This window comes from Ascaphus truei, unplaced genomic scaffold, assembly GCF_040206685.1.
Source record: "Ascaphus truei isolate aAscTru1 unplaced genomic scaffold, aAscTru1.hap1 HAP1_SCAFFOLD_958, whole genome shotgun sequence".
In the NCBI taxonomy this organism is placed as follows: domain Eukaryota; kingdom Metazoa; phylum Chordata; class Amphibia; order Anura; family Ascaphidae; genus Ascaphus; species Ascaphus truei.
In genome coordinates, this window is record NW_027457297.1 from 1 (window position 1) to 67164 (window position 67164).

Sequence of the window (67164 nt, forward strand, 5' to 3'; positions counted from 1 at the left end):
TACCCAAATGAGTCACATACCTAAATTTTCGTATTCCCCTATAACCCTGGGCCAAACAAAAATAGAAAAATAATCCTAAGTGTCAACCCTAACTTTCAACCCTAACTTTCAACCCTAACTTTCAACCCTAACTTTCAACCCTAACTTTCAACCCTAACTCTTCTCTGATTGGTTAGTACCCAAATGAGTCACATACCTAAATTTTCGTATTCCCCTATAACCCTGGGCCAAGCAAAAATAGAAAAATAATCCTAAGTGTCAACCCTAACTTTCAACCCTAACTTTCAACCCTAACTTTCAACCCTACCTTTCAACCCTAACTTTCAACCCTAACTTTCAACCCTAACTTTCAACCCTAACTTTCAACCCTAACTCTTCTCTGATTGGTTAGTACCCAAATGAGTCACATACCTAAATTTTCGTATTCCCCTATAACCCTGGGCCAAACAAAAATAGAAAAATAATCCTAACTTTCAACCCTAACTTTCAACCCTAACTTTCAACCCTAACTTTCAACCCTAACTCTTCTCTGATTGGTTAGTACCCAAATGAGTCACATACCTAAATTTTCGTATTCCCCTATAACCCTGGGCCAAACAAAAATAGAAAAATAATCCTAACTTTCAACCCTAACTTTCAACCCTAACTTTCAACCCTAACTTTCAACCCTAACTTTCAACCCTAACTCTTCTCTGATTGGTTAGTACCCAAATGAGTCACATACCTAAATTTTCGTATTCCCCTATAACCCTGGGCCAAACAAAAATCGAAAAATAATCCTAAGTGTCAACCCTAACTTTCAACCCTAACTTTCAACCCTAACTTTCAACCCTAACTTTCAACCCTAACTTTCAACCCTAACTCTTCTCTGATTGGTTAGTACCCAAATGAGTCACATACCTAAATTTTCGTATTCCCCTATAACCCTGGGCCAAACAAAAATAGAAAAATAATCCTAACTTTCAACCCTAACTTTCAACCCTAACTTTCAACCCTAACTTTCAACCCTAACTCTTCTCTGATTGGTTAGTACCCAAATGAGTCACATACCTAAATTTTCGTATTCCCCTATAACCCTGGGCCAAACAAAAATAGAAAAATAATCCTAAGTGTCAACCCTAACTTTCAACCCTAACTTTCAACCCTAACTTTCAACCCTAACTTTCAACCCTAACTCTTCTCTGATTGGTTAGTACCCAAATGAGTCACATACCTAAATTTTCGTATTCCCCTATAACCCTAACCCTAACCCTAACCCTAACCCTAACCCTAACCCTAACCCAAATTTTCGTATTCCCCTATAACCCTAACCCTAACCCTAACCCTAACCCTAACCCTAACTTTCAACCCTAACTTTCAACCCTAACTCTTCTCTGATTGGTTAGTACCCAAATGAGTCACATACCTAAATTTTCGTATTCCCCTATAACCCTGGGCCAAACAAAAATAGAAAAATAATCCTAAGTGTCAACCCTAACTTTCAACCCTAACTTTCAACCCTAACTCTTCTCTGATTGGTTAGTACCCAAATGAGTCACATACCTAAATTTTCGTATTCCCCTATAACCCTGGGCCAAACAAAAATAGAAAAATAATCCTAAGTGTCAACCCTAACTTTCAACCCTAACTTTCAACCCTAACTTTCAACCCTAACTTTCAACCCTAACTCTTCTCTGATTGGTTAGTACCCAAATGAGTCACATACCTAAATTTTCGTATTCCCCTATAACCCTAACCCTAACCCTAACCCTAACCCTAACCCTAACCCTAACCCTAACCCTAACCCTAACCCTAACCCTAACCCCTAACCCTAAACCCTAACCCTAACCCTAACCCTAACCCTAACCCTAACCCTAACCCCTAACCCTAACCCTAACCCTAACCCTAACCCTAACCCTAACCCTAAATTTTCGTATTCCCCTATAACCCTGGGCCAAACAAAAATAGAAAAATAATCCTAAGTGTCAACCCTAACTTTCAACCTTAACTTTCAACCTTAACTTTCAACCCTAACTTTCAACCCTAACTTTCAACCCTAACTTTCAACCCTAACTTTCAACCCTAACTCTTCTCTGATTGGTTAGTACCCAAATGAGTCACATACCTAAATTTTCGTATTCCCCTATAACCCTGGGCCAAATAAAAATAGAAAAATAATCCAAAGTGTCAACCCTAACTTTCAACCCTAACTTTCAACCCTAACTTTCAACCCTAACTCTTCTCTGATTGGTTAGTACCCAAATGAGTCACATACCTAAATTTTCGTATTCCCCTATAACCCTGGGCCAAACAAAAATAGAAAAATAATCCTAAGTGTCAACCCTAACTTTCAACCCTAACTTTCAACCCTAACTTTCAACCCTAACTTTCAACCCTAACTCTTCTCTGATTGGTTAGTACCCAAATGAGTCACATACCTAAATTTTCGTATTCCCCTATAACCCTGGGCCAAATAAAAATAGAAAAATAATCCAAAGTGTCAACCCTAACTTTCAACCCTAACTTTCAACCCTAACTTTCAACCCTAACTTTCAACCCTAACTCTTCTCTGATTGGTTAGAACCCAAATGAGTCACATACCTAAATTTTCGTATTCCCCTATAACCCTGGGCCAAACAAAAATAGAAAAATAATCCTAAGTGTCAACCCTAACTTTCAACCCTAACTTTCAACCCTAACTTTCAACCCTAACTTTCAACCCTAACTTTCAACCCTAACTTTCAACCCTAACTCTTCTCTGATTGGTTAGTACCCAAATGAGTCACATACCTAAATTTTCGTATTCCCCTATAACCCTAACCCTAACCCTAACCCTAACCCTAACCCTAACCCTAATAATCCTAAATGTCAACCCTAACTTTCAACCCTAACTTTCAACCCTAACTTTCAACCCTAACTTTCAACCCTAACTCTTCTCTGATTGGTTAGTACCCAAATGAGTCACATACCTAAATTTTCGTATTCCCCTATCACCCTGGGCCAAACAAAAATAGAAAAATAATCCTAACTTTCAACCCTAACTTTCAACCCTAACTTTCAACCCTAACTTTCAACCCTAACTCTTCTCTGATTGGTTAGTACCCAAATGAGTCACATACCTAAATTTTCGTATTCCCCTATAACCCTGGGCCAAACAAAAATAGAAAAATAATCCTAAGTGTCAACCCTAACTTTCAACCCTAACTTTCAACCCTAACTTTCAACCCTAACTTTCAACCCTAACTCTTCTCTGATTGGTTAGTACCCAAATGAGTCACATACCTAAATTTTCGTATTCCCCTATAACCCTGGGCCAAACAAAAATAGAAAAATAATCCTAAGTGTCAACCCTAACTTTCAACCCTAACTTTCAACCCTAACTTTCAACCCTAACTTTCAACCCTAACTTTCAACCCTAACTCTTCTCTGATTGGTTAGTACCCAAATGAGTCACATACCTAAATTTTCGTATTCCCCTATAACCCTGGGCCAAACAAAAATAGAAAAATAATCCTAAGTGTCAACCCTAACTTTCAACCCTAACTTTCAACCCTAACTTTCAACCCTAACTTTCAACCCTAACTCTTCTCTGATTGGTTAGTACCCAAATGAGTCACATACCTAAATTTTCGTATTCCCCTATAACCCTGGGCCAAACAAAAATAGAAAAATAATCCTAAGTGTCAACCCTAACTTTCAACCCTAACTTTCAACCCTAACTTTCAACCCTAACTCTTCTCTGATTGGTTAGTACCCAAATGAGTCACATACCTAAATTTTCGTATTCCCCTATAACCCTGGGCCAAACAAAAATAGAAAAATAATCCTAAGTGTCAACCCTAACTTTCAACCCTAACTTTCAACCCTAACTTTCAACCCTAACTTTCAACCCTAACTCTTCTCTGATTGGTTAGTACCCAAATGAGTCACATACCTAAATTTTCGTATTCCCCTATAACCCTGGGCCAAACAAAAATAGACAAATAATCCTAAGTGTCAACCCTAACTTTCAACCCTAACTTTCAACCCTAAATTTCAACCCTAACTTTCAACCCTAACTTTCAACCCTAACTTTCAACCCTAACTCTTCTCTGATTGGTTAGTACCCAAATGAGTCACATACCTAAATTTTCGTATTCCCCTATAACCCTGGGCCAAACAAAAATAGAAAAATAATCCTAAGTGTCAACCCTAACTTTCAACCCTAACTTTCAACCCTAACTTTCAACCCTAACTTTCAACCCTAACTTTCAACCCTAACTCTTCTCTGATTGGTTAGTACCCAAATGAGTCACATACCTAAATTTTCGTATTCCCCTATAACCCTGGGCCAAACAAAAATAGAAAAATAATCCTAACTTTCAACCCTAACTTTCAACCCTAACTTTCAACCCTAACTTTCAACCCTAACTTTCAACCCTAACTCTTCTCTGATTGGTTAGTACCCAAATGAGTCACATACCTAAATTTTCGTATTCCCCTATAACCCTGGGCCAAACAAAAATAGAAAAATAATCCTAAGTGTCAACCCTAACTTTCAACCCTAACTTTCAACCTTAACTTTCAACCCTAACTCTTCTCTGATTGGTTAGTACCCAAATGAGTCACATACCTAAATTTTCGTATTCCCCTATAACCCTGGGCCAAACAAAAATAGAAAAATAATCCTAAGTGTCAACCCTAACTTTCAACCCTAACTTTCAACCCTAACTTTCAACCCTAACTTTCAACCCTAACTTTCAACCCTAACTTTCAACCCTAACTCTTCTCTGATTGGTTAGTACCCAAATGAGTCACATACCTAAATTTTCGTATTCCCCTATAACCCTGGGCCAAACAAAAATAGAAAAATAATCCTAAATGTCAACCCTAACTTTCAACCCTAACTTTCAACCCTAACTTTCAACCCTAACTTTCAACCCTAACTCTTCTCTGATTGGTTAGTACCCAAATGAGTCACATACCTAAATTTTCGTATTCCCCTATCACCCTGGGCCAAACAAAAATAGAAAAATAATCCTAACTTTCAACCCTAACTTTCAACCCTAACTTTGAACCCTAACTTTCAACCCTAACTCTTCTCTGATTGGTTAGTACCCAAATGAGTCACATACCTAAATTTTCGTATTCCACTATAACCCTGGGCCAAACAAAAATAGAAAAATAATCCTAAGTGTCAACCCTAACTTTCAACCCTAACTTTCAACCCTAACTTTCAACCCTAACTTTCAACCCTAACTTTCAACCCTAACTCTTCTCTGATTGGTTAGTACCCAAATGAGTCACATACCTAAATTTTCGTATTCCCCTATAACCCTGGGCCAAACAAAAATAGAAAAATAATCCTAAGTGTCAACCCTAACTTTCAACCCTAACTTTCAACCCTAACTTTCAACCCTAACTTTCAACCCTAACTCTTCTCTGATTGGTTAGTACCCAAATGAGTCACATACCTAAATTTTCGTATTCCCCTATAACCCTGGGCCAAACAAAAATAGAAAAATAATCCTAAGTGTCAACCCTAACTTTCAACCCTAACTTTCAACCTTAACTTTCAACCCTAACTCTTCTCTGATTGGTTAGTACCCAAATGAGTCACATACCTAAATTTTCGTATTCCCCTATAACCCTGGGCCAAACAAAAATAGAAAAATAATCCTAAGTGTCAACCCTAACTTTCAACCCTAACTTTCAACCCTAACTTTCAACCCTAACTTTCAACCCTAACTTTCAACCCTAACTTTCAACCCTAACTTTCAACCCTAACTTTCAACCCTAACTCTTCTCTGATTGGTTAGTACCCAAATGAGTCACATACCTAAATTTTCGTATTCCCCTATAACCCTGGGCCAAACAAAAATAGAAAAATAATCCTAAGTGTCAACCCTAACTTTCAACCCTAACTTTCAACCCTAACTTTCAACCCTAACTTTCAACCCTAACTCTTCTCTGATTGGTTAGTACCCAAATGAGTCACATACCTAAATTTTCGTATTCCCCTATAACCCTGGGCCAAACAAAAATAGAAAAATAATCCTAAGTGTCAACCCTAACTTTCAACCCTAACTTTCAACCTTAACTTTCAACCCTAACTCTTCTCTGATTGGTTAGTACCCAAATGAGTCACATACCTAAATTTTCGTATTCCCCTATAACCCTGGGCCAAACAAAAATAGAAAAATAATCCTAAGTGTCAACCCTATCTTTCAACCCTAACTTTCAACCCTAACTTTCAACCCTAACTTTCAACCCTAACTTTCAACCCTAACTTTCAACCCTAACTCTTCTCTGATTGGTTAGTACCCAAATGAGTCACATACCTAAATTTTCGTATTCCCCTTTAACCCTGGGCCAAACAAAAATAGAAAAATAATCCTAAGTGTCAACCCTAACTTTCAACCCTAACTTTCAACCCTAACTTTCAACCCTAACTTTCAACCCTAACTCTTCTCTGATTGGTTAGTACCCAAATGAGTCACATACCTAAATTTTCGTATTCCCCTATAACCCTGGGCCAAACAAAAATAGAAAAATAATCCTAACTTTCAACCCTAACTTTCAACCCTAACTTTCAACCCTAACTTTCAACCCTAACTCTTCTCTGATTGGTTAGTACCCAAATGAGTCACATACCTAAATTTTCGTATTCCCCTATAACCCTAACCCTAACCCTAACCCTAACCCTAACCCTAACCCTAACCCTAACCCTAACCCTAACCCTAACCCTAACCCTAACTTTCAACCTTAACTTTCAACCCTAACTCTTCTCTGATTGGTTAGTACCCAAATGAGTCACATACCTAAATTTTCGTATTCCCCTATAACCCTGGGCCAAACAAAAATAGAAAAATAATCCTAAGTGTCAACCCTAACTTTCAACCCTAACTTTCAACCCTAACTTTCAACCCTAACTTTCAACCCTAACTTTCAACCCTAACTCTTCTCTGATTGGTTAGTACCCAAATGAGTCACATACCTAAATTTTCGTATTCCCCTATAACCCTGGGCCAAACAAAAATAGAAAAATAATCCTAAATGTCAACCCTAACTTTCAACCCTAACTTTCAACCCTAACTTTCAACCCTAACTTTCAACCCTAACTCTTCTCTGATTGGTTAGTACCCAAATGAGTCACATACCTAAATTTTCGTATTCCCCTATCACCCTGGGCCAAACAAAAATAGAAAAATAATCCTAACTTTCAACCCTAACTTTCAACCCTAACTTTGAACCCTAACTTTCAACCCTAACTCTTCTCTGATTGGTTAGTACCCAAATGAGTCACATACCTAAATTTTCGTATTCCACTATAACCCTGGGCCAAACAAAAATAGAAAAATAATCCTAAGTGTCAACCCTAACTTTCAACCCTAACTTTCAACCCTAACTTTCAACCCTAACTTTCAACCCTAACTTTCAACCCTAACTCTTCTCTGATTGGTTAGTACCCAAATGAGTCACATACCTAAATTTTCGTATTCCCCTATAACCCTGGGCCAAACAAAAATAGAAAAATAATCCTAAGTGTCAACCCTAACTTTCAACCCTAACTTTCAACCCTAACTTTCAACCCTAACTTTCAACCCTAACTTTCAACCCTAACTCTTCTCTGATTGGTTAGTACCCAAATGAGTCACATACCTAAATTTTCGTATTCCCCTATAACCCTGGGCCAAACAAAAATAGAAAAATAATCCTAAGTGTCAACCCTAACTTTCAACCCTAACTTTCAACCCTAACTTTCAACCCTAACTTTCAACCCTAACTTTCAACCCTAACTCTTCTCTGATTGGTTAGTACCCAAATGAGTCACATACCTAAATTTTCGTATTCCCCTATAACCCTGGGCCAAACAAAAATAGAAAAATAATCCTAAGTGTCAACCCTAACTTTCAACCCTAACTTTCAACCCTAACTTTCAACCCTAACTTTCAACCCTAACTCTTCTCTGATTGGTTAGTACCCAAATGAGTCACATACCTAAATTTTCGTATTCCCCTATAACCCTGGGCCAAACAAAAATAGAAAAATAATCCTAAGTGTCAACCCTAACTTTCAACCCTAACTTTCAACCTTAACTTTCAACCCTAACTCTTCTCTGATTGGTTAGTACCCAAATGAGTCACATACCTAAATTTTCGTATTCCCCTATAACCCTGGGCCAAACAAAAATAGAAAAATAATCCTAAGTGTCAACCCTAACTTTCAACCCTAACTTTCAACCCTAACTTTCAACCCTAACTTTCAACCCTAACTTTCAACCCTAACTTTCAACCCTAACTTTCAACCCTAACTTTCAACCCTAACTCTTCTCTGATTGGTTAGTACCCAAATGAGTCACATACCTAAATTTTCGTATTCCCCTATAACCCTGGGCCAAACAAAAATAGAAAAATAATCCTAAGTGTCAACCCTAACTTTCAACCCTAACTTTCAACCCTAACTTTCAACCCTAACTTTCAACCCTAACTCTTCTCTGATTGGTTAGTACCCAAATGAGTCACATACCTAAATTTTCGTATTCCCCTATAACCCTGGGCCAAACAAAAATAGAAAAATAATCCTAAGTGTCAACCCTAACTTTCAACCCTAACTTTCAACCTTAACTTTCAACCCTAACTCTTCTCTGATTGGTTAGTACCCAAATGAGTCACATACCTAAATTTTCGTATTCCCCTATAACCCTGGGCCAAACAAAAATAGAAAAATAATCCTAAGTGTCAACCCTATCTTTCAACCCTAACTTTCAACCCTAACTTTCAACCCTAACTTTCAACCCTAACTTTCAACCCTAACTCTTCTCTGATTGGTTAGTACCCAAATGAGTCACATACCTAAATTTTCGTATTCCCCTTTAACCCTGGGCCAAACAAAAATAGAAAAATAATCCTAAGTGTCAACCCTAACTTTCAACCCTAACTTTCAACCCTAACTTTCAACCCTAACTTTCAACCCTAACTCTTCTCTGATTGGTTAGTACCCAAATGAGTCACATACCTAAATTTTCGTATTCCCCTATAACCCTGGGCCAAACAAAAATAGAAAAATAATCCTAACTTTCAACCCTAACTTTCAACCCTAACTTTCAACCCTAACTTTCAACCCTAACTCTTCTCTGATTGGTTAGTACCCAAATGAGTCACATACCTAAATTTTCGTATTCCCCTATAACCCTGGGCCAAACAAAAATAGAAAAATAATCCTAAGTGTCAACCCTAACTTTCAACCCTAACTTTCAACCCTAACTTTCAACCCTAACTCTTCTCTGATTGGTTAGTACCCAAATGAGTCACATACCTAAATTTTCGTATTCCCCTATCACCCTGGGCCAAACAAAAATAGAAAAATAATCCTAAGTGTCAACCCTAACTTTCAACCCTAACTTTCAACCCTAACTTTCAACCCTAACTCTTCTCTGATTGGTTAGAACCCAAATGAGTCACATACCTAAATTTTCGTATTCCCCTATAACCCTGGGCCAAACAAAAATAGAAAAATAATCCTAAGTGTCAACCCTAACTTTCAACCCTAACTTTCAACCCTAACTTTCAACCCTAACTTTCAACCCTAACTTTCAACCCTAACTTTCAACCCTAACTCTTCTCTGATTGGTTAGTACCCAAATGAGTCACATACCTAAATTTTCGTATTCCCCTATAACCCTGGGCCAAACAAAAATAGAAAAATAATCCTAAGTGTCAACCCTAACTTTCAACCCTAACTTTCAACCCTAACTCTTCTCTGATTGGTTAGTACCCAAATGAGTCACATACCTAAATTTTCGTATTCCCCTATAACCCTAACCCTAACCCTAACCCTAACCCTAACCCTAACTTTCAACCCTAACTTTCAACCCTAACTTTCAACCCTAACTTTCAACCCTAACTCTTCTCTGATTGGTTAGTACCCAAATGAGTCACATACCTAAATTTTCGTATTCCCCTATAACCCTGGGCCAAACAAAAATAGAAAAATAATCCTAAGTGTCAACCCTAACTTTCAACCCTAACTTTCAACCCTAACTTTCAACCCTAACTTTCAACCCTTACTTTCAACCCTAACTCTTCTCTGATTGGTTTGTACCCAAATGAGTCACATACCTAAATTTTCGTATAACCCTAACCCTAACCCTAACCCTAACCCTATGTCACTTATGTGACCCGCATGGCTTTGTATGGGTTACACTGGGTGGAGGGCTCTGAGGCCAAGACTTACCAACGCCTGCTGGACCTCATCTTTCAGGAGCAGCTCATGCAGCAGTGCCCGCCGGCGGTGAGGGCTTTTGTGTATGATAAAAAGCCCAAGACCTACACCGAGGCGGCGAGGATGGCAGATGACTATGTGGTCAGCCGGTCCCAGATGACCGCCAAGGTACCAGCCAAAGCGGTAACCCCACCGGCGCTGGCCAAGAAAGCTGTGAGTACCCCCCAGTGGACCCAAAAGCCGCCTGCGGGCAGCGGGTCACAGAAGGCGGGAGAGCTCCGGCATGAGCGCCGGTGCTACAATTGCAACAGCACTGGTCACATCAGACCAGATTGCCCGGAACCCCTGCGTTCCAACGGACCCTATCGAGGGCAACGCACCCCAGCTGCAAAGCCGGTAGCCCGCGTGCGGGTGGCTTCCACCAAAGAACCAGGACCGGTCATGGAAACAACTCCCAGCGAGACGTCCCATGTCACCCCTACCCCGGTTTCTTCAGTGCCTACAGCCAGGAGCGGAGGACATCACAGCGCAGACCTGCAGCAGACGGACGGCAGGAGCAAGCATCTCACCCCGGTCACAGTCGGTGACCGGCAAGCAGTTGGCTTACTTGATTCAGGAGCTGCAGTGACCCTGGTCCGACCTGATATGATCCGGCCAGAGGAATTGATCCCAGGCCCTGGGATACAGATCACTGTGGCTGACGGAGAGCCACGTTTCCTGCAGGTGGCCCGCATTTTTTTGGATTGGGGGGTGGGCAAGGGTGTGCGGGAGGTGGGGGTTTTACCAGGTTTGGATGCTGAAATTCTTTTGGGCAATGACCTGGGACCGATGACCTGCACCTACGACCGTGTGCCCCAGCCCGCTGCAGTGGCGGCGGTTACCCGGAGCCAGACCGCAGCAATGTCGGCGGTGGCCACCCCAGTCCCCCAGCCTTTGGGACCAACGTTAGCGGAGGGCACAGAGGAGCCCAGGGAGGTAAGCCAGGATCAGTTGCAACCACAGGCTGACTTACTGTTCCCCCTTACCGTGTCCCCTTCCCCTGACAATGACATGACTGGGGGGGGGGGTAGATTTAGGAGCCCAGTTTAGGGAGGCAGTGAAGGCAGACCCTACCCTGGCCGGCGTGAGACTTCGGGCGTCCGAATCTCAGGCAGGGGAGGGCACTGACCGCTGCCTATGGCATAAGGGACTCCTATACAGAGAAGAAGGGAACCCGAGAATAGAGAAGGGATTGACCGGTAAGCGACAGCTAGTAGTACCCCAGGGGTACTGACAGCAATTGTTACGGGTAGCTCACTCTATTCCGTTAGCGGGACATCAGGGGGTCACCAGAACGCGAGCCCGGTTATTGCAGCGTTATTTCTGGCCGGGGGCATCCAGGGATGCGGCTGATTTCTGCCGCTCCTGTGATGCCTGCCAGCGAGTAGGTAAGGCGGGCGACCGTGTGAAGGCACCCCTGAGACCCCTACCGATAATAGGGGAACCCTTCCAGAAGGTAGCGATGGACCTGATAGGACCCCTCATGATTCCTAGCAGGTCAGGGAAGTGCTACATCCTCACGGTGGTGGATTTTGCCACCCGGTACCCTGAGGCGGTAGCGCTGGGCACCATAAGTGCCAAGACAGTGGCAGCAGCTTTGCTGAACATTTTTGCTAGGGTAGGTTTCCCTAGTGAGATCCTAACTGATCAGGGGTCGCAGTTCATGAGTGAACTGTTACATTGTCTCTGGGATGCCTGCGGTGTACAGCACCAGCGCACTTCCCCTTACCATCCCCAAACAAACGGATTATGTGAGAGGTTTAATGGTACCCTGAAGCAGATGCTTCGGACCTTTATAGAGGTGGAGGGGAAAGACTGGGAGATTCACCTGCAGCACTTGCTGTTTGCATACCGAGAGGTACCGCAAGAATCTACAGGCTTCTCCCCCTTCGAGCTACTATATGGCCGCAGGGTACGTGGACCTCTGGACCTCTTCCGTGAGGGATGGGAGGGGGAGACTACTGCTACTGATGCTTCAGTGATCCAGTATGTAGTAGATCTCAGAGACCGGTTAGAGATGCTTATGGGGGTGGCCCAGGACCACCTCAGGGCTGCTCAGACCAAGCAGAAGCAATGGTATGACCAGCAGGCCGTAGCAGAGAATTCATCCCAGGACAGCAGGTGCTTGTTCTCAAACCCACTCGGGAGAACAAGCTGATGGCTGCCTGGTCGGGACCGTACCCGGTTATCCGAAAGGTGAATGAGTGCAACTATGTTGTACAGGTAGCGCCTGAGAGGCACAAGACATATCACATTAATATGTTAAAGGAATACAGAGCACCGAGTATGGGAGCAGTAATGGCCATTTGTAGCCCACTGCTGGAGGATCCGGCGAGCAATGCTCTGCCTGATCTCCTAGGGGAGGCAAAGCAAGGAAACACTGTTGAGCAGGTAGAGATCGGGGCACAGTTGAGTGCTAGGCAGAAGGGAGAAGCCAGGGACATGCTAGCTCAGTATAGCGCCCTCTTCACTGACATGCCAGGGACCACACATCTCACCAAACACCCAGTACACACAGGGGACCTGCAGCCTCTGCATAAGCACGCTTATAGAGTGTCAGCAGAGGTCAAGACAAGTATGGAGAGAGAGATTGAGGAGATGCTGACCCTAGGGGTAATTACTCCGTCCCAGAGCCCTTGGGCAAGTCCAGTAGTCCTAGTGCCTAAGAAGGACAAAACCACCCGGTTTTGTGTGGACTACCGGTTGCTCAACGCTGGGACGGTGTCAGATGCTTACCCCATGCCCCGCATGGATGAGTTACTAGATGAACTCGCGGGGGCAAAGTATCTGACCACCATGGATCTGAGCAAAGGCTACTGGCAGATTCCCCTGACCCTGGAGGCTAGGGAGAAGTCAGCATTCTTCACTCCAAGTGGCCTCTATGAGTTTTTGGTGATGCCATTTGGGATGAAGAATGCCCCGGCTACCTTCCAACGCCTGGTCAATAGGTTACTGGAAGGGATGCAGAGCTATGCCAGGGCTTACTTAGATGACATTGCTGTCTTTAGTAATTCCTGGGAATCCCACATAGGACATGTAGCTGCGGTGCTGGATAGAATCAGGGAGGCTGGGCTTACCTTAAAACCCACTAAGTGTATGGTAGGTATGGCAGAAGTCCTGTACTTAGGGCACAGGGTGGGTGGAGGGCATTTCAAGCCAGAGCCAGCCAAGGTAGAAGCCATAGTTCAGTGGCCTGTTCCAAAAACCAAGAAACAGGTCATGGCCTTTTTGGGCACCGCAGGGTACTACAGGAAATTTGTCCCACAGTACAGCGCCGTGGCCAAACCCCTGACTGATCTGACTAAGAAGCAACTGCCTGTGCTTATTACCTGGTCTCCTGCTGTGAAACTGCTTTCCAGGCACTGAAAGCTGCGCTTGCTGAGGCCCCCATCCTGGCTGCCCCAGATTATACCAAGCATTTTCTTATTCAGACTGATGCCTCAGACTTTGGTGTGGGGGCTGTGTTGAGCCAGGTGGGGGACGACGGCAAAGAGCACCCTGTGGTGTATCTCAGTCGCAAACTGCTCCCCAGGGAGGTGGCATATGCCACCATTGAAAAGGAGTGCTTGGCCATTGTGTGGGCACTCAAAAAGCTCCAGCCCTATGTCTATGGGAGCGCTTTCACGGTCATTACCGACCACAATCCCCTGAGCTGGCTACAGAGGGTATCAGGGGAAAATGCCAAACTGCTGAGATGGAGCTTGGCTTTGCAAGAATTTGAATTCACCATTCAGCACAAAAAGGGTAGTGAAAACAGCAATGCTGATGGACTTTCACGCCAGGACTATCCCTCTGAGACTGAATTCATTAATGGTGCCAGCAGTGCCCCACTCCCCGTCAGGGCCAGTGGGCCACAGGACACGCATTAAGAAGGGGAGGTGTAGAGGGAGAGAGGGGGTGGCCCGGTATTAAAGGGGTTGCACCCCATTTGGCCACCCCTGACCGCACCAGGGAGACAAGGGGTTAACTGGGCTGAGGTCCAGAAATGTGATGTAACCCTTGTTATGACATGTAAATGTATTTTCCCCTGTTCCATTGTAATGTCTGGTTACTCAGTGTTTGCATCACACACACACACTAGAATCCATCCGGGAGCACAAGGGTTAATAATTCTTTAATGATTATAGCTCTTTGTGTAAGTTTCCCGCCTTTTCGGGCACCATTTTGCAGGTCCCCATTGGCCGCCATTAGGGCTCAATGCATTTCAATAGGAATTTGTGCTGTTTTCGTCCTGTTTCCTGTAGTGACCAGCAGGTGGCGTCCGAGAGGGAGAGCGGCGGTTTCCCATTGAAAGTCAATGGGCTCATTGACTTCAATGGAGATGCCTCGAGGTAACCTAGTTGGCTGCCGTCCAGACCGCAAAGCGGATACAATGTCCTTCAAAAGAGCTAAAATCACTGGGTCAAGTTCAACGTCAATTAGCGGGGAAATAAACTGTTTTAGGGCACCTAGGGATAAAATTCTTTTTGCCCCTAGTTCCTAAGCGTCCCCCCACTCGACCACCACCGGGTCCCCGAATCCTGGACCCCCGATAAGGGTCGAACCAGATAGAGCGGGTCGCGCCATAGGCTTTGCCGGCGGCGGCAGAAACGGCTCAGAAAAATGACTAAGTGAGAAATGCTGAATTTTAGGAATCCATATCTCCGGTTCCGGAGGGTTCAGCGGATCAGGGTTTGGGGTATCTGTAGCCACTGCTCCGGCATCGCTGCAGAACCATCCTTGACCCGCTTGGACCAACCCGACGGAGTATGGACCCCCTTGAAGTTCGGGACTTTTCCCATAAACTTCAATGGCAGAAAACCCCCATTGACTTCAATGGCGGCGATTTACCATTGAAAGTCTATGGCGGAGCTGCCCGTTGTTTTCAATGGGGATTTAGTGAAAAGCTGAGATTTCTTTTTCAATGGAGATTTTTGTATTAAAATGATTTAATGTGCATTGGTGTAACTTCGGTTTCTTAGGTCGTAGCAAGTCGCTTTTTGGACCATATGGTGTCCCAGTTCTGGCAATGCGAACTGGGAAGTTTGGACCTGCTAAACCTAACGGAACCGGATATTTTAATACGTTTATGTTTTATGCTTAATAGTGTATCTTAAGGTATGGACAAAGACCCAGAAGAGATTCTTTTGGGCCATAAGGTAGCAGATGGCCCTGGGGACGCCGCTATGTCTAGGATTTAAGTGCTGTTCAAAGAGTTTTATCACCCTCACTGTTTATCCGAAGCCCAAACCAGGGCAGGTCTTAAGTGTTCCAGTTAACACCTTTCAACAAAGGTTTTCCTGCCAGAACTCCAAATGGTAGACTGTCTGGCATTCCTGACGTAAATGTGGGGCTTCAGAAATGAGACCCCCAGAGTTCTACTGCGCATGTGCCAACTAGCAGGGGGGCATGGGTCAGAATGCTTTCCCACGTTAGTGAGTGGCTGGAGGTAATTGTAAACCAATCCCCTGTGCTTAAGGTTAAGAATAGAAGGAGAATGGTTTATAAACTGCTGTCCACCCATATATCCTTTGTCTTCGTTTGCTGATATGGTTACCTGATATCACCTGAATGATTTCCTCACTGCTGAAAGAAATGCTACATCATACTTCTCATTCCCCAACCCTTAAGTAAGTGTACTTCTTGTTCGTTACTGTATTATCTGTTGTGTTCACCTATATTCTAAGGAATAAATACAATTTATTATATCTTAAGCCTCGTTCAGTTCAAACCCAATTATTTTTGTGTAATATTAATAAGCCTGTGGAAGCTATCGTCACAAGGAGGTATTATAGTGTGTATTGTGGGGAGAATTAGTGTGTGTGTTGTTTGGGAGTGATATTCGGGAGGATTGTGTGTGCAGAAGGAAGAATGAGTGAGGGGGGAGTAAGGGAGCAGGATTGAATGAGAGGGGGTCATTGAGTGATAGCGGGGAGGGGAGGGAAGAGTGAGGAGAGTGGGTGTAGGAGGGAGCAGTGCAAGAGACCGTCGGGGGCAGAATACATGGTGAGAAGGGAGGCTGCCTAGAAGCATAAAAATCTACTTCACCACTGTTCTGTACTCTCTTCAATACTCTGTGTTACAGATCTCTCTGGCAAGAAATGGGGTCCAATGGCAAAGACTGCTCTAAATAAGATAGTATAAATGAACACAGAGAGAAATTCCAAAGAGTAACCCAAGAAAATACAAGTGAAATCTAATCGTAAGGTAATTAGTCCCATTAAGTGAAATACATAAAGGAATAGTCCATAAAAAAGCACAAAGGAAAAAAATAGGAGTACTTTATTGTGATGTTACATTTCAGAGAATATAAAATTATAGGAAAACAATTCCACTTTGTTCAGAAAACCAGAAAGTCTTGGTCCCAGGTGGACTGAATTTTTATTGCAAATAAGTTCCTTAATACACAAGTAAAGAATATAGTTACTTATTCTATTCTCTACTGTAAGACGTGCCACATTGCCCAATATTTGGGTACAGTGCCCAGATTGTGACCATGCACTACAGAGGTGAGATTCCCCCAACTCCAATTTGCTACACACTCCAAGAGAGATTATTGTGATCAGAGGTGGAATGAGAGGGGTGAGAAGGGTCGCTGCCCAGGGAGTAGCCTGACAGGGGGTACAGAAATCTCTTTTGGTGCATATATTGCGGAGCTGCATTGATTGACTTGTCAATCAGCTCTGCTGCCTATCCCATTGACATCATGATCCGGCACTGTGATCAGCTGCAGCGCTGACCCAGGTGTGTTAGTGCAGCACTTTACAGGGAGGGAACAGAGGTTGTGGATGACAGATGCTGGGGATAGGCCATGAGTACGGGCCAGAGTAAGGTGGAGACTTTCTGTACTCTGCATACAGGACACTGCATGCATGACAGTGTCTGTGTGTGTGTGTGTGTGTGTGTATTCCAAGTGTCAGTGTGCATAAGTAAGTGTGCTCTGTAAGTATGCCTGTGTGGCAGGTATAGGGGGGTGGTTCAGCTGGAGGAACTTATCCAGGCACAAAAGCACATAGATGCCCCAGATTATACCACCCCAAATGCTGATAATATCCTGCTGCACTTTACAGAAGATGATGCAGATGTCAGTGGGTGGTGGGTTCATTAAATCCATCCATCATATCATAGCCACACTGTGCATATGATGTACTGAATCAATCACAGGAAGACATCTCCATGGTAGGGGTAGAAGTTAACAGAATATGTCCAGCACTGTGGTGTGTAGCCCATAAATAATAATTGTGCACATTACAGAACATACTTGCAACTGCAAGATCATTTTGCTGCTTGTAGTGTTTGCTCTTGTCCTGTGCAGTGTTGTCGTAGATCCGTCTCTTCAGTGTTCACTGCAATAAAAGTAAGACATTGCATTAATATTACAGAAGTTTGGGAGCTGAAATCCCACTATGCTGCAGACATTTTCCCTTTGCATAAGATTCTTGTGATTATATCTCAATGATGATCAATAACAACTACATCATAACACAGCCGCTCAATACAAAATATGTATTTGCTATCAATGGTCATGGAGGCCAAACGTCACACAATGTACAGATATACTGCTGCGGCCGAGTTTATTCGAGCATTTGCCCGTTCTTGGCCGCAGCAGTAACCTGGCGCGCGCCGGAGGGTGCCGGGCGCACGCCGAAGCAGCGGAGGAGCGCCCTCCGATCGGGGCTTTCTCCCTTCCGCTGCCGGGTCCGTCGGGTCCCCCGGAACCCCCTGCCGCTGTCCCCCACATCGCGGGACACCAGTGCTCCCTCGGGGAGCCCTGGACGCGCGTGCAGGGGGCGCAGGCACCCGATGACGCGTGACCGTGCATCGGTGATGCGCGGCACGCTGAGGGAGTGCGGCTAGCACGCCGGGGCATCCCCCGGCTTGCGGTGCTAGCCGTGCTTCAATAAAACGTGTCGGTAGTGTAGCAAGGATTATTTCTTCCTCTGGTGCATTATGATGGGATGTGTTGTAAGATTCTGCATTATTAGCATCACTGAATCTTTTGGAAACTGAGTAATATTCTATGTTTTAATGCAATATTATGGATGATCAGCCGGTAAAATAAAGCTTACTGTATCTGTAGCCATGCTCTACCCATGATGTGCTGAATCAATGACTGCAGAGTGATTCAGAGTGGTAAACATGACTGGAACTCATCTCTGAATAGAGGACAGAACAGCAGTGCAGAGTAGGAGGTGAATGTATCTCAAATGGAAGACTTAGTAGCTGTGTGGGGAGTAGACAGTACAGACTGATCAAATAAATAGTTAAAGGAGTATCTTCAACATTACTTGGCTTTGTTATCAACATTGAAGTTTCTCTTGTTTTTTCTGTTCTTTAAATCACTACTACTGATGCCATGTGTAACCTGTACTGAGAGATATACTCTACTGGCCTAGATGAAACCATATGATGCAAACAGGATTCATCCCACTCCAGATTCATATGATTGCACCACTTCAACCTTTAATAAAACACATAGAACTACAGCAGTGCGCTACTGCACATGTTCTTGTTATGAATGGTAGTAGATGTGGTCCTTGGGTCAATACTTCATACAGCAGCCACACTCTACTCATGATGTATTGAATCAACAAAAACCTGCATGGTACAGATCACAGGAAGGGTAGAGTAGAGGGGAATATGTCCAATGCGAAACCCTTAGCAGCTGGATTGTGTGGAGTCAACAAAACGACAAATACTAAATGAGAAATATACACATTGCTTATCTGTCTCTGTGTAGTAATTTTCCTCCTATTCAACTGTCTTTCAAAATTTCTCTTCTGACAGAAAAGAAACACATGGCTTCAATATTCACTGTTCTTCCCTCCTGAAATAAAAGTTAAGCATTGCATGGTTATGATCATACATACAATGAACCTTGCGCCAAACCATGTGATCCAAAGTAAATCCACCTCCCTCCCATAGCTGTGTTCCTTCTAGAGCTTCTACCACACAAGTCATTAATGTTCGTGACACTGTACTGCAGTCACAGTCTGCACACAAAGTACTGAATCAATTACATCACACTGAAAAGGCAGTCTACATGATGCAATAGTTAACCATAATAACTCTGTCATGCAAATGACAGGAAAACCTATATGTATATCATTAGGGGAGAGGGGAAAAATAATTAAAAAATAAGTGCGAAAAATAAAAACAGATTATAGGAAAGTAAATCCTTGCCCTGGGAACTTTACAATCTAATAGAAATGTTAGAAGACTTAAAGAGAGGCAGCAGTTGGGGGAAGAAGTGCAGTAGATGACAATGCTTGTCCTTAATGGTGGGTACAATTAGTAGAAAGCACATCTTGGGAACAATAGTTGTTAGCAGTGACTGTGGGTGTGGGACAGTAGCCACGAGTCAAAGTTTTTTAAATGCTTGATTTAAGTCGTGAATTTTAAGATTGGTCTTACATGTGGGTGGAAGAGGTTATGTTGGCATATACTGAGTGTGAGGAAGTTTCACATGTACGGTGCAGTGATGGAAAATGGTTTCAGGCAAGTGAGAGAACAGTAGAGGTGAAAGAAGTTTACAGGAGACAGTTATGGTTATAGTGCAAGAGACAAGCAAGGGCATAACGAGAGATCAAAGATGATATGCAAGAAGGAGCAGATTAATGGAGAGCCTTAACAAAAAGGTAAGGAGGAGAACTTTGTAGGTGATACAAAAACTTGATGGGATGCCAGGACAGGGATTTAAGGAGATGAGCAGAGACTGTTGTGGGAGAAAGTGAGATAATTCAAGCAGCAGAGTTTTGCATAGGAGAAAGTTGTGAAGCATGGAGGCCTGTTAGTAGTATGTTAAAATAACCTATAGGATAACAGTATACATTGGAGTTTTAGCAGTAGGTTGAGAGGGGAAAGGGAAGATCTTGGCAATATTACAGAGAAAGAGGCAACACATTTTACCCATAGCCGTGCATGTGAATGGAGATGGAATTGAAGAGCCAAATGTTACTCCTATGCAACATGTTTGATGACAAGATAGATGGTAGTACTGTTTACTGTGATGGAGAAAGGGGATAATATGAGCCCAGTGTTAGACATTAAGTTTAAGGCAGTGGAGTGCCATCCATGAGCATATAGCCAGGAGACAACCCAAGAGTAGGGACTGGATTGCAGGAGTGAGAACAGGGGTGGATAGATTTGTGTGTGTATCATCCGCATAGAGATTATATCTAAGGCCAAAAGCATTGATGAAGTCACCAAATGATAGTATGTAGAGAGAAAGAGAGATCTCAGAACAGAGCCCTGATGTATACCCACAGACAGATCAATAGAAGACGAAGACATGTTAGCAACAGAGATGGAGAATGTGTGACAGGAAAGTTATGATGAAAACCAGGATAGAACTTTGTTACTGATACCAAGAGAGAGTTTAGAATATGAAGGAGGAGAGTGATTGAGAGCATCAAACGCAGCCGATAGATCAAGTAGGATTAGTAGGGAAAAACCTTGGGAATTAGCTTTAAGCACAGTCTGTAGAACGTGCTGTACGAAAGGCAGGTTGTAAAGGATCCAGGAGGGCATGTGATTTAAGAATGTTGACACTAGCAATTAGAAGGCAAACAGCATGAGGGATACAGAGCGGTAGTTAGTAAGGCACATAGGGTGTAGTTTGTTTCTGACAAAAGGGTGACCGCTACAGGCTTAAAGTAAGAGGGCAAAAATCCAGAGAATAGGGAGAAATTGAAGATGTGGGTGAGAGTGGGGACTAAGAGATGCAGTAAGGTGTGAGGGGATACGATCTAGAGGGCTTGTGGTAGAGGGAGAATAGAAGATGATTAGCTTCCAGCTCTGTAAGAGAAGAAAAGGAGTCAAGTGCAGAAGGAGATTTGGGAAGAAGGAGAGAAGGGGGAAGGGACAGAAGGAATCTCCTTTTGGGTGGCATCCACCTTGCCTCTGAAGTAGTCAAATGCTTGAGGAGAAGTGAAGGAAGGATGGCAAGTGGGAGGAGAAGGTCAGTGGAGGGAGTCAAATACAGAGAAAAAAAACAGCGTAAATTAAATTTGAGTGTTGATGAGTGTGGAAAAAAGTAGTGTATTTAGCCCTAGAGAGCAGCTTTATACAGGACAGGAGACATTTTTACTGTAGAAAAATCAAACAAAGTGTGAGATTTCCTCCGTAGGTATTAAGAACAGCGAGTGGAAGTGTGATGAGTGTGTTTGGGAATTTAGCCAAAGGTGTGGGTTAGAGGGATGAGTGTGTCAGAGCCTATAGGGGGCATATAGATAGGAGGATAGCATTGTAAGAGTTAATAAGATTGTTAGTTTAAGCAGAAAGAAAGAGAGAGAAGAGAGAAGAGAGGTTAGAGTAGATGTCAGAGGAGAGTTTAATTAAGCAGAGGCAAATCAGTGGGACAGGTAAGATGCGGTGAGGGGAATGACTGATTGTGACTGATGAGAGCAGAAGAGGTTATGTACAACTAGAGCCTTGTTAGTAAGAGTGGACATTCCAGAGGGCACAGGAGAAGGGAAGAGAAAAGTAAGGAAAGGAATGTGGATTACATTAGATAGGTTAACACTCTTAGTAGGGAGGCCTGATGTGTATATGAGCCGGTCCAAGATTATAAGAGATATCCCCCAACATCAGCGAGCATAGAAGGAGACACAGAGATAGGTGTAGAGAGAGACAGAGATAGGGATATGTAGAGAGAGAAGGGCGTCAAGAGAATGAGACAGATAGGCGTAGAGAGAGGAGACATAGAGAGAGGGGGCTTTGAGAGGGGGGCGTAGAGAATGAGGGAAGGTGGAAGAGAATAGGATGTGCAGGAGTGCATTTCATTGAGCAGTGCAGAAATAGCTGCAATAGAGGTCTGTACAAATGGTGCTTTGTGTAGACACATGCAAAGGTAGGGGAAGGAAAGTGTATAGAACATGTGGATAAAAGCAGGAGTGTGGAAGTTAGAGAAATTAGAAAAGTTTTACAGAGGAGTGAGGAAACAGTAAACAGAAAGAACAAGAGAGAGGTTACATTGGGATGACGTGCTGTGGTAGAGAGAAATGCTAGGAGAGAGCCTCCAGATATTAGAGGACATGAATTGAGAGAGCAAATGTATAAATCAAAACCGGAGGGGGAGGTATAGCACGAAAGCTTGCACAGCAGTTGATGAAGATTATAGTCTTAAAGTTGCGTGTACCTGTCAGGGCACTCAAGAAGGTCAATGCTCACAAGTGCAGAGTTCATGAAGAAATGCTGAATCCAGTTCCCCTCCAATTTAATTTTAATATAACTTTTTCATTCTTCATTACTGCAAAAAGCAAACAAAACAAAACCACATTGCATTACTATTTTCAAAATGGATTGAATGACATATTCAACAGTAACTGTGTGATGCCAATATTGCCTTCTCACTCGTAGGCCAGTACGGTCAGGTACCCAGTACTGATAAAACAATAAGTGCCCGTACTAAGTACCAATATGAATTATAAGGAAATGTAAAATCTCCAGGTCTCTCTCCATCTCTGCAACAGATATATGGATAAGCCCATATTAAGGCATCACGTGACCGGAGCCGTCACTGACTGGGTATACGCAAAGATGCAGGGAGATGCAAAGAAAGGGAGGGAGAGAGACAGGGAGAAGATGGGAAACGGAGGGAGGCACGGATGGCAGGCCTCTCTCTTTCACTGGTGCATGCAAGGAGCTGGTCCCAACATCCACAAAGTGTGTGTGTATTATTGGTTGTGTTTTATGGCGGTAGGAGGATAGTGTGTATATTGTGTGTGTGTGGGAGTATTATATTGTGTGTAGGGTATTATAGTGTGTATATTATGTTGAGGTGCAGAGGAGAGTGTTAGATTGGGTATCTTGTGTTAGGGGGTATTGTGTATATTGTGTTTAAGACTATAATATTATTGGGGAGATTATTATTGAGGAGGTATTAAAGTGTGTATTGTGGGGAGTATTAGTGTATGTATTATTTGTGGGTGACAGATGCTGTGGGTAGGCCAAGAGTACGGGCCAGACTAAGGTGGAGACTTTCTGTACTCTGCATACAGGACTCTACATGTACTGCAGAGGTGAAATTCCCCCAACTCCAATTTGCTACACTCTCCAAGAGAGAATATTGTGATCAGAGGTGGAAGATGAGCAGGGTCACTGCCCAGGGAGTAGCCTGTCAGGGGGCATGGAAATCTTTTTTGGTGCGTATGTTGCCACGTGGCATTGATTGACCGGTCAATTAGCACTGCTTCCTATCACAGTGACATGATCCGGTGCTGTGATCGGTTGCAGCGCTGACCAAGGTGTGTTAGTGCAGCAATTTACAGGGAGGGAACAGAGGTTGTGGGTGACAGATGCTGGGGGTAGGCCAAGAGTACGGGCCAGAGCAAGGTGGAGATATTCTGTACTCTGCATGCCCATCCTGCATGCCCAGGACTCTGCATGCATGCCAGTGGCTGTGGGGTGTGTGTGTGTAGGTATGCCAAGTGTCAGTGTGCATAAGTAAGTGTGCTGTGTGTGTAAGTAAGTTTGCCTGTGTGGCAGGAGGTGTAGGGGGGTGGGGGGCGGGGGGCGGTTCAGCTGGAGGACTTTACCCAGCACAAAAGCACATAGATGCCTCTGATTATATCACCCCAAATGCTGATAATATCCTGTTGTAGATGCACTTTACAGAAGATGATACAGATGTCATCAGTGTTTGGTGGGTTCATTAAATCAATCCATCATATAATAGCCACACTATGCATATGATGTACTGAATCAGTAACACCAATCACAGGAAGACATCTCCATGGTAGGGGTAGTGTTGAAGTTAACAAAATATGTCCAGCACTGTGGTGTGGAGCCCATACATAATAATTGTGCACATTACCAGAACAACATATTGTCAACTGCATGATCATTTTGCTGCTTGTAGTGTATACTCTTGTCCTGTGCAGTGTTGTAGTAGATCCGTCTCTTCGGTGTTCACTGCAATAAAAGTAAGACATTGCATTAATATTACAGAAGTTTGGGGGCTGAAATCCCACTATGCTAATGACAGTTTCCCTTTGCATAAGATTCTTGTGATTATATCTCAATGATGATCAATAACAACTACATCATAACACAGCTGCTCTATACAGAATATGTATTTGCCATCAATGGTCATGGAGGCAATATGTCACACAATGTACATATATAGCAAGGATTATTTCTTCCTCTGGTGTATTATGATGGGAGGGTGAGATTCTGCATTATCAGCATCAGTAAATCTGTAGGAAACTGAGTGATATTCTATTTTTTAATGCAATATTAGGGTAAAATAAAGCTTGCTGTATCTATAGCCATGCTCTACCCATGATGTGCTGAATCAATGACTGCAGAGCGATTTAGAGTGGTAAACATGACTTGAACTCATCTCTGAATAGAGGGTAGCACAGTAGTGCAGAGTAGAAGGTGAATGTATCTCAAATGGAAACCCTTAGCAGCTGTGTGGGGAGTAGACAGTACAGACTGACCAAGTAAATAGTAAAAAGTAGTAACTTCAACATTACTTGGTTTTGTTCTCCACTCCTGTTTTTCTGTTCTTTAAATCACTAATACTGATGCCATATGTAACCTGTACTGAGAGTTATATACTCTACTGGCCTAGATCAAATTAAATGATGCAAACAGGATCCCTCCCACTCAAGATTCATATGATTGCACCACCTCAACCTTTCATAGCAATAACATAGAACTGCAGCAGTGCGCTACTGCACATGTTCTTGTTATGAATGGTAGTAGATGTGGTCCTTGGGTCAGTACTTCATACTGTAGCCACACTCTATTCATGATGTATTGAATCAACAAAAATCTGCATGGTACAGATCACAGGAAGGGGTGGAGTAGAGGTGAATATGTCCAATGCGAAACCCTTAGCAGCCGGATTTTTTGGAGTCAATAAAACGACAAATACTAAATGAGAAATATACACATTGCTTATCTGTCTCTGTGTAGTCATTTTCCTCCTCTTCAACTGTCCTTCAATTTTCTATTTTGCAAGAAAATGAACACATGGCTTCAATATTCACTTCTGTTCTGCAGTCTTTCCTCTTGAAATAAAAAAGTTAAGCATTGCATTATTATTATTATAATTATTATTGACGATACATACAATGAACCTTGCTCCAAACCATGTGATACAAAGCAAATCCACCTCCCTCCCACAGCTGTGCTCCTTCTAGAGCTTCTACCACACAAGTTATTCATGTCAGTGAAACTGTACTGCAGTCCCGGTCTGCACACAATCTACTGAATCAATGACATCACACTGTGTCACACAATGTCATGCTAACGACAGGAAACAATCTTTGTATATATCTTTGTATATATAATAATAATAATAATAATAATAATAAAAAAAATAAGACAGGACAGACACTCCTACATTGCAATCAATAGAAAATAACTGGGACAGGCACTTCAAGGATGCATACGGTCCCGGATAAACTGTAGCTACCTATACACGTGTGCCTTGTCTCTAGACTCTGCATATATCTCTATTTATATACCACCCATTGTGTACTCAGCGCTTTACAAGAGAGACCAAAAAGTACAGGAAATTATTATACAATAAGTTCAACAAACAAAAACAGACAATAGGAAAGTAAATCCCTGTCCTGGGTAGTTTACAATCTAAGAGAAATGTAAGGAGACTTACAGAGAGACAACAGGTGGGGGAACAAGTGCAGTAGATGACAATGCTTGTCCTTAATGGTGGGTACTTGTAGTATAAAGCACTTCTTGGGAACAATAGTTAGTGACTGAATGAGTGACAGTAGCAACGAGTAAAAGCTATTGAAATGCTTCATTTAAGTTGTGAATTTTAAGGTTGATCTTAAATGTGGGTGGAAGAGGGTATGTTGGCATATACTGAGTGTGTGTGAGTTTCACAGGTAAATTGATGGGAAAGGGTTTCAGGCAAGAGAGCGAGTGCGCAGTAGAGGTGTAAGAAGTATAATGGAGACAGCTATTAGTAGAGCTTAGGAGACGAGGAAGGGCATAACGAGACCAAAGATGATATGTAGGAAGGAGCAGATGAATAGAGAATAGTGTTGGACTGGGTCCTCAACTATAAAAAAATGGGTAACGGGTACCCGGCCAAAATGAAAGGTTCTACCCGGTCGGGTACACGGTTTGGCACTTACCTTCCGGGTGGCGGTGACATCTAGGATCAGCAGCAGTCCTGTGACGGTGGCAGCATCTGTGGTGTCTTCAGCCGGCGGGGGAGCTGCAGGCTCACAGACACAGCTTACCTGCTTCGGTGCTGTGGAAGTGATTCCTGCAGCTCCCCCCGCCAGGTGAAGACACCTCTGATGCTGCCAACATCAGAGGACTGCTGCTGCTGATCCTAGATGTCTTAGGAAAGGTAAGTATAAAAGATTATTTCCAGCTGCCCTGACATTACCCGACGCCGGGTATTACCCGGCCAAGTCCACTTCTCAGTGGCCGGTTTCGAGTAATGTCCGGGTAGCTGGAAATGTGTCGGGTAACGCCGGGTACTCGGTACACCACTAATAGAGAACCTTAACAAAAAGGTAAGGAGGAGAACTTTGTAGGTGATCTGAAACTTGATGGGAAGCAAGGAGAGGGATTTAAGGAGGAGGAGGAGATGAGCAGATACTGTTGTGGGAGAAAGGGAAATTATTCAAGCAGCAGAGTTTTGGATAGATTGCAAATGAGAAAGTTGTGAAGCAGGGAGCCCTGTTAGCAGTATGTTAACCCATACGATAAGGGCATGCATTGGCGTTTTAGCAGTAGATTGACAGAGAAAAGGGCAAATCTTGGAAATATTACAGAGAAAGAATCGACAAACTTTAGCCAGTGTCGTGAATGAAGATGGAAAGGGAAGAGTCAAATGTTACTCCTAGGCAATGTGCTTTCATGACAGGATGATGGTAGTACTGTTTACTGCGATGGAGAAAGGTGATATTAGGCCAGATTTAGGGGGAAATATGAGGAGCTCAGTTTTAGACATTAGGTTTAAGGCAGAAGAGTGTCATCCATGGAGGATATAGCCAGGAGGCGACCCGAAACTAGGAACTAAATTGCAGGAGTGACGGTAGGGTGGATAGGTGTGTGTATCATCTGCATAGAGATGATATCAAGGGCCAAAATAGTTGATAAGGTCAACTAGTGATAGTATGTAGTGAGAGAGGTCCCAGAACAGAGTCCTGAGGTATACCAACAGACAAAACAACAGGAGACAAAGACACGTTAGCAACAGAGATGGAGAATGTGTGATGGAGAAGTATGATGAAAACCAGGATATAAGTTTGCTGCGGATACGAAGAAAGAGTTTAGAATATGAATGAGAAGAGTGATTGACAGTATCAAAAGCAGAAGAGAGATCAAGCAGGATTAGTAAGTAAAATGGACCTTGGGAATTTTCTTTATGTACATAATTGGTTACATTGGGAAAGGCAGATTGTGAAGGGCCCAGAGGAGCATGTGATTTAAGAATGTTGATCAAACGGGAGATCACAAGACGTTCTAGCAATTAGGAGGCAAATGGTAGGACGGATACAGGGCGATAGTTAGAAATTCACACAAGGTCAAGGTTATTTTTGAGAATAGGGGTGACCACTGCATGCTTAAAAGGAAGAGTTGAAAGAGCCAAAGGATATGGAGGAATTGAAGATGTGGGTGAGAGTGAGAATATAGGATTGAGAGGGCATGTGGTAGAGGGAGAAGAGAAGATCAGGTTCCAGCTTTGTGACAGGAGAAAAGGAGTCAAGAGTGCAATGAGATCTAGATAGAAAAAGAGACAGGGGGAAGGGAGAGAACGAATCTACTTGTGGATGGCATCCACCTTGCCTCAAGTGAGCAAAGGCTTGAGGAGAAATAAAGGATGGATGTTAAGTGGGAGGAGAAAGTCAGTGGTGGGACTCAAATACATAGAAGACAGTGTGAATGAAATTGGAGTGTTGATGAGTGAGGAAAAAGTAGTGTTTGACCTTAAAAAAAGGAGCAGAGTTTTACAGAACAGGACAAAGGTTTAGTGTAGAAAATCAGACTGTGAGATTTCCTCCATAGGTGTTAAGAGCAGCAGTGTGATGTGATGAAGTGTGATGAGAGCGTGCTTGTGAATTAAACCAATGCATGGGTTAGGCTGCGTCTATAGTAAGCACGCAACAGATGGCAAAGTTAGCGCATGCCTGTCGCTCCAGCAATCCCTGCACTGAGGTCCGAGGCGACGGGGAGGCCCTGCATCGCTCGCACGCACTGTGGACAACCAAGCGTGTGCCCATGATAATCACGGCCTTAGAGGGATGAGTGTGTCAGAGCCTAGAAGGGGCATATAGATGATGGAGGAGGAGGGAGGAGGAGATGATAGCATTGTAAGAGTTAACAAGATAGCTAGTTTAAGAAGAAAGTGAGGAGAGGTTAGAGATAAGGGTAGATGTCAGAGGAGAGAGTTCAATTAAGCTGAGGTATCGAGTAGGACAGGGGTGAGGGGAATGAGAAGTGGTGGATGATGAGAGCAGAAGAGGTCATGTACAAATAGACCATGTTAGTCGTAGAGCAGACATTCCAGAGGGCACGTGAGAAGGGAAGAGTAAAGTGAGACAAGGAATGTGGATTACATTAGATGGGTTAATACGCTTAGCAGGGAGGTGGAGAGAGAGGCAAGAGGCAGAGGGTGGTGTAGGGGTAGAGGAAGAGATGTTGCATGTACCTTGTCAGAACATTAAAGAACGTCAATTCACACTGGTGCAGAGTTGATGATGAAATGCTGAATCCAGTTCACGTCCAATTCAATTTTAACAGAACTTTTTCATTCTTCATTACTGCAAAAAAAAATTAAAAAACAATGCATTACTATTTTCAAAATGGATTGAATTCCCCCACCAATGACTATGTGTTACCAATATATCCCTCTCAGTCCCACTGCAGCACATACTGTACCAGTGTGAAAGTAAGAAGGTACACAGTACCGGTAAAACAATACGTGCCGGTACTATGCACCATATGAATTATAAGGGGATGTAAATCTCCCAGTCTCTCTCCATATCCGCAACAGAGCGGGCTCCGGTCAGTGGCATGGATGCCCATATATGGGTATGCTCATATTTGGGCATCCCATGTCACTGACCGGAGCCGGCTCTGAGTATAGGGATATATGCGGAGACGCACAGGTGCAAGGAAATGGGAGGAGGCACGGTGAGAAACAGGGAGAGACCACAGGAAGATAGAGGGCAACAACTTCCACAAGGTACTTGTATGGGTATAATTGTTTGTATTTTGTGCAGAGGGGGTAATTTCAGATAAAATACAATTCTCCACCCTCTACGAAACAATTCCACTTTGTTCAGTAAGCCAGAAAGTCTTGGTCCCATGTGGACTGAATTTAATGCAAATAAGGTCCTTAATACACAAGTAAAGAATAAAGTTACTTATTCTCTACTGTAAGAAGTGCCACATTGCCCACTATTTGGGTCCTGTGCCCAGATTGTGACCATGCATGGCAGAGGTGAGATTCCCCCAACTCCAATTTGCTACACTCTCCAAGAGAGATAATTGTGATCAGAGGTGGAACTAGGGGAGGGTGTGAGCAGGGTCACTGCCCAGGGAGTAACCTGACTGGGGGCACGGAAATCTCATTTAGTGCATATGTTGCGGCACTGCATTGATTGACCGGTCAATCTGCACTGCTGCCTGTCACAGTGACATCCTGATCGGGCACTGTGATCAGCTATAGCACTGACCCAGGTGAGATAGTTCAGCACTTTACAAGGAGGGAACAGATGTTGTGGGTGACAGATGCTGGGGGTAGGCCAAGACTGTTGGCCAGAGTAACGTGGAGACTTACTGCACTCTGCATGCCCATCCTCTCCCTGACATCAGGGGAAGGAAGTGGCCCTGGGGTGTGTGTAGGTATGCCAGATGTCAGTGTATGCATAAGTAAGTATGTCTGTGTAGTGGGAGGTGTAGGGGCGTTAAGCTGGAGGACTTAAAACAGGCACACATCTCACTTCGCTGCGGACAATTTCCCTTTGCATAAGATTCTTGTGATTATGTCAATGATGATCAATAACTGCATCATAACACAGCCGCTCTATACAGAAGATGTACTTGCTATCAATGGTCATGGAGGTAATACGTCACACAATGTACAGATATAGCAAGGATTATTTCTTCCTCTGGTGCATTATGGCATTATGATGGGAAATGTTGTGAGATTCTGCATTATCAGCATCACTGCATCTTTTGGAAATTAAGTGATATTCTATGTTTTAATGCAATATTATGGATGATCAGCCGGTAAAATAATAAAAGCTTTCTGTATCTGTAGCCATGCTCTACCCATGATGTGCTGAATCAATGACTGCAGAGAGATTCAGAGTGCTAAACATGACTGGAACGCATCTCTAAATAATGGGCAGCAAAGCAGTGCAGAATAGGAGGTGAAAGTATTTAAAATGGAAGACCCTTAGCAGCTGTGTGGGGAGTAGACAGTACAGACTGACCAAGTAAATGGTAAAAGGAGTAACTTCAACATTACTTGGCTTTGTTCTCCACATTGAAGCTTTCCTCCTCTTTACATCACTAATACTGATGCCATGTGTAACCTGTACTGAGAGTTATATAATCTACTGGCCTAGATGAAACCATGTGATGCAAACAGGATCCATCCCACTCCAGATTCATAGAATTGAACCACCTCAACCTTTCATAACAATCACATAGAACTGCAGCTGTGCGCTACTGCACATGTTCTTGTTATGAATGGTAGTAGATGTGGTCCTTGGGTCTTTACTTCATACTGTAGCCACACTCTACTCATGATGTATTGAATCAATGAAAACTTGCATGGTTCAGATCACAGGAAGGGGTAGAGTAGAGATGAAAATGTTCAATGTGAAACCCGTAGCAGCCGGATTGTGTGGAGTCAATAAAACGACAAATACTAAATGGTAAATGAGAAATATACACATTGCTTATCTGTCTCTGTGTAGTAATTTTCATTCTGTTCAATATTCACTTCTGTTCTGCAGTCATCCCTCCTGAAATAAAAGTTAAGCATTGCATTGTTATTATGATAATACATACAATAAACCTTGCTCCAAACCATTTGATGCAAAGCAAATCCACCTCCCACCCACAGCTGTGCTCCGTCTAGAGCATGCATGTCAAACTCCAGTCCTCGAGGGTCCCAAACAGGCCAGGTTTTCAGTAGGGATATCCTGGAAACCTGGCCTGTTTGCTGCCCTCGAGGACTGGAGTTTGACATCCTTGTTCTTGAGCTTCTACCACGCAAGTCATCCATGTGAGTGACACTGTACTGCAGTCCTGGTCTGCACACAATCTACTGAATCAATGACATCACACTGTAAAGGCAATCTACAAGATGTATTAGTTGTCCACACTTCCGAAATGTTACTTTTATGTCCAAATCACTTATTCCCATGACCTGATATTTGTATTTGTTATTTATAGGATTTTCACATGTATTACTACTGTGAAACGCTATATACATTAATAGTGCTATATAAATAAATACATACACATTTATATATAATAATAATAACAGCATGTTCTTTTAAAGCGCTGCTAGTTTTACGTAGCGCTATACAGAGACATTTTGCAGACACAAGTCCCTGCCCCATAGAGCTTACAATCTATGACATTGGTGCCTGAGGCACAGAGGATATGAAGTGACTTGCCCAAGGTCACACACACACATAAATATATACACACACACACACACACACACACACACACACACACACATATATATATATGAAAACTAACACAGAAAAAAAGAATCCCCTGAATAGCACTCTAACATACACAAATTGTATCAATAAAGGTTTATTAATCACATACACATAAATGGTTAAAATGAGGAGCAGTGGTGACCTACAAAGCTGTTATAAACTGAACCTTAAGGTGTGGGGAAAAATGCTACACTGCAGTAATAAGTACAAAGTATGTAAATAAAGTGTAGAGGCAAGAAATATATGGAAATGAGAACACTCAGACCGGCCGGTCAAGTACTACCTAAGTTGAAGCCCCCTGTGTGAAGTGCTTGTATGAAACTAGTGTATAACTAACAAGCAAATGCTTGTCCGGGGGCTTAACATATAGACAGTTGATAGATGTATTTGAAGTTGCATATTCTGTGCCGTGGATTAATCAGTATACTGAAAGCAACTGAAGATGGTACAGTAGCTGTGATAGGTTGGCCTCATAGCTCCTCCTTCAATGGAGGAATCGGCTCACAGAGCACTTAAATCTCTAAATGCCCAAAGAAAAAAATAAGCATGCAGTACTTAAAGTGAAAGTAAAATGAGAAATGAAATAAACACACACATTGAAAAATCACTCACCCGACTGAGAGCGCCTTCTACAGAGCGCTGTACCACTGCTCAGCTAGCAGCTAAAACTGTCTCATTTTCCCACCATTGAAGTTTACACATGTCCACGCCCCACTCTAACAAGACGCTGTGTACGGAAGCTCGCAGGAGACAAACTAGTGAGAGAAGGTGTAGCTGCTAGCCACACTCCACGAGGTGCATTGTGGGAAATGTAGTTCTTTGCCTGCTAGCTTCTCTGACTGGTTACTGATCAGGTGATGTCACTAGGGGCGGGATTAGTGTGTTGCAATGTAACGGCCCGGCTGTATGATTGTCACAGAAGGGGGGAGCCTGAGAATGTCACGGATTTAATTACACATGTAATGATGTAATAACACAGCCATGAACTAAGTCAGTATACATATGGTCATGTGATATTTATAATGCATTTATTAACATTATTGTGTGGATTTGGGCTGAATTAAACTTGTATGGGATTGTCACTTTAATATCACAGTACCACTACTGTTTTAACACTTATAATGACCTCCTGATTACAGATTATTAGGGACAGACTTAAAAAGGCCTGTGTAAATATTTATTATAGAGTGGCCTCTTTACTTTATAATATCAGGGAGTATCAGACAGGCCTGTGTTTATTTTTAATATACATTAGGGTGACCTGACTCCAGATTATTGGCCTTTCCCTCTGACAAATGCATATTTTCCTATACTGTGTTAATTTTGTTAGAACAAAATAAATATTCATGCGCTAAATGACAGTACCAGTGTGAGTCCCAATAAGAAGTAGTGAGGTAAAAAACCATGGTACCAGCAACATATGTAACTGATGGGGAGGGTGCTAAAATATATGGAGTGTGGCGTCCTGATTGCTAAATGAGGTGTATTATATCATAAGTGCATATAACAATATCCCTCATAGCAATCTATTAAGAACCAACAAGAACTAGGTAGCACAATAATCAGTGCTGCAGTTATAGCCTAATAATAAGTATATATATATATATATATATATATATATATATATACTGCTGCGGCCAAGTTTATTCGAGCATTTGCCCGTTCTTGGCCGCAGCAGTAGCCTGGCGCGCGCCCGAGAGTGACGGGCGCGCGCCGAAGCAGCGGAAGAGCGCCCTCCGATCGGGGCGCTCTCCCTACCGCTGCCGGGTCCGCCGGGTCCCCCGGAACCCCCTGCCGCTGTCCCGCGATCGCGGGACACCAGGGCTCCCTCGGGGAGCCCCTGGACGCGCGTGCAGGGGGCGCACGCTCCCGAAGACGCGTGACCGCGCGTCTATGACGCGCGGCACGCCGAGGGGCGGCCACTAGCAAGCCGGGAAATCTCCCGGCTTGCGGTACCGGCCACACTCGAATAAAGTGTGTCGGTACTATATATATATAATATATATATGTAACCCATATTCCCCCACCCAATCGCAGATAGGGTGCATGTGAGGGGAGCTATATGTATTACCAGTGTGGTGCTTTACCTGTGAGGCTCACAGGAGGCCTGAGCCTCCGCCAATGAGAGCCTGGGGTGTATCCTCCTGAACAATACTATATGGTGCAGCGCCTCCACCTGTGATGGCTCCAAGCAGAGCGGGAGTTGTTCCTCACAGGACAATAATATAATATCACGCACACAGCATATAAAAGAACAGTGACTTTTCTAACAGTAACATAACTATGCATGTCATACATTAAGTGTCTCTCTTCTAGGAGACACAGTAACTCACGTGTCTCGCAGGATGCAACCCCTCACCGTGTACCCACACCATGTCCAACTCCCCACACCACAACCCCACCCCCAAAATAAGGTATGTGTGTGTGTGACTGCACAGCCACTATGTACTGATTTATAGTTGGTGCACTTATGGATGTTACCTGCCGAGCGCTCCAGCGCTAGGACCTGCAAACAGACTTCGCAAAGGATCCGACGGTGAAGATACGTCAGGGTTACCTTCCAGGGCGATCCCACCCGGTTGGTTGCTGCTGTGCTTGAAGAGGTCTGATCCTAAACCTCTGTAATGGTGCTGCGACAGTCTCTGCTTCCTTCACTTCTCTCTCTCTCTAAAGTGACAGGTTCCTGTACTAGGGCCTGTCCCTGTGACCACCCACCCTCACTAGTGGGAAGTCAGGGCCTCAACTCTAGCCTGGGGATTTCTGGCCTAGGGCAGAATCTCGCAGCTCTCTGCCCACCTTCTTTCCCCCTTTGTCCCCTAAGTCTCACTCACTCACGTGCTTCCCAGTCTGCTTCCTGACTGCACAAAACAATGTATCAAATTCCCTGCTGCAGAGAATCTGCAAGTCTCAGTGGCTGGTTGGTTGCAGGTGACAGGGAACATAGGGCATTCACCAGAGGCTGCTGGGGGATGTAGTCCACTCAGAACCTCTTTCCTATGGGGACTGTGTGCGCGGTCTCTACTGCACCTGTGCAAAGCTGTAGTGGCCACCGCTACACATAACTGCACCTGCGCAACCTACCAGATCTCCTGTACACTTGTAATGGCCACCACTACCCTTGCCAACCTCTGCGTATTGCGCGAACCTCGCACCAAACACAACATGGCCGCTGTGGCTATCTGCGCATGCTCGAGCATCAGGGCCCCCGACGGCGCCGGCACAGATAGCAGCGCCAACTGGGAAAAGTCGCCATCCCCTTCCCCCACTGCCACAGGGGTAAGGCAAGGGGCAAAGGAACATCAGGGAAGCCGGGAGTGGCCCCCTTACATATATATATATATATATTGTGGTTGACAAATCACCCAAAAATCTACTCGCTGAACAAAAAAATCTACTCATCACCTAGCCCCGCCCCAGGCCCGCTTTAAAAAAAATTGAATAAATTCCTAGTAAGAACAACATTCGTTTTTGACATGTTTATTTATTGTATTACATTATACTACAATTAGTCCTTGTTAAGAGTGTGTGTGTGACACAGAGAGAGTGTGCGTGTGTGTGTGACACAGAGAGTGTGTGAGACACAGAGAGTGTGTGAGACACAGAGAGTGTGTGAGACACAGAGAGTGTGTGAGATAGGGTGAGGCAGAGGGTGACAGGGTGAGGCCGAGGGTGACAGGGTGAGACAGAGAATGACAGGGTGATACCGAGAGATACAGAGGTTGACAGGGAGAAAATGGGTGACATGGTGTGACACAGGGTGACAGGGTGAGACAGAGGGTGACAGGGTGAGACAGAGGGTGACAGGGGGAAACAGAGGGTGACAGAAAGTGAGACAGAGGGTGACAGAAAGTGAGACAGAGGGCGACAGAAAGTGAGACAGAGGGAAACAGGGTGGGTGACACACACACACACACACACACACACACACACACACACACACACACACACACACACACACACACACACACACACACACACACACACACACACACACACACACTCTCCCTCTTACACACACACTCTCTCTCTCCCTCTCACACACACACACACACACACACAGACAGACAGACATCAAACCCCTCCCCTCTGCGAGAGCGAGGGTCCGCCCTCACAAATTCCTCTATGCCTCTTATCAGCGGTGCAGACAGGAGATGAAATACAGCAGTGACCGCACGACCCTTCTTTTGGCGATGTTACATATATATACTGATAATAGTAAAAAGCAGAACAAATAATATAAAAAGGCAATTGCTTGCTTGGGAAGTAGCTTCTGCTGGGCCCAATTTGAGGAATCCCTTGTCAGTAGGGCCGCCAGCAGAAATCTTGGGGCCCAGGACAAATGCAAGGATCAGGCCCCCCTCCCTACCCCATAGCACACCTACCATGACATTTTTTTTAGGGCACAACTTTTACTCAAATGGTAGTGTTGCAAGGCCTATTTCACACCTCGCAAACCCCCCCATTTTACACTTTTTTATATTTTTATATATATATAAAAAGAGAGAGAGAGAGAGAGAGAGAGACAATCAAGTGGTTTCTTCTTCTCTTAGCCAAAGACGTACTACTCTATGTTCCTTTTCTCATTCTCCTATTTTTGTACCTTGGTATAATTGTATATACATACTTCACAGCATATGTTCCACCAAAGTAACTACGTCAGCGATGACAGCGACCAACAGTGGCACTACTGTGTTTAGGGTTCTACAGTGCACAGCCACCCTACACTACCCATCTGGTATTTCCACAGCCCAGATAGTTGAACAAACTGGCTGCGGTCCATATTACCTCTGACTCCAGCAATGCTTGGACAGTTTCCCCTATCTCTTTCTGCTCAATTTATTGGATACATAGCTTTGGATATATTTCAGCATTCTATGACACTCAGGATAGCGCTCATGATGTCATCAACAACCAGGGGACTCCCAATAGTTGCTATTATGTGATCAATTTTTACTGCACGCAGTCCTGAGTATACTATCAGCTTTGCCACAGTTGAGAGTCTGGCACATTTCTCTGCTGTACAAATGTGTCAGAGAACACATCCAGGCATTCAGTATACATCCCAGTTAGGCAGCGCTTATAGTAAGTGCGACGCGACGGGAGTAACGCTGGCGACTCAAAATTTGGAGCTGGGGAAATCAGATTTTTCAGAGGCTGTCGCCACATGTGACAGCCTCTGAACCAATCAATGCCCATGTCGCCAGCGACATCCCCGAAAGTTAAATTATAACTTTCGCAGGTGACGTCACCCGTCACTTCGCCAGTCGCGTTGCTGGCACTATAAGCATGACCTAGGGGAGGGCCCAGGAGACTCCCATACAACTCTGGAGAGTTTCTCTTAATTAAGGTAACTTTCCACTATGTGTCCTGTTCACAGCAATGCAGTACTAACTACATTTAAGCATGTCTGTAAGATACAAAAGTTAACCCATCATGCACCTTGGCCTAGGGAGGATTTGTTCCTATAAAGTACACCCAGTTTGGCAATGATTTTGGATGTCAGATTATCAATATGCAACTCAAATTTTAAATGGGAGTGAAACCAAATGCCAAGATATTTAAAATTAGTGACACTTTAGTTGGCTTCAATTAATTACTGCATTTATAAAATTCTGCAGAGCATCTAGTAACCTTGTAATATTAAAAGATGGCAGCCTTGGTATGTTATGCCTCTTTTTTCCTGTACACCGCAAAGGATTTTGTGGCCTATTCTAGTAACTCTGAAGTGAGGCAAACCACTTCTAAATAGCTCTCTTTATGTGAATTGGCCTACTTTGCTATGCTGTAAGCCAGGCCTGCACAGTTCCAGTCCTCGAGAGCCGCAAACAGGCCAGGTTTTCAGGATACCCTAACCCTAACTTCTTTCACTGCAGCCATTGTAATCAGACACTGCTAATGGAGGGTATGATACATTCTCTACCACTGAAAGAATATACATCTCAGTGGTAGACGGCTGATAAGAAGCTGTTTCAGTCTGGTTCTGCCAATTCGATCGGTTTAAAAAATCCTCCATTTTCAGGTCTATGTATGTTGATCTGATTTCTTAGGCTTTCAAGACGTTATAGCAGTCCTGTTTTTAGTGCTCATTCTCTCCCCCTTTATCTCTCAACTTTTCTCTCTCCCTTTATCACTCACTCCCCCTTTATCTCCTTCTATATGACCCTTGCCTCACTTCCCCTGACTCAAACTAATCAATCTTTAATCACCTCTCTCTACCTCTTCTCCCTCTCCCACTCCCTTCTCGCTCCCTTCTCTCTCACTCTCCCTTCTCTCCATTTTTTCACTCGGACTCCCACTGGTATTAGTATCTCAGATTTATTTTGATTTTTGGTGTGCAACATTTTTCCACATTACATAGCACTTGTGAGCAAGACATCCAGTCCAGCCACTGCTGATGGGACACTGTTCTTTCACTGATCGCTATATCTGAGCTATTGGGAAACAATTTTAAACACTATTACATTCTCTGCTCTTTCTCTCAGCTGCTATCTCGGTCATTGTGCCCAGCATATGGCGTCATCAGGCATATTAATGCTTCCAACATCCCAGGAGAAAATGGTTATATTGTTTTGAACAAGGGGCCTATTTCTGATGACTTATTCCTGCATTAGTAATATGTGTCATATATCTTGGCTCAATCAGAGGCTTGGTTGAAAACTGAGCCCCTGATGGAACCACATGTGCTTAAGGTGGGATATCCTGAAAACCTGACCTGTTGGACAGGCTTGAGTACTGGAGTTGAGAACCCCTGTTCAAACATTTATCTTCCTACCAGTACATAGGTAATTTCAAGAAATTAAACAAAAAAAGGTAGAAAAACTTTAAACAGCAAAATAACCATACAGTAACTTGTAAACCTTGAGAAATGCATCTTAATAGGGTCATGTCACACTGAAAATATAGTATTCCCAGGTTTAACCCTTGCATTCATCAGCCAGATATGTTGAGTCTTTAAGTTGCATTCATTGTTTTGAAATAGACTTGGTATTTTATGTCTCTTTTTTCCTGTACACCGTAAAGGATTTTGCGGCCTAGTCTAGAAACTCTGAAGTGAGACAAATCACTTCGAAAGAGCACTCTACAGTAGATGCGAATTGGCATGGTTTGCTATGCTGCAAGCCCTTCTCGCATGTCCAATCTGTATCTAAAAAGGCTTTGTACGAAGCTGTTTCAGTCTGGTTCTGCCAATTCGATCGGTTTTAAAAAATCCTTCATTTTCAGTGTATGTTGATCTGATTTCTTAGGCTTTAAAAACATTAAAGCAGTCCTGTTTTAAGAGCTCATTCTCTCCCCCTTTCTCTCTCCCTTTATCACTCACTCCCCCTTTATCTCTCTCGATATGACCCTTGCCTTACTTCCCCGACTAAAACTGCCCCCGCTTTAAACACCACTCTTTACCTCTACTCTCTCTCCCTCTCCCTTCTCTCTCCCTCTCCCTTCTCTCTCATTTTCCCTTCTATCTCACATTCCCTTCTCTCTCACTTTCCCTTCTCTCCATTTTTTCACCCTGACTCCCACTCTATTTCTTTCACTCAACCCGTCTCTTGCTCTCACACATACTCCCAAAGAGTAACCCTAGAAAATACAAGAGATATCTAGAAATCTAATTGCAAGGTAATAAGTCACATTAAGTGAAATGCACAATGGAATAGTCCCCCCCTTTTTTAAAAAAAACGGTAGATTCCTTACATTTTAGCTATTTGCACTTCTATATTTGTAACACTGGTAATTGCTATAATAACACTGTTACTTTTTTTTAGTTTGTACATGCACACACACACAATTAAATGACCTACTGTATCTCAGTACCTCAGATAGACACAGACACACACACACGCCTATGCAGTAAGCGTTCATAAGCCACTTATCAAGCACTTAATGCCTACTGCTATTCAGTAAGCAGTGATAGTGGGTGATAAGGCGGGAAGGTTGGAAGAGATCACGTGCCACTACATGGGTATTCTGAAGTATACACAGCGTGAAGTGTTCGAATAAAGGCCGCTGCTGCTGCAGCTGTACATTCATATGTGCAATAATGAAAGAAAAATCAATGGCGTCTATCCTCATACAATGAGTTTTGGATTCAAATAAGGCATTTCATAGCACAAGGAGAAAAACATATTAGTTAGTAATTTTGCATTTAAAATGGGAAATGCTCAATAATATAATAATATAATTTATAATAATATAATATAGGTCCCTGCCCCATGGAGCTTACAATCTATGTTTTTGGTGCCTGAGGCACAGGGAGATAAAGTGACTTGCCCAAGGTCACAAGGATCTGACACCAGGAATTGAACCAGGCCCCAGGCTTCAAACTCTCAGTGCCACTCAGTGTCTTTTACTCACTGAGCCACTCCCTCTCCACAAGAGTGCAAGAGTGCAAGAGTGCAAGAGTGCAAGAGTGCAAGAAAGCAAGAAAGAAAGAAAGCAACTGTCTATACTTCCTAATGTGTGGATTCAGAACCACAAACATGAAAAAATATATAATTAAGCAATAATTAAGAGCGGAGAGAAAAATACTAAAATAATTCAGTCAATTCATAGTGAATTAAAAGAAATTAGAGAATTAGTACATGTAAAATATTTTTATTTGTTAAGAATAGATTGATTTAAGATGACACACACACATACACACACACACACACACACACAATTAAATGACATATCCCTGGACCTCAGACACACACACTGACATTACAATAAGCAGAATACACTGGCGACACACTTTATTCGAGCTTGGCTAGTCCCACGAATTCGGGTATACCCGGGTGTATTGAGGTTTGTGACTGTTTTCTGCCCGAGTACATTGAGTTATTTTCCAAGCAGGGATTGAAGCATTTTATTCCCTATGGCTGCAATACTGCACAGTATATATATATAAACTGCATTACAATTCATGAATTTATGCCATCTGGTAGACACGCGAAGCATTGCAGCCTATTAAACCCTAATCATTATCATTTAACAGATCAGCCGCCCATCAGCCAGGCATGAACCCAGGCTGGGAAGGCAAATGCAACGGGGCTTGTCAGAGGTTAGGAGTGGCGCATTCCAGGTATCTGCCAGGTACATACCGGGTATTTGCTCGAATAAAGTGTGTCGGTGCAGTAGATACATTTAGTTTTTGTTACAATTTGTCTCACTCCCAGTTGTAAGACATCAATCATTGTAAACTCTTGAACTCCAGGATGAGTTTGCAGCAAAGCTTCATGGGCACTGTAGTTTTTTTGTCTGCTACAAATTCTCTAATTGGTCACTGATCATGTGATGTCAGATGGGCCTGGGCTTTAATTCAAAGTGTTTAACCGAGTGGTGTGTGTCTCAAATACAGTAAGTTGCTTTATTTTTTTATCTCTGGGAATCTTCTGTGATTAAAGAGGGTCTGTTACTGAAAAAGCACAAAGCTGCTGATTACTTTCTGTTTAATAGAGAAATATTCATAAGGTATCAGTGTTTATTTGAGATGTGTCTGTACCTGAAAGGCTCAACCACCCCTGTTTGTGGGGCTCAGGTGTATGAAATAGCCCAGAGCAACTACCCCTAGAGATAATATACACACATACACACCCACATACTGTAATGTGTGTGTGTGTGTGTGTGTGTGTGTGTGTGTGTGTGTGTGTGTGTGTGTGTGTGTGTGTGTGTGTGTGTGTGTGTGTGTATATATATCCACTTTTTATTGTATCTATAAGAGTTCTGATAAAGATTGTAAATACTGTAAATGTTTATCAGTTGATCAAAAAAGATTTGATCAGAAGAGTTGCCCTGTAAATTATCTATTCAGAGCAGCAATACCAGTATATATGTTAGACAGTGATTGTGGTTTGAATGGTGAATTTTGCAAGTATCTATCTGCGAGTTAATAACATACAAAACATTTACAGACCTGCTGTTATTACTCTGTGAGTTATGATATGATCTCAAACTGTGATTTTTGCCAACATTTGTTTGCTAGCTAGCCACATACAAATCAATTACAGACCTGCTGTTATTACTCTGAGAGTCATGATATGATGATATATGGCAAGAGATCCAAATAATCCTCATCCTATTTACATATCAGCCACAAAAAGGGATTTTTAATAATGTATATGTGTTTTTAATTATCTATGTAGAATTAATAAAATGTTATTATTTTCTGATATCCGCAGTGATTCTGGCCAACCTGACAGATCTGCAGTAATATACTGCAAGACCAATTTGTTTGCTAGCTAGCCACATGCAAATCAATTACAGACCTGCTGTTATTACTCTGAGAGTCATGATATGATGATATATGGCAATAGATTCAAATAATCCTCATCCTATTTACATATCAGCCACAAAAAGGGATTTTTAATCATGTATATGTGTTTTTAATTATCTATGTAGAATTAATAAAATTTTATTATTTTCTGATATCCGCAGTGATTCTGGCCAACCTGACAGATCTGCAGTAATATACTGCAAGACCAATTTGTTTGCTAGCTAGCCACATACAAATCAATTACAGACCTGCTGTTATTACTCTGAGAGTCATGATATGATGATATATGGCAATAGATCCAAATAATCCTCATCCTATTTACATATCAGCCACAAAAAGGGATTTTTAATCATGTATATGTGTTTTTAATTATCTATGTAGAATTAATAACATTTTATTATTTTCTGATATCCGCAGTGATTCTGGCCAACCTGACAGATCTGCAGTAATATACTGCAAGACCAATTTGTTTGCTAGCTAGCCACATACAAATCAATTACAGACCTGCTGTTATTACTCTGAGAGTCATGATATGATGATATATGGCAATAGATCCAAATAATCCTCATCCTATTTACATATCAACCACAAAAAGGGATTTTTAATCATGTATATGTGTTTTTAATTATCTATGTAGAATTAATAAAATTTTATTATTTTCTGATATCCGCAGTGATTCTGGCCAACCTGACAGATCTGCAGTAATATACTGCAAGACCAATTTGTTTGCTAGCTAGCCACATACAAATCAATTACAGACCTGCTGTTATTACTCAGAGTCATGATATGATGATATATGGCAATAGATCCAAATAATCCTCATCCTATTTACATATCAGCCACAAAAAGGGATTTTTAATCATGTATATGTGTTTTTAATTATCTATGTAGAATTAATAAAATTTTATTATTTTCTGATATCCGCAGTGATTCTGGCCAACCTGACAGATCTGCAGTAATATACTGCAAGACCAATTTGTTTGCTAGCTAGCCACATACAGTAGCGACATTGCTTATTGAAGCAAAAGCCGCCGGCTCCATGCGGCTGGGAAGCGGGTAGCCGCGGCGCGTGGCGGCGCACTGTGACGTCACAGTAACATGCGCGCCCGGCTTCCCCGTCTTCCCCGGCTTCCCCAGGCTTCCCCGACACCCCTGGAGATCAAATGAAGGTAAGCGGGGGTGCGGGGAAGCAGAGGGGCAGAGCAGGAGCCGGGTACGGTGTCGGGAAGGGAGGTAAATTGCGCGCGAAGTGGAGGGGGGGTGCGTGGGGGAAACGCGGCGGCGCGCGGTTGTTACTGGCGGCAGCTGGGGTAGATCTCGGCGTGCCGTCGTGATTTAGTGCAATAAACAATGTCGGTGCTGTACAAATCAATTACAGACCTGCTGTTATTACTCTGAGAGTCATGATATGATGATATATGGCAATAGATCCAAATAATCCTCATCCTATTTACATATCAGCCACAAAAAGGGATTTTTAATCATGTATATGTGTTTTTAATTATCTATGTAGAATTAATAAAATTTTATTATTTTCTGATATCCGCAGTGATTCTGGCCAACCTGACAGATCTGCAGTAATATACTGCAAGACCAATTGTTGTCTACCTTTACCATACGAATGACAATAGAGTGCTGTATATAAGGGGAACTCTTCTGATCAAATCTTTTTTGATCAACACTGATAAACATTATATCTATACCCCTTGAGCACCTGTCGTTTGATCCTATATACCTATTCATAACGGTGATTGCGGTCACATTCACGTACTTTAAATACTGTACATGTTAATTTTTCTTTGGTTTGAAATATGGTATTCATTGGTTTATCATCAACCAGCCCTGTTTGTGGGTGGCTCTTTGCATAGTTCTGTGTATTCTCTGTGTTTTTTCTGTTAAGTTTGCTGAGTAACCTTGTGATATAAAGAGATGGCAGCCTTAGTTTGTTATGCCTCTTTTTTTCCCTGTAAATCTCAATGGCTTTTGCGGCCTATCCTAGCCACTCTGAAGTGAGACAAACCGCTTCTAAAGAGTACTCTAGATGCAAATGTAAATAAAAAGTATAATAGAATTTGAACACATGGCTGCTCAACTCAAGTCCTTAAGCCACGAAACATGTCTGAATTTCAGGATTTTCCAGCTTCAGCACAAGTGGCTCAAACAGAGGCTTGTTTGAAGACAGAGACCCTGATTGAGCCACCTGTGCTGAAGCAGGGACTGATTAAAGCATCTGTGTTGAAGCTTGGATATCCTGAACACCTGACCTCCCTTCTCTCTCTCCCTTTCCCTTCTCTCTCTTTCCATTCTCAACCTCTCCCTTCTCTCTCCTCTCTCCCTCTCCCTTCTCTCTCCTCTCTCCCTCTCCCTTCTCTCTCCTCTCGCCCTTCTCTCTCCTCTCTCTCTCTCTCGCCCTTCTCTCTCCTCTCTCTCTCTCGCCCTTCTCTCTCCTCTCTCTCTCGCCCTTCTCTCTCCTCTCTCTCTCTCGCGCTTCTCTCTCCTCTCTCTCTCTCGCCCTTCTCTCTCCTCTCTCTCTCTCGCCCTTCTCTCTCCTCTCTCTCTCTCGCCCTTCTCTCTCCTCTCTCTCTCTCGCCCTTCTCTCTCCTCTCTCTCTCTCGCCCTTCTCTCTCCTCTCTCTCTCTCACCCTTCTCTCTCCTCTCTCTCTCTCACCCTTCTCTCTCCTCTCTCTCTCTCGCCCTTCTCTCTCCTCTCTCTCTCTCTCTCGCCCTTCTCTCTCCTCTCTCTCTCTCTCTCGCCCTTCTCTCTCCTCTCTCTCTCTCTCTCTCTCTCTCTCTCTCGCCCTTCTCTCTCCTCTCTCTCTCTCTCTCGCCCTTCTCTCTCCTCTCTCTCTCTCTCTCGCCCTTCTCTCTCCTCTCTCTCTCTCTCTCGCCCTTCTCTCTCCTCTCTCTCTCTCTCTCGCCCTTCTCTCTCCTCTCTCTCTCTCGCCCTTCTCTCTCCTCTCTCTCTCTCGCCCTTCTCTCTCCTCTCTCTCTCTCGCCCTTCTCTCTCCTCTCTCTCTCTCGCCCTTCTCTCTCCTCTCTCTCTCTCGCCCTTCTCTCTCCTCTCTCTCTCTCGCCCTTCTCTCTCCTCTCTCTCTCTCGCCCTTCTCTCTCCTCTCTCTCTCTCGCCCTTCTCTCTCCTCTCTCTCTCTCGCCCTTCTCTCTCCTCTCTCTCTCTCTGCCCTTCTCTCTCCTCTCTCTCTCTCGCCCTTCTCTCTCCTCTCTCTCTCTCGCCCTTCTCTCTCCTCTCTCTCTCTCTCTCTCTCTCGCCCTTCTCTCTCCTCTCTCTCTCTCTCTCTCGCCCTTCTCTCTCCTCTCTCTCTCTCTCTCTCGCCCTTCTCTCTCCTCTCTCTCTCTCTCTCGCCCTTCTCTCTCCTCTCTCTCTCTCTCTCTCGCCCTTCTCTCTCCTCTCTCTCTCTCTCTCTCGCCCTTCTCTCTCCTCTCTCTCTCTCTCTCTCTCTCGCCCTTCTCTCTCCTCTCTCTCTCTCTCTCTCTCGCCCTTCTCTCTCCTCTCTCTCTCTCTCTCGCCCTTCTCTCTCCTCTCTCTCTCTCGCCCTTCTCTCTCCTCTCTCTCTCTCTCGCCCTTCTCTCTCCTCTCTCTCTCTCGCCCTTCTCTCTCCTCTCTCTCTCTCGCCCTTCTCTCTCCTCTCTCTCTCTCGCCCTTCTCTCTCCTCTCTCTCTCGCCCTTCTCTCTCCTCTCTCTCTCTCGCCCTTCTCTCTCCTCTCTCTCTCTCGCCCTTCTCTCTCCTCTCTCTCTCTCGCCCTTCTCTCTCCTCTCTCTCTCTCGCCCTTCTCTCTCCTCTCTCTCTCTCGCCCTTCTCTCTCCTCTCTCTCTCTCGCCCTTCTCTCTCCTCTCTCTCTCTCGCCCTTCTCTCTCCTCTCTCTCTCTCGCCCTTCTCTCTCCTCTCTCTCTCTCGCCCTTCTCTCTCCTCTCTCTCTCTCGCCCTTCTCTCTCCTCTCTCTCTCTCGCCCTTCTCTCTCCTCTCTCTCGCCCTTCTCTCTCCTCTCTCTCTCTCGCCCTTCTCTCTCCTCTCTCTCTCTCGCCCTTCTCTCTCCTCTCTCTCTCTCTCGCCCTTCTCTCTCCTCTCTCTCTCTCGCCCTTCTCTCTCCTCTCTCTCTCTCGCCCTTCTCTCTCCTCTCTCTCTCTCGCCCTTCTCTCTCCTCTCTCTCTCTCGCCCTTCTCTCTCCACTCTCTCTCTCGCCCTTCTCTCTCCTCTCTCTCTCTCTCTCTCTCTCGCCCTTCTCTCTCCTCTCTCTCTCTCGCCCTTCTCTCTCCTCTCTCTCTCTCTCTCTCGCCCTTCTCTCTCCTCTCTCTCTCTCTCTCGCCCTTCTCTCTCCTCTCTCTCTCTCTCTCTCGCCCTTCTCTCTCCTCTCTCTCTCTCTCTCTCGCCCTTCTCTCTCCTCTCTCTCTCTCTCTCTCTCGCCCTTCTCTCTCCTCTCTCTCTCTCTCTCTCTCGCCCTTCTCTCTCCTCTCTCTCTCTCTCTCGCCCTTCTCTCTCCTCTCTCTCTCTCGCCCTTCTCTCTCCTCTCTCTCTCTCTCGCCCTTCTCTCTCCTCTCTCTCTCTCGCCCTTCTCTCTCCTCTCTCTCTCTCGCCCTTCTCTCTCCTCTCTCTCTCTCGCCCTTCTCTCTCCTCTCTCTCTCTCGCCCTTCTCTCTCCTCTCTCTCTCTCGCCCTTCTCTCTCCTCTCTCTCTCTCGCCCTTCTCTCTCCTCTCTCTCTCTCGCCCTTCTCTCTCCTCTCTCTCTCTCGCCCTTCTCTCTCCTCTCTCTCTCTCGCCCTTCTCTCTCCTCTCTCTCTCCGCCCTTCTCTCTCTCCTCTCTCTCTCGCCCTTCTCTCTCCTCTCTCTCGCCCTTCTCTCTCCTCTCTCTCTCTCGCCCTTCTCTCTCCTCTCTCTCTCGCCCTTCTCTCTCCTCTCTCTCTCTCGCCCTTCTCTCTCCTCTCTCTCTCTCGCCCTTCTCTCTCCTCTCTCTCTCTCGCCCTTCTCTCTCCTCTCTCTCTCTCGCCCTTCTCTCTCCTCTCTCTCTCTCGCCCTTCTCTCTCCTCTCTCTCTCTCGCCCTTCTCTCTCCTCTCTCTCTCTCGCCCTTCTCTCTCCTCTCTCTCTCTCGCCCTTCTCTCTCCTCTCTCTCTCTCGCCCTTCTCTCTCCTCTCTCTCTCTCGCCCTTCTCTCTCCTCTCTCTCTCTCGCCCTTCTCTCTCCTCTCTCTCTCTCGCCCTTCTCTCTCCTCTCTCTCTCTCGCCCTTCTCTCTCCTCTCTCTCTCTCGCCCTTCTCTCTCCTCTCTCTCTCTCGCCCTTCTCTCTCCTCTCTCTCTCTCGCCCTTCTCTCTCCTCTCTCTCTCTCGCCCTTCTCTCTCCTCTCTCTCTCTCGCCCTTCTCTCTCCTCTCTCTCTCTCGCCCTTCTCTCTCCTCTCTCTCTCTCGCCCTTCTCTCTCCTCTCTCTCTCTCGCCCTTCTCTCTCCTCTCTCTCTCTCGCCCTTCTCTCTCCTCTCTCTCTCTCGCCCTTCTCTCTCCTCTCTCTCTCTCGCCCTTCTCTCTCCTCTCTCTCTCTCGCCCTTCTCTCTCCTCTCTCTCTCTCGCCCTTCTCTCTCCTCTCTCTCTCTCGCCCTTCTCTCTCCTCTCTCTCTCTCGCCCTTCTCTCTCCTCTCTCTCTCTCGCCCTTCTCTCTCCTCTCTCTCTCTCGCCCTTCTCTCTCCTCTCTCTCTCTCGCCCTTCTCTCTCCTCTCTCTCTCTCGCCCTTCTCTCTCTCCTCTCTCTCTCTCGCCCTTCTCTCTCTCCTCTCTCTCTCTCGCCCTTCTCTCTCTCCTCTCTCTCTCTCGCCCTTCTCTCTCTCCTCTCTCTCTCTCGCCCTTCTCTCTCTCCTCTCTCTCTCTCGCCCTTCTCTCTCTCCTCTCTCTCTCTCGCCCTTCTCTCTCTCCTCTCTCTCTCTCGCCCTTCTCTCTCTCCTCTCTCTCTCGCCCTTCTCTCGCCCTTCTCTCTCTCTCGCCCTTCTCTCGCCCTTCTCTCTCTCTCGCCCTTCTCTCTCTCTCGCCCTTCTCTCTCTCTCGCCCTTCTCTCGCCCTTCTCTCGCCCTTCTCTCGCCCTTCTCTCGCCCTTCTCTCGCCCTTCTCTCTCCCTTCTCTCTCCCCTCTCTCCCCTCTCTCCCCTCTCTCCCCTCTCTCCCTCTCTCCCCTCTCTCCCTCTCTCCCCTCTCCCCTCTCCCCCTCTCCCCCTCTCCCCCTCTCCCCCTCTCCCCCTCTCCCCCTCTCCCCCTCTCCCCCTCTCCCCCTCTCCCCCTCTCCCCCTCTCTCCCTCTCTCCCTCTCTCCCTCTCTCTCTCTCTCTCTCTCTCTCTCTCTCTCTCTCTCTCTCTCTCTCCTCCTCCTTCTTATCCATCTCCCTTCTCTCTACATCTACCTTCTCTCTCTCCGTATCCCTTGTCGCTCCCTCTCCCTTGTTTCTACCTCTCCCTTGTCTCTCCATTCTCTCTCCCTCTTCCTTCTCTCTCCCTCTTCCTTCTCTCTCCCTCTTCCTTCTCTCTCCCTCTTCCTTCTCTCTCCCTCTTCCTTCTCTCTCCCTCTTCCTTCTCTCTCCCTCTTCCTTCTCTCTCCCTCTTCCTTCTCTCTCCCTCTTCCTTCTCTCTCCCTCTACCTTATCTCTCCCTCTTCCTTCTCTCTCCATCTTCCTTCTCTCTCCCTCTTCCTTCTCTCTCCCTTTTCCTTTCCCCTCCCTTTTCCTTCTCTCTCCCTCTCCCTTCTCTCTCCCTCCTCTCTCCCTTGTCACCCCCTTCTCTCTCCCTCTCCCTTCTCTCTCCCTATCCCTTCTCTCTCCCTTTCCTTGTCTCTCCCTCTCCCTTGTCTCTCCATTCTCTCTCCCTTTCCTTCTCTCTCCCTTTTCCTTCTCTCTCCCTTTCCCTTCTCTCTCCCTTTTCTTTCTCTCTCCCTTCTCTCTCCCTTTTCTCACTCCCTTCTCTATCCCTCTGTCTTCTCTCTCCCTTCTCTCTCCCTATCCCTTCTCTCTCCCTCTTCCTTCTCTCTCCCTTTCCAATCTCTCTCCCTTTCCAATCTCTCTCCCTTTTCCTTGTCTCTCCATTCTCTCTCTTTTCCTTTCCCCTCCCCTTTCCTTCGCTCTCCCTCTCCCTTCTCTCTCTCTCTACTCCCTTCTCTCTCTCTCTCTCCCCCTCCCTTCTCTCTCCCTCTCCATTATAACTCCCTCATCATTCCCTCTACTCTCTCTCCCTCTCCCTCCTCTCTCTCCCTTTCCCTTCTCTCTCACCCTCTTCCTTCTCTCTGTCTATCCCTCTCCCTTCTCTCTCTCTCTCCCTTCTCTCTCTCCTCTCTCCCTCTTCCTTCTCTCTCCCTCTCCCTCCTCTCTCCCTTTTCCTTGTCACTCCCTCATCACTCTCTTTCTCTAACTTCTCTATCTCTCTCCCTTCTCTCTCTCCCTCTTCCTTCTCTCTCCCTATCCTTGTCACTCCCTCTCCCTTGTTTCTACCTCTCCCTTGTCTCTCCATTCTCTCTCCCTCTTCCTTCTCTCTCCCTCTTCCTTCTCTCTCCCTCTTCCTTCTCTCTCCCTCTTCCTTCTCTCTCCATCTTCCTTCTCTCTCCATCTTCCTTCTCTCTCCATCTTCCTTCTCTCTCCATCTTCCTTCTCTCTCTCTCTCGCCCTTCTCTCTCCTCTCTCTCTCTCTCTCGCCCTTCTCTCTCCTCTCTCTCTCTCTCTCTCTCGCCCTTCTCTCTCCTCTCTCTCTCTCTCTCGCCCTTCTCTCTCCTCTCTCTCTCTCTCTCGCCCTTCTCTCTCCTCTCTCTCTCTCTCGCCCTTCTCTCTCCTCTCTCTCTCTCTCCCTTCTCTCTCCTCTCTCTCTCTCGCCCTTCTCTCTCTCTCTCTCTCTCTCGCCCTTCTCTCTCCTCTCTCTCTCGCCCTTCTCTCTCCTCTCTCTCTCTCGCCCTTCTCTCTCCTCTCTCTCTCTCGCCCTTCTCTCTCCTCTCTCTCTCTCGCCCTTCTCTCTCCTCTCTCTCTCTCGCCCTTCTCTCTCCTCTCTCTCTCTCGCCCTTCTCTCTCTCTCTCTCTCTCGCCCTTCTCTCTCTCCTCTCTCTCTCGCCCTTCTCTCTCTCCTCTCTCTCTCGCCCTTCTCTCTCCTCTCTCTCTCTCTCGCCCTTCTCTCTCCTCTCTCTCTCTCTTGCCCTTCTCTCTCCTCTCTCTCTCGCCCTTCTCTCTCCTCTCTCTCTCTCGCCCTTCTCTCTCCTCTCTCTCTCTCGCCCTTCTCTCTCCTCTCTCTCTCTCGCCCTTCTCTCTCCTCTCTCTCTCTCGCCCTTCTCTCTCCTCTCTCTCTCTCGCCCTTCTCTCTCCTCTCTCTCTCTCGCCCTTCTCTCTCCTCTCTCTCTCTCGCCCTTCTCTCTCCTCTCTCTCTCTCGCCCTTCTCTCTCCTCTCTCTCTCTCGCCCTTCTCTCTCCTCTCTCTCTCTCTCGCCCTTCTCTCTCCTCTCTCTCTCTCGCCCTTCTCTCTCCTCTCTCTCTCTCGCCCTTCTCTCTCCTCTCTCTCTCTCGCCCTTCTCTCTCCTCTCTCTCTCTCGCCCTTCTCTCTCCTCTCTCTCTCTCGCCCTTCTCTCTCCTCTCTCGCTCTCGCCCTTCTCTCTCCTCTCTCTCTCTCGCCCTTCTCTCTCCTCTCTCTCTCTCGCCCTTCTCTCTCCTCTCTCTCTCTCGCCCTTCTCTCTCCTCTCTCTCTCTCGCCCTTCTCTCTCCTCTCTCTCTCTCGCCCTTCTCTCTCCTCTCTCTCTCTCGCCCTTCTCTCTCCTCTCTCTCTCTCGCCCTTCTCTCTCCTCTCTCTCTCTCGCCCTTCTCTCTCCTCTCTCTCTCTCGCCCTTCTCTCTCCTCTCTCTCTCTCGCCCTTCTCTCTCCTCTCTCTCTCTCGCCCTTCTCTCTCCTCTCTCTCTCTCGCCCTTCTCTCTCCTCTCTCTCTCTCGCCCTTCTCTCTCCTCTCTCTCTCTCGCCCTTCTCTCTCCTCTCTCTCTCTCGCCCTTCTCTCTCCTCTCTCTCTCTCGCCCTTCTCTCTCCTCTCTCTCTCTCGCCCTTCTCTCTCCTCTCTCTCTCTCGCCCTTCTCTCTCCTCTCTCTCTCTCGCCCTTCTCTCTCCTCTCTCTCTCTCGCCCTTCTCTCTCCTCTCTCTCTCTCGCCCTTCTCTCTCCTCTCTCTCTCTCGCCCTTCTCTCTCCTCTCTCTCTCTCGCCCTTCTCTCTCCTCTCTCTCTCTCGCCCTTCTCTCTCCTCTCTCTCTCTCGCCCTTCTCTCTCCTCTCTCTCTCTCGCCCTTCTCTCTCCTCTCTCTCTCTCGCCCTTCTCTCTCCTCTCTCTCTCTCGCCCTTCTCTCTCCTCTCTCTCTCTCGCCCTTCTCTCTCTCTCTCTCTCTCGCCCTTCTCTCTCTCCTCTCTCTCTCGCCCTTCTCTCTCTCCTCTCTTTCTCGCCCTTCTCTCTCTCCTCTCTCTCTCTCGCCCTTCTCTCTCTCCTCTCTCTCTCTCGCCCTTCTCTCTCTCCTCTCTCTCTCGCCCTTCTCTCTCCCTCTCTCTCTCTCGCCCTTCTCTCGCCCTTCTCTCTCTCTCGCCCTTCTCTCGCCCTTCTCTCTCTCTCGCCCTTCTCTCTCTCTCGCCCTTCTCTCTCTCTCGCCCTTCTCTCTCTCTCGCCCTTCTCTCTCGCCCTTCTCTCTCTCTCGCCCTTCTCTCTCTCTCGCCCTTCTCTCTCTCTCGCCCTTCTCTCTCTCTCGCCCTTCTCTCTCTCTCGCCCTTCTCTCGCCCTTCTCTCGCCCTTCTCTCGCCCTTCTCTCGCCCTTCTCTCGCCCTTCTCTCTCCCTTCTCTCTCCCTTCTCTCTCCCTTCTCTCTCCCCTCTCTCCCCTCTCTCCCCTCTCTCCCCTCTCTCCCCTCTCCCCCTCTCCCCCTCTCCCCCTCTCCCCCTCTCCCCCTCTCCCCCTCTCCCCCTCTCCCCCTCTCCCCCTCTCCCCCTCTCCCCCTCTCCCCCTCTCCCCTCTCCCCCTCTCCCCCTCTCTCCCTCTCTCTCTCTCTCTCTCTCTCTCTCTCTCTCTCCTCCTCCTTCTTATCCATCTCCCTTCTCTCTACATCTACCTTCTCTCTCTCCGTATCCCTTGTCGCTCCCTCTCCCTTGTTTCTACCTCTCCCTTGTCTCTCCATTCTCTCTCCCTCTTCCTTCTCTCTCCCTCTTCCTTCTCTCTCCCTCTTCCTTCTCTCTCCCTCTTCCTTCTCTCTCCCTCTTCCTTCTCTCTCCCTCTTCCTTCTCTCTCCCTCTTCCTTCTCTCTCCCTCTTCCTTCTCTCTCCCTCTTCCTTCTCTCTCCCTCTTCCTTATCTCTCCCTCTACCTTATCTCTCCCTCTTCCTTCTCTCTCCCTCTTCCTTCTCTCTCCCTCTTCTTCTCTCTCCCTTTTCCTTTCCCCTCCCTTTTCCTTCTCTCTCCCTCTCCCTTCTCTCTCCCTCCTCTCTCCCTTGTCACCCCCTTCTCTCTCCCTCTCCCTTCTCTCTCCCTATCCCTTCTCTCTCCCTTTCCTTGTCTCTCCCTCTCCCTTGTCTCTCCATTCTCTCTCCCTTTCCTTCTCTCTCCCTTTTCCTTCTCTCTCCCTTTCCCTTCTCTCTCCCTTTTCTTTCTCTCTCCCTTCTCTCTCCCTTTTCTCACTCCCTTCTCTATCCCTCTGTCTTCTCTCTCCCTTCTCTCTCCCTATCCCTTCTCTCTCCCTCTTCCTTCTCTCTCCCTTTCCAATCTCTCTCCCTTTCCAATCTCTCTCCCTTTTCCTTGTCTCTCCATTCTCTCCCTTTTCCTTTCCCCTCCCCTTTCCTTCGCTCTCCCTCTCCCTTCTCTCTCTCTCTACTCCCTTCTCTCTCTCTCTCTCCCCCTCCCTTCTCTCTCCCTCTCCCTTATAACTCCCTCATCATTCCCACTACTCTCTCTCCCTCTCCCTCCTCTCTCTCCCTTTCCCTTCTCTCTCACCCTCTTCCTTCTCTCTGTCTATCCCTCTCCCTTCTCTCTCTCTCTCCCTTCTCTCTCTCCTCTCTCCCTCTTCCTTCTCTCTCCCTCTCCCTCCTCTCTCCCTTTTCCTTGTCACTCCCTCATCACTCTCTTTCTCTAACTTCTCTATCTCTCTCCCTTCTCTCTCTCCCTCTTCCTTCTCTCTCCCTATCCCTTGTCACTCCCTCTCCCTTGTTTCTACCTCTCCCTTGTCTCTCCATTCTCTCTCCCTCTTCCTTCTCTCTCCCTCTTCCTTCTCTCTCCCTCTTCCTTCTCTCTCCCTCTTCCTTCTCTCTCCCTCTTCCTTCTCTCTCCATCTTCCTTCTCTCTCCATCTTCCTTCTCTCTCCATCTTCCTTCTCTCTCCATCTTCCTTCTCTCTCCCACTTCCTTCTCCCTCCCTTTTCCTTTCCCCTCCCTTTTCCTTCTCTCTCTTTCTCTCTCCCTTCTCTCTCCCTCCTCTCTCCCTTGTCACTCCATTCTCTCTCCCTCTCCCTTCTCTCTCCCTATCCCTTCTCTCTCCCTTTCCTTGTCTCTCCCTCTCCCTTGTCTCTCCATTCTCTCTTCCTTTTCCTTCTCTCTCCCTTTTCCTTCTATCTCCCTTTCCCTTCTCTCTCCCTTTTCCTTCTCTCTCCCTTTCCCTTCTCTCTCCCTTTTCTTTCTCTCTTCCTTCTCCATATCCACATTTATTGACTATAAGAGTTCTGATAAAGATTGTAAGTACTGTAACTTGTAATGTTTATGCGGTTAGAAATATGGTATTCATTGGTTTATCATCAACCAGCCCTGGTTGTGGGTGGCTCTTGTGTATGAAATAGTCCATAGCACCTACCCCTAGAGATAATGTACACATACACACCCACATACTGTAATGTGTGTGTGTGTGTGTGTGTATATATCCACATTTATTGTCTACAAGGGTACTGATAAAGATTGTAAGTACTGTAACTTGTAATGTTTATGCAGTTTGAAATATGGTATTAATTGGTTTATCATCAACCAGCCCTGTTTGTGGGGCTCTTTTGTGTGAAATAGCCCAGAGCACCTACCCCTAGAGATAATGTACACATATACACCCACATACTGTAATGTGTGTGTTTATATCCACATTTATTGTCTATAAGAGTTCTGATAAAGATTGTAAGTACTGTAACTTGTAATGTTTATGTGGTTTTAAATATGGTATTCATTGGTTTATCATCAACCAGCCCTGTTTGTGGGGCTCTTGTGTATGAAATTCCCCAGAGCACCTACCCCCTTTATTGTCTCCATAAGAGTTCTGTTAAAGATTGTAAATACTGTGAATGTTAATGTTTCTGTGGTTTGAAATTTGGTATTCATTGGTTTATCATCAACCAGTTCTGTTTGTGGGTGGCTCTTTGCATTGTTCTGTGTATTCTCTGTGTTTTTCTGTTATGTTTGCTGAGTAACCTTGTGATATAAAGAGATGGCAGCCTTGGTTTGTTATGCCTCTTTTTTCCTGTACACAGCAAAAGATTTTGCGGCCTATTCTAATCACTCTTAAGTGAGACAAACCGCTTCTAAAGAGCACTCTAGATGCAAATGTAAATAATAGGTATCATAGAATTTGAACACATGGCTGCTCAACTCAAGTCCTTAATCCCCCAAACTGGTCTGAATTTCAGGATTTTACAGCTTCAGCACAATTTTACAGCTTCAGCACAAGTGGCTCAAACAGAGGCTTGTTTGAAGACAGAGACCCTGATTGAGCCACCTGTGCTGAAGCAGGGACTGATTAAAGCATCTGTGTTGAAGCTTGGATATCCTGAACACCTGACCTCCCTTCTCTCTCTCCCTTTCCCTTCTCTCTCTCTCTCTTCTCAACCTCTCCCTCTCCCTTCTCTCTCCCTTCTCTCTCTCTCTCTCCCTCTCCATTCACTCTCTCTCCCCCTCCCTTCTCTCTCTCTCCCCCTCCCTTCTCTCTCCCTCTCCCTTATAACTCCCTCGTCATTCCCTCTCCCTTCTCTCTCTCTCCCATTCCCTTCTCTCTCACCCTCTTCCTTCTCTCTCCCTCTCCCTTCTCTCTCTCTCCCTTCTCTCTCGCCTCTCTCCCTCTCCCTTCTCTCTCCCTTTTCCTTGTCACTCCCTCATCACTCTCTCTCTCTCCCTTCTCTCTCTCTCTCTCTCTCTCTCCCTTCTCTCTCTCTCTCCCTTCTCCATCTTCCTTCTTTCTCCATCTCCCTTCTTACCTTCTCTCTCTCTGTATCCCTTCTCTCTCTCCCTATCCCTTTTATCTCTCCCTCTTCCTTCTCTCTCCCTATCCCTTGTCGCTCCCTCTGCCTTGTTTCTACCTCTCCCTCGTCTCTCCATTCTCTCTCCCTTTTCCTTTCCCCTCCCTTTTCCTTCTCTCTCCCTCTCCCTTCTCTTTCCCTCCTCTCTCCCTTGTCACCCCCTTCTCCCACCCTCTCCCTTCTCTCTCCCTATCCCTTCTCTCTCCCTTTCCTTGTCTCTCCCTCTCCCTTGTCTCTCCATTCTCCCTCCCTTTTCCTTCTCTCTCCCTTTCCTTCTCTCTCCCTTTTCCTTCTCTCTCCTTTTCCCTTCTCTCTCCCTTTTCTTTCTCTCTCCCTTTTCTCACTCCCTTCTCTATCCCTCTGCCTTTCTCTCCCTTCTCTCTCCCTATCCCTTCTCTCTCCCTCTTCCTTCTCTATCCCTCTGCCTTTCTCTCCCTTCTCTCTCCCTATCCCTTCTCTCTCCCTCTTCCTTCTCTCTCCCTCTTCCTTCTCTCTCCCTTTCCATGCTCTCTCCCTTTTCCTTATCTCTCCATTCTCTCCCTTTTCCTTTCCCCTCCCCTTTCCTTCGCTCTCCTTCTCCCTTCTCTCTCTCTCCATTTCCTTCTCTCTCTCTCCCCCTCCCTTCTCTCTCCCTCTCCCTTATAACTCCCTCGTCATTCCCTCTCCCTCTCCCTTCTCTCTCTCTCAACCATTCCTTTCTCTCTCACCCTCTTCCTTCTCTCTGTCTCTCCCTCTCTCTTCTCTCTCTCTCCCTTCTCTCTCCTCTCTCCCTCTCCCTTCTCTCTCCCTCTCCCTTCTCTCTCCCTTTTCCTTGTCACTCCCTCATCACTCTCTCTCTCTCCCTTCTCTCTCTCTCTCTCTCTCTCTCTCTCTCTCCCTTCTCCATCTTCCTTCTTCTCCATCTCCCTTCTCTCTACATCTACCTTCTCTCTCTCCCTATCCCTTCTCTCTCTCCCTATCCCTTCTCTCTCTCCCTCTTTCTTCTCTCTCCCTATCCCTTGTCGCTCCCTATCCCTTGTCGCTCCCTCTCCCTTGTTTCTACCTCTCCCTTGTCTCTCCATTCTCTCTCCCTCTTCCTTCTCTCTCCCTCTTCCTTCTCTCTCCCTCTTCCTTCTCTCTCCCTCTTCCTTCTCTCTCCCTCTTCCTTCTCTCTCCCTCTTCCTTCTCTCTCCCTCTTCCTTCTCTCTCCCTCTTCCTTCTCTCTCCCTCTTCCTTCTCTCTCCCTCTTCCTTCTCCCTCCCTCTTCCTTCTCTCTCCCTTTCCATTCTCTCTCCCTTTTCCTTTCCCCTCCCTTTTCCTTCTCTCTCCCTCTCCATTCTCTCTCCCTCCTCTCTCCCTTGTCACCCTCTTCTCTCTCCCTCTCCCTTCTCTCTCCCTATCCCTTCTCTCTCCCTTTCCTTGTCTCTCCCTCTCCCTTGTCTCTCCATTCTCTATCCCTTCTCCTTCTCTCTCCCTTTTCCTTCTATCTCCCTTTCCTTCTCTCTCCCTTTCCTTCTCTCTCCCTTTTCCTTCTCTCTCCCTTTTCCTTCTCTCTCCCTTTTCCTTCTCTCTCCCTTTTCTTTCTCTCTCCCTTCTCTCTCCCTTTTCTCACTCCCTTCTCTATCCCTCTGCCTTCTCTCTCCCTTCTCTCTCCCTATCCATTCTCTCTCCCTCTTCCTTCTCTCTCCCTCTTCCTTCTCTCTCCCTCTTCCTTCTCTCTCCCTTTCCAATCTCTCTCCCTTTTCCTTGTCTCTCCATTCTCTCCCTTTTCCTTTCCCCTCCCCTTTCCTTTGCTCTCCCTCTCCCTTCTCTCTCTCTCCACTCCCTTCTCTCTCTCTCTCCCCCTCCCTTCTCTCTCCCTCTCCCTTATAACTCCCTCGTCATTCCCTCTCCCTTCTCTCTCTCCCTTTCCCTTCTCTCTCACCCTCTTCCTTCTCTCTCCCTCTCCCTCTACCTTCTCTATCCCTCTCCCTTCTCTCTCCCTTTTCCTTGTCACTCCCTCATCACTCTCTCTCTCCCTTCTCTCTCTCTCCCTTCTCCATCTTCCTTCTTTCTCCATCTCCCTTCTCTCTACATCTACCTTCTCTCTCTCCGTATCCCTTCTCTCTGTCCCTATCCCTTCTCTCTCTCCCTATCCCTTCTCTCTCTCCCTCTTCCTTCTCTCTCCCTCTTCCTTCTCTCTCCCTTTCCATTCTCTCTCCCTTTTCCTTTCCCCTCCCTTTTCCTTCTCTCTCCCTCTCCATTCTCTCTCCCTCCTCTCTCCCTTGTCACCCCCTTCTCTCTCCCTCTCCCTTCTCTCTCCCTATCCCTTCTCTCTCCCTTTCCTTGTCTCTCCCTCTCCCTTGTCTCTCCATTCTCTCTCCCTTTTCCTTCTCTCTCCCTTTCCTTCTCTCTCCCTTTTCCTTCTCTCTCCCTCTTCCTTCTCTCTCCCTTTTCTTTCTCTCTCCCTTTTCTCACTCCCTTCTCTATCCCTCTGCCTTCTCTCTCTCTTCTCTCTCCCTATCCCATCTCTCTCCTGTTTCCATGCTCTCTCCCTTTTCCTTATCTCTCCATTCTCTCCCTTTTCCTTTCCCCTCCCCTTTCCTTCGCTCTCCCTCTCCCTTCTCTCTCTCTCCACTCCCTTCTCTCTCTCTCTCCCCCTCCCTTCTCTCTCCCTCTCCCTTATAACTCCCTCATAATTCCCTCTACCTCTCTCTCTCCCTCTCCCTTCTCTCTCTCTCCCTTTCCCTTCTCTCTCACCCTCTTCCTTCTCTCTGTCTCTCCCTCTCCCTTCTCTCTCTCTCTCTCCTCTCTCCCTCTCCCTTCTCTCTCCCTCTCCCTTCTCTCTCCCTTTTCCTTGTCACTCCCTCATCACTCTCTCTCTCTCTCTCTCCCTTCTCTCTCTCTCTCCCTTTTGTCTCTCTCTCCCTTTTCTCTCTCCCTCTTCCATCGCTCTCCCTCCTCTCTCCCTTGTCACTCCCATCTCTCTCCCTCTCCCTTCTCTCTCCCTATCCCTTCTCTCTCCCTTTCCTTGTCTCTCCCTCTCCCTTGTCTCTCCATTCTCTCTCCCTCTTCCTTCTCTCTCCCTCTTCCTTCTCTCTCCCTTTTCCTTCTATCTCCCTTTCCTTCTCTCTCCCTTTTCCTTCTCTCTCCCTTTACCTTCTCTCTCATTTTGCCTTCTCTCTCCCTTTTCTCTCCCCTTTCTCTCCCTTTTCTCTCCCTTTTGCTTTTCTCTCCCTTTTGCTTTTCTCTCCCTTTTCCTTTTCTCTTCCTTTTCCTTTTCTCTCCCTTTTCCTTTTCTCTCCCTTTTCCTTTTCTCTCCCTTTTCCTTTTCTCTCCCTTTTCCTTTTCTCTCCCTTTTCCTTTTCTTTCCCTTTTCCTTTTCTCTCCCTCACCCTTCTCTCTCCCTCTCCCTTCTCTCTCCATCTCCCTTCTCTCTACATCTACCTTCTCTCTCTCCGTATCCCTTCTTCCTCTCCCTATCCCTTCTCTCTCTCCCTATCCCTTCTCTCTCTCCCTATCCCTTCTCTCTCTCCCTCTTCCTTCTCTCTCCCTATCCCTTCTCTCTCCCTTTCCTTGTCTCTCCCTCTCCCTTCTCTCTCCCTTTTCTTTCTCTCTCCATTCTCTCTCCCTTTTCTCACTCCCTTCTCTATCCCTCTGCCTTCTCTCTCCCTTCTCTCTCCCTATCCCATCTCTCTCCCTCTTCCTTCTCTCTCCCTCTTCCTTCTCTCTCACTTTCCATGCTCTCTCCCTTTTCCTTGTCTCTCCATTCTCTCCCTTTTCCTTTCCCCTCTCCTTTCCTTCGCTCTCCCTCTCCCTTCTCTCTCCCTCCTCTCTCCCTTGTCACTTCCATCTCTCTCCCTCTCCCTTCTCTCTCACTATCCCTTCTCTCTCCCTTTCCTTGTCTCTCCCTCTCCCTTGTCTCTCCATTCTCTCTCCCTCTTCCTTCTCTCTCCCTTTTCCTTCTATCTCCATTTCCTTCTCTCTCCCTTTTCATTTTCTCTCCCTTTTCCTTTTCTCTCCCTCTCCCTTCTCTCTCCCTCTCCCTTCTCTGTCCCTCCTCTCACACTTGTCTCTCCCTGCTTTCTCTCTCTCCCTTCTCTCTCCCTCTCTTCTCTCTCCCTCTCCCTTCTCTCTCCCTCTCCCTTCTCTCTCCCTCTCCCTTCTCTCAATTTTTTTCTCTCTTACTCCCACTCTATCTCTTTCACTTCAACCCGTCTCTTGCTCTCACACACATTTCTTTCTTCCACTTCTCTCTCTCTCTTTTTCTTTCTCAAACCCTCTCTTTCTCTCCCTGCTCTCTATTACTCTCCCTGACTAGCATCCCTGCTCCTTCTAAATCACCTGTATTTTACTCTCACAAATGTCCTTTCTTTCTCTCTCTCTTTCAAGGACTACCACTCTCCCCTCTCTCTCACAAACCCCTCTCTCACTCAGTCTAAGCATTGTTTATTTAGTTCATCAGTGAAAGAGGGTCCTCAACTGCATTGCTCTAAAGGGGATTGCATTATATTTTTTCACTTACTGCACCGACACACTTTATTCGAGCAAATACCCAGTATGTACCTGGCAGATACCTGAAATGCGCCGCTCCTCACCTCTGACAAGCCCCGTTGCGTTTGCCTTCCCAGCCTGGGTTCATGCCTGGCTGATGGGCGGCTGATCTGTTAAATGATAATGATTAGGATTTAATAGGCTGCAATGCTTTGCGTGTCTACCAGATGGCATAAATTCATGAATTGTAATGCAGTATATATATATATACTGTGCAGTATTGCAGCCAGCGGGAATAAAATGCTTCAATCCCAGCCTGGAAAATAACCCAATATACTCGGGCAGAAAACAGTCACAAACCTCAATACACCCGGGTATACCCGAATTCGTGGGACTAGCCGAGCTCGAATAAAGTGTGTCGCCAGTGTATCTTGGGTAAAATTTATTTGCAGTATGAAAATAGGTAAGTTCGTCTATCAAGATGATGTTCACAAAGGACATACTAACAAGGAGGTAAGTAGTTGAGGTAAGTGAGTACACCTACACAATGCATTGCTTTTATCTCTCAGGATATAAAGCTTTGAGTTGATTTCTCTCCCTTTACACGAGTGTGCCCTTTTAGAGTCAGGCAGTGAACTCTTCGCTACTGTCCCATCTGCAGCGCTAGCTCGACTGTAAATTGGGGGAAGAAAGCATACCCCTTTACGGACGATAGACAGTAGTGCTTCTTCACTCCTAGCATACGGCAGAGGAGAAGCTCCGCTCTGTACAAAACGGATCTAGTCCTCAATGTCCAAGTACTTAGTAGTGAGGTAAAAGCTAGCTCTTTACCTCTAAGGGTGCCTCTCGCTAACATGCAACGAATGCAAGAGTTTTCAAATTTTTGAATGACTAACTGCATATAAATGCAACATGTCAATTGGATAGGGAATAGAATATATACAACAAAATAGAAAGGGCAGGCTCACAGACTGATTCCATGCCCTCCCTCACCCGCTCTTGACCCATGTTCACTATCACCCACCACCTCATCCACCTTCACCCTCACACTCATCCACCTTCACCCACCCACCATTGCCCCCTCACCAACACCTTCACTCACCCACACCTTCACTCATCCCCCTACCTCACCTACATTCACCAACCTTTAACCCCACTTAAACACACCCTCCCTCTTCCACCTTAATCCTCACCCTCCCTCACCCACGTTCACTCTACCTTACTGGCCTCAACCTTACCTACAAAGCCTCCTATACCCATATTAACCATCCCTCACCCACCTTCAACATCACCTTCCCACACCCTCCTTCACCCAACCTCCCTCACCCACCTTCTACCCTCATCATCCATATTAAAATTCACCTTCACCACCCTTACCTGCACACCAATACCCAGCCTCACCCTTGCCCACTCACCCATACCTGAACTGACCCACACTTTTTTCACCCACCTTCATCCTCACCCTCCCAGACACATTTACTCACCCTCCCTAATCCACCTTCAACACCACCTACCCACTCTCTTCATCATCCACCTTCCCTCAAAAACCTTCAACCTCCTTACCCACACCCACCATACATCCCTAAACCTCCCTCACCCACCTACCCACAACCTCCCTCACGTGCTTACCCACTTACACTTTTTCTTACCACACTTTCAACCCCAAACCACACCCTCCCTAAATTGTTCAGAACTTAACTCTCATTGGCCAAGTACCTAAATGAGTCACATAACTAAAAATGTTCTATTCTTTTTTAACCAAACACAAATACAAAAATAATCGTAAGGGTCAACCCTAACCCTAACTTTCAACGCTAACCCTAACTCTTCTCTGATTGGTTAGTACCCAAATGAGTCACATACCTAAATTTTCGTATTCCCCTATAACCCTGGGCCAAACAAAAATAGAAAAATAATCCTAACTGTCAACCCTAACTTTCAACCCTAACTTTCAACCCTAACTCTTCTCTGATTGGTTAGTACCCAAATGAGTCACATACCTAAATTTTCGTATTCCCCTATAACCCTGGGCCAAACAAAAATAGAAAAATAATCCTAAGTGTCAACCCTAACTTTCAACCCTAACTTTCAACCCTAACTTTCAACCCTAACTTTCAACCCTAACTTTCAACCCTAACTCTTCTCTGATTGGTTAGTACCCAAATGAGTCACATACCTAAATTTTCATATTCCCCTATAACCCTGGGCCAAACAAAAATAGAAAAATAATCCTAAGTGTCAACCCTAACTTTCAACCCTAACTTTCAACCCTAACTTTCAACCCTAACTTTCAACCCTAACTTTCAACCCTAACTCTTCTCTGATTGGTTAGTACCCAAATGAGTCACATACCTAAATTTTCGTATTCCCCTATAACCCTAACCCTAACCCTAACCCTAACCCTCTGATTGGTTAGTACCCAAATGAGTCACATACCTAAATTTTCGTATTCCCCTATAACCCTGGGCCAAACAAAAATAGAAAAATAATCCTAAGTGTCAACCCTAACTTTCAACCCTAACTTTCAACCCTAACTTTCAACCCTAACTTTCAACCCTAACTTTCAACCCTAACTTTCAACCCTAACTCTTCTCTGATTGGTTAGTACCCAAATGAGTCACATACCTAAATTTTCGTATTCCCCTATAACCCTAACCCTAACCCTAACCCTAACCCTAACCCTAACCCTAACCCAAATTTTCGTATTCCCCTATAACCCTAACCCTAACCCTAACCCTAACCCTAACCCTAAGTGTCAACCCTAACTTTCAACCCTAACTTTCAACCCTAACTTTCAACCCTAACTCTTCTCTGATTGGTTAGTACCCAAATGAGTCACATACCTAAATTTTCGTATTCCCCTATAACCCTAACCCTAACCCTAACCCTAACCCTATCCCTGGGCCAAACAAAAATAGAAAAATAATCCTAACTGTCAACCCTAACTTTCAACCCTAACTTTCAACCCTAACTTTCAACCCTAACTTTCAACCCTAACTCTTCTCTGATTGGTTAGTACCCAAATGAGTCACATACCTAAATGTTCGTATTCCCCTATAACCCTGGGCCAAACAAAAATAGAAAAATAATCCTAAGTGTCAACCCTAACTTTCAACCCTAACTTTCAACCCTAACTTTCAACCCTAACTCTTCTCTGATTGGTTAGTAGCCAAATGAGTCACATACCTAAATTTTCGTATTCCCCTATAACCCTGGGCCAAACAAAAATAGAAAAATAATCCTAAGTGTCAACCCTAACTTTCAACCCTAACTTTCAACCCTAACTTTCAACCCTAACTTTCAACCCTAACTCTTCTCTGATTGGTTAGTACCCAAATGAGTCACATACCTAAATTTTCGTATTCCCCTATAACCCTGGGCCAAACAAAAATAGAAAAATAATCCTAAGTGTCAACCCTAACTTTCAACCCTAACTTTCAACCCTAACTTTCAACCCTAACTTTCAACCCTAACTTTCAACCCTAACTCTTCTCTGATTGGTTAGTACCCAAATGAGTCACATACCTAAATTTTCGTATTCCCCTATAACCCTGGGCCAAACAAAAATAGAAAAATAATCCTAAGTGTCAACCCTAACTTTCAACCCTAACTTTCAACCCTAACTTTCAACCCTAACTTTCAACCCTAACTTTCAACCCTAACTCTTCTCTGATTGGTTAGTACCCAAATGAGTCACATACCTAAATTTTCGTATTCCCCTATAACCCTGGGCCAAACAAAAATAGAAAAATAATCCTAAGTGTCAACCCTAACTTTCAACCCTAACTTTCAACCCTAACTTTCAACCCTAACTTTCAACCCTAACTTTCAACCCTAACTTTCAACCCTAACTCTTCTCTGATTGGTTAGTACCCAAATGAGTCACATACCTAAATTTTCGTATTCCCCTATAACCCTAACCCTAACCCTAACCCTAACCCTAACCCTAACCCTAACCCAAATTTTCGTATTCCCCTATAACCCTAACCCTAACCCTAACCCTAACCCTAAGTGTCAACCCTAACTTTCAACCCTAACTTTCAACCCTAACTTTCAACCCTAACTCTTCTCTGATTGGTTAGTACCCAAATGAGTCACATACCTAAATTTTCGTATTCCCCTATAACCCTAACCCTAACCCTAACCCTAACCCTATCCCTGGGCCAAACAAAAATAGAAAAATAATCCTAACTGTCAACCCTAACTTTCAACCCTAACTTTCAACCCTAACTTTCAACCCTAACTTTCAACCCTAACTCTTCTCTGATTGGTTAGTACCCAAATGAGTCACATACCTAAATGTTCGTATTCCCCTATAACCCTGGGCCAAACAAAAATAGAAAAATAATCCTAAGTGTCAACCCTAACTTTCAACCCTAACTTTCAACCCTAACTTTCAACCCTAACTCTTCTCTGATTGGTTAGTAGCCAAATGAGTCACATACCTAAATTTTCGTATTCCCCTATAACCCTGGGCCAAACAAAAATAGAAAAATAATCCTAAGTGTCAACCCTAACTTTCAACCCTAACTTTCAACCCTAACTTTCAACCCTAACTTTCAACCCTAACTCTTCTCTGATTGGTTAGTACCCAAATGAGTCACATACCTAAATTTTCGTATTCCCCTATAACCCTGGGCCAAACAAAAATAGAAAAATAATCCTAAGTGTCAACCCTAACTTTCAACCCTAACTTTCAACCCTAACTTTCAACCCTAACTTTCAACCCTAACTTTCAACCCTAACTCTTCTCTGATTGGTTAGTACCCAAATGAGTCACATACCTAAATTTTCGTATTCCCCTATAACCCTGGGCCAAACAAAAATAGAAAAATAATCCTAAGTGTCAACCCTAACTTTCAACCCTAACTTTCAACCCTAACTTTCAACCCTAACTTTCAACCCTAACTTTCAACCCTAACTCTTCTCTGATTGGTTAGTACCCAAATGAGTCACATACCTAAATTTTCGTATTCCCCTATAACCCTGGGCCAAACAAAAATAAAAAAATAATCCTAAGTGTCAACCCTAACTTTCAACCCTAACTTTCAACCCTAACTTTCAACCCTAACTTTCAACCCTAACTCTTCTCTGATTGGTTAGTACCCAAATGAGTCACATACCTAAATTTTCGTATTCCCCTATAACCCTAACCCTAACCCTATCCCTAACCCTATCCCTAACCCTAACTTTCAACCCTAACTTTCAACCCTAACTTTCAACCCTAACTCTTCTCTGATTGGTTAGTACCCAAATGAGTCACATACCTAAATTTTCGTATTCCCCTATAACCCTGGGCCAAACAAAAATAGAAAAATAATCCTAAGTGTCAACCCTAACTTTCAACCCTAACTTTCAACCCTAACTTTCAACCCTAACTCTTCTCTGATTGGTTAGTACCCAAATGAGTCACATACCTAAATTTTCGTATTCCCCTATAACCCTGGGCCAAACAAAAATAGAAAAATAATCCTAAGTGTCAACCCTAACTTTCAACCCTAACTTTCAACCCTAACTTTCAACCCTAACTTTCAACCCTAACTTTCAACCCTAACTCTTCTCTGATTGGTTAGTACCCAAATGAGTCACATACCTAAATTTTCGTATTCCCCTATAACCCTAACCCTAACTTTCAACCCTAACTTTCAACCCTAACTTTCAACCCTAACTCTTCTCTGATTGGTTAGTACCCAAATGAGTCACATACCTAAATTTTCGTATTCCCCTATAACCCTGGGCCAAACAAAAATAGAAAAATAATCCTAAGTGTCAACCCTAACTTTCAACCCTAACTTTCAACCCTAACTTTCAACCCTAACTCTTCTCTGATTGGTTAGTACCCAAATGAGTCACATACCTAAATTTTCGTATTCCCCTATAACCCTGGGCCAAACAAAAATAGAAAAATAATCCTAACTTTCAACCCTAACTTTCAACCCTAACTTTCAACCCTAACTTTCAACCCTAACTCTTCTCTGATTGGTTAGTACCCAAATGAGTCACATACCTAAATTTTCGTATTCCCCTATAACCCTGGGCCAAACAAAAATAGAAAAATAATCCTAACTTTCAACCCTAACTTTCAACCCTAACTTTCAACCCTAACTTTCAACCCTAACTCTTCTCTGATTGTTTAGTACCCAAATGAGTCACATACCTAAATTTTCGTATTCCCCTATAACCCTGGGCCAAACAAAAATAGAAAAATAATCCTAACTTTCAACCCTAACTTTCAACCCTAACTTTCAACCCTAACTTTCAACCCTAACTCTTCTCTGATTGTTTAGTACCCAAATGAGTCACATACCTAAATTTTCGTATTCCCCTATAACCCTGGGCCAAACAAAAATAGAAAAATAATCCTAACTTTCAACCCTAACTTTCAACCCTAACTTTCAACCCTAACTTTCAACCCTAACTCTTCTCTGATTGGTTAGTACCCAAATGAGTCACATACCTAAATTTTCGTATTCCCCTATAACCCTGGGCCAAACAAAAATAGAAAAATAATCCTAAGTGTCAACCCTAACTTTCAACCCTAACTTTCAACCCTAACTCTTCTCTGATTGGTTAGTACCCAAATGAGTCACATACCTAAATTTTCGTATTCCCCTATAACCCTGGGCCAAACAAAAATAGAAAAATAATCCTAACTTTCAACCCTAACTTTCAACCCTAACTTTCAACCCTAACTTTCAACCCTAACTTTCAACCCTAACTTTCAACCCTAACTTTCAACCCTAACTCTTCTCTGATTGGTTAGTACCCAAATGAGTCACATACCTAAATTTTCGTATTCCCCTATAACCCTGGGCCAAACAAAAATAGAAAAATAATCCTAAGTGTCAACCCTAACTTTCAACCCTAACTTTCAACCCTAACTTTCAACCCTAACTTTCAACCCTAACTTTCAACCCTAACTTTCAACCCTAACTCTTCTCTGATTGGTTAGTACCCAAATGAGTCACATACCTAAATTTTCGTATTCCCCTATAACACTGGGCCAAACAAAAATAGAAAAATAATCCTAAGTGTCAACCCTAACTTTCAACCCTAACTTTCAACCCTAACTTTCAACCCTAACTTTCAACCCTAACTTTCAACCCTAACTTTCAACCCTAACTTTCAACGCTAACTCTTCTCTGATTGGTTAGTACCCAAATGAGTCTTACCTAAATTTTCGTATTCCCCTATAACCCTGGGCCAAACAAAAATAGAAAAATAATCCTAACTTTCAACCCTAACTTTCAACCCTAACTTTCAACCCTAACTTTCAACCCTAACTTTCAACCCTAACTTTCAACCCTAACTCTTCTCTGATTGATTAGTACCCAAATGAGTCACATACCTAAA

At 45.0% G+C, this 67164-nt stretch overlaps 1 long non-coding RNA gene across 1 annotated transcript; it reads right to left on the reverse strand.

Annotated features, from left to right (window-relative positions):
* Positions 1 to 16975: 16975 nt before the first annotated feature.
* LOC142486576 (uncharacterized) lies at positions 16976 to 28966 on the reverse strand. The gene is made up of 6 exons (XR_012799036.1): positions 28847 to 28966; positions 25101 to 25220; positions 24017 to 24114; positions 22340 to 22450; positions 18918 to 19027; positions 16976 to 17546 (listed from the first exon to the last, which is right to left on the reverse strand). It is a non-coding gene; the product is annotated as an uncharacterized LOC142486576 (long non-coding RNA).
* Between the last annotated feature and the right edge of the window lie 38198 nt (positions 28967 to 67164).